Source organism: Hyla sarda, chromosome 3, assembly GCF_029499605.1.
Source record: "Hyla sarda isolate aHylSar1 chromosome 3, aHylSar1.hap1, whole genome shotgun sequence".
NCBI classification, from domain to species: Eukaryota; Metazoa; Chordata; class Amphibia; order Anura; family Hylidae; genus Hyla; species Hyla sarda.
In genome coordinates, this window is record NC_079191.1 from 251,588,061 (window position 1) to 251,660,149 (window position 72,089).

The window sequence follows — 72,089 nt, forward strand, 5'->3', positions numbered from 1 at the left end:
AAAAATAAGCCATAATATGTATTTTTAGGTGGAAAATTGAAAGGGTTATGATTTTTAAAAGGTAAGGAGGAAAAAACGAAAGTGCAAAAACGGAAAAACCCTGAGTCCTTAAGGGGTTAATGGCTGTGGGTTGAGTTATTTTGATGGGATACAACACTAAATACTGTTATACAGGCTGTGCACTTACTACTTTACACTGTAGCAGAGTGTTATTTCTTCAGTTTTGTTACATTAAAAGATATAATAAAATATTTACATAAATGCGAGGGTTGTACTCCTTTATGTGACTTACTGTATAAACCAAATGGAGGATGCTGTAATCATAAGAGATATAGACTGCTGCTACTGCTGAAGGGGAAAGCTGTGCACCAGAATTAAGTTTTAAAACCCCTTGCAGTTGAGTGAATGTAAGTTATCATTCCCACCATGGTATTGTTCTTTAATCTGGAAGGTTCTTGGAGAACTGTGCCTGGCACAAGCATTCTAAAATCTCCATATAATTGCCATTGTAGGAAACACGTGTAGGACTTTTCTACCTAGGACATTGGCCTATACCAAAGAACAATGGATGTATGAACAGCAGTGCCAAATTTTGAACTGTATAGTTTTTACAACCATTTCAGAACTAAGACTTGCTTTCTATTTCACACATGCTCATTGTATCCCTGTTGCCTAGTAAAATCCTCACATTAATACCTGACCAGTGTGTGACTGCCATATTGTGAAGATCCTACTCAGTACTATTTGGCCAGAGGCCACTGTTAGCCTTATCTCATCCCTTATACTAAGAATTTGCCAACTGGCATTTTGTGTTCTGCAAGTTTTCAATGTTAATATGAACTATACTTTGTTAATGTTTCTTCTACAGGGTGGGCCATTTATATGGATACACCTTAATAAAATGGGAATGGTTGGCGATATTAACTTCCTGTTTGTGGTACATTAGTATGTGAGGGGGGAAACTTTTCAAGATGGGTGGTGGCCATGGCGGCCATTTTGAAGTTGGACATTTTGAATTTAACTTTTGTTTTTTCAATAGGAAGAGGGTCATGTGACACATCAAACTTATTGGGAATTTCACAAGAAAAACAATGGTTTGCTTGGTTTTAACATAACTTTATTCTTTAATGAGTTATTTAAAAGTTTCTGACCACTTGTAAAATGTGTTCAATGTGCTGCCCATTGTGTTGGATTGTCAATGCAACCCTCTACTCCCACTCTTCACACACTGATAGCAACACCGCAGGAGAAATGCTAGCACAGACTTCCAATATCTGTAGTTTCAGGTGCTGCAGAATGGGCAAAACAAAAATTGGAATAGGGCCCTCAGTTTACGCAGAAGATTTTGTTCAGTGAGGAGGCAAACTTTTATGTGAATGGTTAACAAACAAAACCCCCGCTATTGGTCTGACACTAACCCACATTGGATAGATCCCTCCAAGACTGTTGGAACACAAAAATTGATGGTATGGTGTGGTATATGGGGTACAAATATAGTGGGGGCCATTCTTTATCAATGGAAACCTCAAGGCCACTGGATATGTGAAATTGCTACATGATGATGTGTTTCCCTCTTTATGCACTGAAGCTGGCACGTTCCCTGAGTTTTTCCAGCAAGATGGTGCACCACCACATTATGGATGTCAGGTCCAAGTATTCCTAGATGAACAGTTTCCTGGAAAGTGGATTGGTTGTTGTGGACCAGTTGAATGGCCCCCAAGGTCTCCCGATCTGACCCCCTTAGACTTTTATCTTTGGGGTCATCTGAAGGCAATTGTCTATGCTGTGAAGATACGAGATGCGCAGCACCTGAAACTAAGGATACTGGAAGCCTGTGCTAGCATTTCTCCTGCGGTGTTGCTATCAGTGTGTGAAGAGTGGGAGAAGAGGGTTGCATTGACAATCCAACCCACTGGGCAGCACATTGAACACATTTTATAAGTGGTCAGAAACTTGTAAATAATTCAAGAAAGAATAAAGTTAAAACCACGTTAAAACCAAGCACATCATTGTTTTTCTTGTGAAATTCCCAATAAGTTTGATATGTCACATGACCCTCTTCCTATTGAAAAAACTAAAGTTGGATTCAAAATGGCCGACTTCAAAATGGCCGTCATGGTCACCATCCATCTTGAAAAAGTTCCCCCCCTCACATATACTAATGTGCCACAAACAGGAAGTTAATATAACCAACCATTCCCATTTTATTAAGGTATATCCATATAAATGGCCCACCCTGTACTATATAAAAGCATTCCATGGAAAGTGAAGAATCCTTGAACCAGTTTATTTTTTTTGTTCCCTAAATCCTATTTCCTGACTGCACACAATAAGTGTAATAAAATAGTCAGATATTTACACTAATGCACACCTTTGTGCAACTTTGCAACAGACAATCCTCACTTCATTTAAGCAATGGAAAAATGCATAAGCTAAATGGAAATAAAAGTAGAAAACTGACAATAACTAAACAGAAGATGAAAATATGGTGAATGTGTTAGTTGAGCTGAAAGACTAACTAGCAAATGTTAGGTCAAATATAAACATCTGATTGTCCAAGGCAAAAAATAAATAAATAAAATACAAACTGTATCAATATTGCATCATGCATGAGTTCCTTCAATTAGACAAGCCAGATTGGACTTCCAAACATTCATTTTTATTGACCATAGATGATACATTTCACAGACAATGTTTTAATGTTCATGGTTTGCAGGATCTATGATTTAATGTGATATAATGAGTGAAATGCTGTATACTGAAGTATGAATAGAGGTAAAAAAAAATTATGAAAGCGCTAACTTATTAATATAAGGGCATCAAATCATAATCCGTGTTTATTTGCGCTTGTACGCTACACAAAGTTCCTGTTTTATTCTTAACTGATCTGCAAAGTCAGGCATCATTATACATTATGTCCATACTGAGAATAATTGGTATGTTAATGCCATCTCAATTACCATCTCCGTGCAAGAAAGATGGCATGCATTTACAAGTTACAAGTAAAAGTCTACTTCTGAGCATGAGACTGATATCCCTTGTGAATTCTGGTTTTCAGATGAAAGAGATGAATCTTCAAGAGGCTTAAGGATTTTCTCAGAAAGAAAAATTATGAATAAGAAAAAGTTGCCATATTTTGAGTTATAAATGTAATGTCAGTTCTGAAAAATAAATTATATATATTAATAAAAATAATAATATTATTAATCATAATGAAATATATATTACTGTAGATTTTGTTAACCAATGTTGCAAATACTATTATACACAGTATATGACAAGTTAATTTAGTAAGGTTTGTTCTAGGACAATATTCTTGGAATGGCTGTATGCTGCATTTGCCCTATGCAAGAAGGCAAGGCCGTCTTGGGATAAGGATGTTATATTGACCAGAGACAACATAACCCTTGTATATCGATGATGTGTTATTTGTGTCACCTCTTAAGTCATTATTTGTCATTATCTGTTATTTGTACTAATGAGCTTCCCTGACAGCATTTTGCAAAAGAAAATTATTTCAATCTTGTGATCCTTGTATGGCCCCACTGGAAATCATTGTAGATCTCACGTGGCAACATTGGAGGGTTTATTCAAAAACGTGTTATTTATGTTACAGTCATAATAAATCTCACCATTTTTTTTCTCATCACAGTTCTATAGCTCACTTGTGTTTTTTTTGAGGTTGTAGTTCCCCACCATTATTTTTTCCATTTCAGGAAAAAAAAATTACATTTTTGCTTCAATTTAAAATCCTGAAAAATTCAGACAGGAAAATGCTAATCATATGTTATAAGATTGTGAGATAATATTATTGCATTCTTCAGAGAACTCATACAGGTTTATGGTTAAGACAGGGCTCAGGTTGTGTTGGTAGCACTTTAATAGTGGCACTGTTGCGTGCATTTTCACTGCGTTTTTTTGGAAAATAAAAAAAATTGTGGCAGAGATGGCATCATTGCTGATATATATATATATATATATATATATATATATATATATATATATATATATAGAGCCAAAGAATAAATTGGCCAGCACTATTGATCCAAACTATTGTAAAAACCTGGCATGCAGGTGCAGGCTGATGGGCTAAATATATAGCAACAGGGGAATACAGCAGCACACTGCTAGCACAAAGATATAGATGAAACATGAGTATATAGATAGAACATGAAAAGCTATACAGCTGTAATGCAAAAAATGAAGATATGAAACTATGAAATTATGAGGTACTTAGCTTGCAAATTTGGCGCCAAATAGCGTGGACCGTCCCACCACGGTAAGGTGACCTCATTCTGGGACGGACCCTACACTGTGAATATGCCTCTGTGTGAACAGTACAGCAGGCATGAAAGGTCTGAAACATCCAAGGCACCTTATCTACACCTAATAGAGGTATACTGTATATATTATTACAGAAAATAATTTCTAAATAAACTTTTAAACTGCTTTTACCAAGAGTAAAGGGATGTTTCCTTTAAAGACGTTCTTATCACTATAATTAATCATATCATGCATAATCCCTAGATTAATGTTAAAAGTAATAATAAGTGATGTTCTCTAAAATTTGATATCAGACATGCTGTAAAAATGTGAGAGAATACTTAAAAACATACCACCATATATATCCTCCATAATACAATTTTGAGGATGTTAGATGTCAATAACATCATGGGAATAATTATACAGCAGTGGTCCTCAACCATGTGGCCAACAACCTCTAGCTGTGTAGCTCCCAAGTTAGGAGCCCTGATTCAAGTCCATTTCTTAAAATTATAATATACCATTCACATTGAATTATTTTAGACATAGGCCTCCTGCATATGTAACTATGTACGTTTTTTTTTTTTCAAAGAATTGACAAAGAATATACTGAATATGTTGTATACAATTAGAGATGGGCGAATCAAATCTGACGAATCCGAATTAGTTACACATTTCCAGAAAAATATGATTTGTAATGAATACGAATATCACTGCGATTAGATAAAACAAATTGCTTCATTAAAGGACATCTGCAGCGTTACAAACACTTATCCCCTATCCTCAAGATAGGGGATAAGTGTTTGATCGCGGGGGGTCCGAACGCTGGGGCTGTTGCAGCCGGCACGCCTCCTCCATACATGTCTATGGGAGAGGCGGCGAGGCAGCATTCGTGCCTCCCTGCATCCCCCATATAAACTGTATGGGGAGGAGATGGGGCGTCACCATTGACCTCTAGGTCGTCGCTACGCACCTTAGCGCTCCCCATGAGTACTTATGGCGGGCCCCGTTAGGGAGATCGGGGGGGGGGGTCCCAGCGATCAAACACTTATCCCCTATCCTGTGGATAAGGGATAAGTGTAATGCCGCTGCAGTTGTCCTTTAAACTCCATTTAGTGCGGTCCAGGGGATCTAAAGTGGCAGATACACGTGTGAGGACATTTGGCAAGGAACTCTGGGAAGGCAGGAAGGCGGGTAAGCGGGATCAGCCTGAATTACATGCAGCATGCAGCCTATCAGCAGCCAGCCAGCCCTGTGATGTCACAGCCCTATATCATCGACAGCCATTGCTGCCACCAGGCATTTCAGCATTTTATTGCAGAGAGAGAGCAGGAAGTATTTCTTTATTGAGAGTAGTGGATGCATGGAATAGCCTTCCTGCAGAAGTGTCACTGCAAATACAGTGAAGGAGTTTAACCCCTTAAGGACCAGGCCATTTTACACCTTAGGACCAGAGCGTTCTTTCTTGGTGAAAAATCCCAAAATTTGATGAAAAATTTGAAAATTTTGCATTTTTCTAACTTTGAAGCTCTCTGCTTGTAAGGAAAATGAATATTCAAAATTATTATTTTTTTATTCACATTTCCAATATTTCTACTTTATGTTTGAATCATAAAATTTACGTGTTTTTACTTTTGGAAGACACCAGAGGGCTTCAAAGTTCAGCAGCAATTTTCCAATTTTTCACAAAATTTCCAAACTCACTATTTTTAAGGGACCAGTTCAGGTTTGAAGTGGATTTGAATGGTTTTCATATTAGAAATACCACACAAATGACCCCATTATAAAAACTGCACCCCCCAAAGTATTCAAAATGACATTTAGTAGGTGTTTTAACCCTTTAGGTGTTTCACAGGAATAGCAACAAAGTGAAGGAGAAAATTCACAATCTTCATTTTTTACACTCGCATGTTCTTGTAAACCCAATTTTTTAATTTTTATAAGGGGTAAAAGGAGAAAATGTATACTTATATTTGTAGCCCAATTTCTCTCGAGTAAGGACATACCTCATGTCTATGTACATTGTTCGGCGGGCGCAGTGGAGGGCTCAGAAGCGAAGGAGCGACAAGGGGATTTTGGAGAGTACGTTTTTCAGAAATGGTTTTTGGGGGGCAAGTTGCATTTAGGAAGCCCCTATGGTGCCAGAACAGCAAAAAAAAAAAAAAAAACACATGACATACCATTTTGGAAACTAGACCCCTTGGGGAACGTAACAAGGAATAAAGGGAGCCTTAATACCCCACAGGTGTATCACAACTTTTGCATATGTAAAAAATAAAATAAAATGCTCACTAAAATGTGTGTTCCCCCCCAAGTTTCACATTTTTGCAAGCGTTAATAGCAGAAAATACCCCCCAAAATTTGTAACCCAATCTCTTCCGAGTATGGAGGTACCCCTTTAGTTGGCCTGAAGTGCACTACGGGCGAACTACAATGCTCAGAAGAGGAGGAGCACCATTGAGCTTTTGGAAAGAGAATTCGTTTGGAATGGTAGTCAGGGGCCATGTGCATTTACAAAGCCCCCGGTGGTGCCAGAACAGTGGAGCCCCCCCCCCCCCCCACGTGTGACCCTATTTTGGAAACTACACCCCTCACAGAATTTAATAAGTGGTGCAGTGAGCATTTACACCCCACTGGCGTTTGACAGATCTTTGGAACAGTGGGCTGTGCAAATGGAAAATTTAATTTTTCATTTTCACGGATCACTGTTCCAAAAATCTGTCAGACACCTGTGGGGCGTAAATGCTCACACTACCCCTTATTACATTACATGAGGGGTGTAGTTTCCAAAATGGGGTCACATGTGGGGGGGGGGGTCCACTGTTCTGGTACCATGGGGGCTTTGTAAACACAAGTGGCCTTCAATTCTGGACAAATTTTCTCTTCAAAATCCCAATGGCGCTTCTTCTCTTCTGAGCATTGTAGTGCACCCATAGAGCACTTTACATCCACATATGGGGTATGTTCTTACTCAGAAGAAATGGGGTTACACTTTTTTTTTTTTTTCCTATTTTCCCTTGTGAAAATGAAAAATTTAGGGTGACACCAGCATTTTAGTGAAAAAAAATTTTTCTCTTCATTTTCCCATCCAACTTTAAATGAAAATTTGTTAAACACCTGTCGGGTGTTCAGGCTCACTATACCCCTTGTTACATTCCGTGAGGGGTGTCGTTTGCAAAATGGGGTCACATGTGGGTATTTATTTTTTGGGGTTTATGTCAGAGCCGCTGTAAAATCAGCCACCCCTGTGCAAATCAACAATTTAGGCCTCAAATGTACATAGTGCGCTCTCACTCCTGAGCCTTGTTGTGCGTCCGCAGAACATTTTACGCCCACATATGGGGTATTTCTGTACGCAGGAGAAATTGCGTTACAAATTTTGGGGGTCTTTTTTTTTTCCTTTTACCCCTCGTGAAAATAAATAGTAAAGGACAACACCAGCATGTTAGTGTAAACAAAAAAAAAAAAAATTTAACACTAACAGGCTGGTGTAGACCCCAACTTTTCTTTTTCATAAGAGGTAATAGTAAAAAAAAGCCCCCAAAATTAGTAGTGCAATTTCTCCCGAGTACGGCGATACCCCATATGTGGCCCTAAACTGTTTCCTTGAAATACGACAGGGCTCTGAAGTGAGAGAGAGTGCCATGCGCATTCGAGGACTAAATTAGGGATTGCACAGGGGTGGACATAGGGGTATTCTACGCCAGTGATTCCCAAACAGGGTGCCTCCAGCTGTTGCTAAACTCCCAGCATGCCTGGACAGTCAGTGGCTGTCCGGAAATGCTGTGAGTTGTTGTTTTGCAACAGCTGGAGGCTCTGTTTTGGAAACACTGCCGTACAATAAGTTTTGAATTTTTATTGGGGGGGACAGTGTAAGGGGGTGTATATGTAGTGTTTTACTCTTTATTGTGTGTTAGTGTAGTGTAGTGTTTTTAGGGTACGTTCAAACTGGCGGAGGTTTACAGTGAATTTACCGCTAGGAGTTTGCGCTGCGCGGCTGAAAAATTTGCCGCAGCTCATACTTGAAGTAGTAAACTTACTGTAAACCCGCCAGTGTGAATGTACCCTGTACGTTCACATGGGGGTACAAACCTCCAGCTGTTGCAAAACTTCAACTCCCAGCATGTACTGATCGCCGAAAGGCATGCTGGGAGATGTAGTTATGCAACAGCTGGAGGTACACAACTACAAATCCCAGCATGCAGAGACAGCTGTTTGCTGTTTAGGCATGCTGGGAGTTGCAGTTTTGCAACATCTGGAGAGCTATAGTTTAGAGACCACTGCACAGTGGTCTCCAAACTGTGGACCTCCAGATGTTGCAAAACTACAACGCCCAGCATGTCCAGACAGCAAACTGCTATGTGGGCATGCTGGGAGTTGTAGTTTTGCAAGATCTGGAGGTGCACAGTATAGAGATCACTATGCAGTGGTCTCAAACTGTAGACCTCCAGCTGTTGCAAAACTGCAACTCCCAGCATGCCTAAACAGCTCTCTGGGCATGCTGGGAGTTGTAGTTTTGCAACATCTGTAGGGTTACAGTTTAGAGACCACTATAGTGGTCTCAGACTGTAGCCCTCCAGATGTTGCTAAGTAACTCACAGGTTTCCGTTGGATCCAGGGAGCTGCGTCACCGTCCTCTTCTTCCGTCGATCGTCGCCTGCTGCCTCCGCTGATCGTCGCCCGCTGCCGTCGCCGATGGGTAAGTGGATCTTCGGCGCCGATCCCTGTCGGTTTCCCCATCCTGCCCCGCCTATTGTGGGTGGGCAGAACGGGGAAACCGAAAGTAAACCCCTCCGCCCCCGATCTGCTATTGGTGGTCGCGTCTAGACCACCAATAGCAGAGATAGGAGGGGTGGCACCTCTACCTCCTCACTCCTATTGCTTCAAGGGGATCGTGGGTGTCTTGGGCATCCGACATGGGGGGGGGGTCTGATGACCCCCCCTGGGCATTTGCGTGGGGTGCCTGCTGATGGATATCAGCAGTCACCCCGGCCCGGTCCCAGCCCGGCGCGCGGCAGGGGCCGGAATTCCCACGGACGTATGAGTACGTCCCTGGTCCTTAAGGGATTAAACATGCATGGGAGAAGCATAAGGCTATCCTTCATATCAGATAGGGCCAGGGACCATTGATAGGATTGAGATTATTGGGCAGACTAAATGGGTCAAATGTTTCTTATCTGCTGATACATTCTATGTTTCTAAGAATAAAGTACAAAATCCCATCTCACACACAAAGCTCTCCACAATGCTTCACCTCCTTCATCTCCTCTCTTATCACTGTCTACCATCCAGCACGTTCTCTCCATTCTGCTTATGATCTCACACTAACATCTTCTATAATCCGAACCTCACACTCCCATCTCCAAGACTTTGCTTGTGCTGCACCAGTTCTCAGGAATGTGATACCTCAATCACTCAGACTCAACCACAACATCCACAGTTATAAACGTGCCCTAAAGACACATCTCTTCAAGCAGACCTATAACATCTCCTAATTGGCTTCCACTACTACCACTTTGCCCCTTTTGAGACCGTTGGGTCTTGGAGATATTAAAAGCTCCATATTTGACAGTCTTCCCCCTACTCTCTATGTACTTTAGACATTCGGAGATTAGCTAGTGACTTGTTCATTCTCCTTTATGTAACCTTTCCTATTTATGAAATATGGCTGGACTTTATGCCATCTGTATCAACCCCATTCTTCAGTCTGTAAGCTCTCGCGAGCATTACAGCGTTTGTGAGTAATATTGTTATGTCTGATGCTTGTCTTTATTTGTACTTTTGATGGTATATAAATAAAAGGTAGTTGTCGCCGCCGCCGCCTCTATGGACTTGTGCTGACCACCCTGACCTGAATGCCTGTGTCCCTCTTCAGGGTTTAAATAATTAAAATGCTTAAAGCATCCATAGCTTACCAGGTTCTACAGGTTTGGTTTGCTCAACACTACCAACAATCCATATTCCTTTTTGTCATGCCTGCAAAGCCTCAATGTACTTTTTTATTAATTTGATATTTGTATTGCACAAGGTGACCTTATTGGCAACAACAATGTCTTTCATTTTAGACTCAGTTTAGGGTCCCATGGATCCTTCTTGCTAACAGACAAGAGTAGAAATTACTACTTTTAATGGTATGAAGCAAAAAGCAAAGGTGCCAGCTCACTCCTGTAAGCGCGCGGATTGGATTTGGACTAATCCAGGTAAGTAGTAGGCAGAGAAAGGAATATCCAGCGCAGACTCTTATGCAAAGGAACTTCTTTATTGGCTAAAATGCATGTTGCTAAGGGATACAGCAAGGATTCATGCGGTGTGACGCGTTTCAGCCCGTCGGGCCTTAGTCATACACTTAAAACAATTTTGTGTGAGTCTGCTTATATATGCTAGGTGGAAGTGACGACACAACAGGTGACGCCTCTGCCGCACCTGCATATGTAATTAGCATCACCATCCAGTGTTAAATATGTACACTACAAAATGGAGCATAATACATTGGCAATGCCTTAGCTCTACTTGGACACTCAGGATTAAAAAAAATTTTGATGGGAGACTTGGAAACTTCTCTTATGAAAGAGACTAAGATCTGGTGGGACATGGCGACACTTAAGAAATATGTGGCTCAAAATATGATCCCTCGAGGACTACGCCTTAGAAAATTTCCCACCACGGTCTTTTCACCTGAGTTTAAAGCTGACTGGGATTTTCTCTTAGCTGACTCTTCATTAAGATTTGTAAATCTGATCATCCAATACGAGGAAAAAGCACTTGTGGAGATAAATAATAAAATCTCTTTGCTACGTGCATCATTACAAGGTCATGAAAATACTCCTAACTATAAAGTTTTGGATGAAAAAATCATGGAAAATATCTCTAAGCTTGAAACAACCATCACTGAGGTCAAACAGCGAAAATTTATGCGGGACTTGGAGGACTACAAGACTGATTCAGTCTTTCTATGGCCTAACAGTGACAACCTTCTTCAAACACCGAGATCCATCCTCAAAAAGAACAAACATGTAAAAGGCAAAGGCAATCCAAGATCTCAAGATAAATACAAAAGAAATCGCAAAGTAAGCTTTTCATCTATAGAAGCTACGGAATTGGAATCAGGGGATTTTGATGATAATCCACAGAATGAGACTCCAAATGCCGTATCTTCTCCTTTGCCCGTGACACACAATGTGTCTTCTCAGCAAAAGAAACATGCAAAAAACGACGTGCGGGAAGGAAACACCGTTCCAGAAAAGAGACCAACTCGACACAACACAAAGAGGTAATTGGTCTTCCCATCTTTAACCTATCCGCAACTTTGATTTCTGAAGCTGAACTGTCATTGTTATCTCGGGGACTTTCCTTCTCACCCTCAAACAAATTTGACTTTTTTCATACCATGTTGGATGTCAATCGGTTTGTTAGGAATTTAACTGTACGGAAACATTTTTTGTGCATTGACAAAATGAATGATAATACTTTGTCTGATACTAATCATATAAATAATTTACAGCATAATGATGTTTCTGACAATGTTTCTGACTATCAGGGGCGAGAATTCGGATTACAGGAGGGATTTCATTTTGGTGATTTGACTACTTTATCATGTTTATATGAATTAAACGAGGGAGACGGTTCTGACGACATCCCCTCGTTTGATACTCCCAATCCTGGGTTCTACCCCATCTCTTCACGCTCTCCAGCTCTTGATAATTTTCAGGAGGCTGTAGAGCGTGATTTGTTGGCTCTGAGGTCCAGCAGTACTAAAGCCCATTACAATCTTTCGCTCACTGAGAGAAAAGCCCTTGCAGAGCTCCAATTGCGGGACAACATAGTCATCAAACAGGCCGATAAAGGGGGTGCTGTGGTGATCCTGGACAGTGGCCTGTACAACAAATTGAACACGATCATGCTTAATGATGTATCCACGTACAGGCCACTGTCCCACGATCCCACAGCCCTTTTCAAATCCCAACTTACCTCAATTGTGCACCTTGGAGTAGAAAGAGGACATATCTCTTCTAAAATAGCTGAATATTTGGTTATTGATAACCCGATTACACCGATCTTTCATTCATTACCCAAGGTGCATAAGGGTATTTTCCCTCCCCCCCTAAGGCCCATTGTAGCAGGCATATCTTCCCTCAATGAACGGCTCTGTGCCTGGGTAGATTCCCTGCTTCAACCTCTTATTCCAAAAATGCCTGGTCATATTAAAGACACTAAACATCTTCTTGCCATGCTCAAGAATGTAGCTTGGGGTCCGGAGTGCAGGTGGATCACGGCAGATGTGACCTCCCTTTATTCCATTATCCCCCATAATCTAGCAATACAGGCGTTATCTTGGTTTCTTGGTACTTTCTCCCGCTATCCCTCCCCACTTTGCGAATACATTTCACTAGTGGTGGAATTTTTGCTGAGCCACAACTTCTTCATGTTCAACAGGAGGTTTTACATTCAGGTCACTGGAGCTTCGATGGGGGCGAAGTTCTCCCCCTCTCTCGCCAACATATATATGTGTTGGTGGGAGAGGGTGACACTCTTCGCCCCCACCAACCCCTACAGTCACTGTCTCTTATGGTATGGCCGCTACATCGACGACCTCCTGTTTATCTGGGGGTCCGATGTGGCGGCCATACAGGGGTTCATTGATTTTCTTAACTCCAATGACCTGAATTTACAGTTTACGGTGACATCCAAAATTGAATCAGTTAATTTCCTTGATCTTACATTGCGGGGTGACTTGACTACGGGCAAAATTAACACTACAACATTTCGTAAGGAAACTGCAGTTAATTCTATACTTCATGCCAGGTCTTGCCACCCCGCACATGCTATAGAGAATCTTCCAGTAGGTGAAATGATCCGCACACGCCGTAACTGCTCACAAGATAGCGACTTCGAATTCGAGGCCGTTGCCCTTGGTAACAGACTTAGACAAAGACAGTATCCAGAATGGACTATATCCAGAGCTAAAACCATTGCAGAAAACCGTGATCGTGACGAACTTGTGGTCTCACATAAATTGACCAGTAAAAAATCCCCCTCTTTAGTTTTCTCAACACAGTATAGCACTGACTTTACAGCTATCAAAAAAATCATTGAGAAAAATATACCGATTGTCCATACTGACCCAGACTTTAGGGAGGCTCTCGGTGATGGCTTTAGTTGTGTTTCACGAAAGGCCCCCACTCTCGGTCAAAAATTGTCACCGAGTTTATACTTGGAGTCTCCTTGTACAAAACCAACATGGCTTAATCACCCTGGATCCTACAAATGCGGGTCCCAGAGGTGCATATGTTGTAAATATATGCATAACTCCACATCGTTTGTATCATCCAGCAATAATCAGACATATAATATTAAACAATATATAAACTGTAAAACTGTTGGAGTTATTTACCTGTTCACATGCCGCGTCTGTAATGTACAATACGTTGGATGTACTATTAATCCACTCAAGGTGCGTATACGCAAACACCTGTCTGACGTTGCCCACTTCCAGAGGCGGCATGTCTCCATAGTAACGAAACACTGTGTAGATATGCATGAAGGGAACACCTCCAGCCTCATGTTACAAGGTATAGAAAGAGTGAATAAACCACTACGGGGAGGTGATCTAAGACAAAAGGTCCTCGATAGAGAGATTTTTTGGATCCTAACGCTTCAAACACGCATGCCGCAAGGTTTGAATAGACGACTTGACACCATACTGCATTACTAGTGGAAGTCCGTTCAAAATTATATTTCTTTACATATATACTAATTTTATAAATTATTTTATGCAAACCGACGTACTTCCACTCTATATGCAATTATATGGTCTCTAAGTCTAGAAAAAACAACTCTTTCCTCCATTTTCTATCGTATACTTTTGCTTTATACCACAGCGATTATTTATGTTCATTAATAATAACCTGTTATACCTCAAGTTTGTTGTTTCAGATTATCCAAGTCAAAATATCAAAGTTACATGTTCTCCCATCTAATTTTATGGATATTAACGTGTCTGTTTTTATTATATTTTTTTCTCTCTTTGTGACTACTCACAATTATATAATGAAAGTCTTTGTTATCTATTTTATAAACTCTTTATACGATAAATCCTGAGTGTCCAAGTAGAGCTAAGGCATTGCCAATGTATTATGCTCCATTTTGTAGTGTACATATTTAACACTGGATGGTGATGCTAATTACATATGCAGGTGCGGCAGAGGCGTCACCTGTTGTGTCGTCACTTCCACCTAGCATATATAAGCAGACTCACACAAAATTGTTTTAAGTGTATGACTAAGGCCCGACGGGCTGAAACGCGTCACACCGCATGAATCCTTGCTGTATCCCTTAGCAACATGCATTTTAGCCAATAAAGAAGTTCCTTTGCATAAGAGTCTGCGCTGGATATTCCTTTCTCTGCCTACTACTTTTAATGGTAAATCTATTTATCAACCTCTTATACCTAATTACCATATTTCTTTATATTGACGCTTTTTTATCCTATAAATATTTAATCAGCTTTGAAAACTATGTATTAAAAATGTATTTTGTGGTGTTCTGGAATGGTGCCACTGGGACAAGAGATGCAAAAAGAACCAAGACCTATAATGTAGGCAATAAACTCATGGCATTGTTATATTAGAACATTAACAAGCTTTCTCCATTAAACAAATCTAAGCTGTAAATAGAAAATAAAATATTTGATTATTTTTATGGGTGTATAAAGAAGTTATCACTATTGAGAAATTAACCCATGGAGGACCATGGAGTCCATTTTAGCCTTAAAGGAAAACTGTCACATTGATCACCCACACTAAACCCAATACACTGGGTTATAGTTTGGGTGACCAGGAATCCAAAGAGGGGTCATTTACTAAAATCAGCATTGTGATTCCCAAAATATTGGCTGGCAAAGTTCCCCTTCTGAATTCAGGGAGTCGAGTGTAGGAGGCGGGGCCCCTCCGGCTTCTTCTTTCCGTCTTCTCAATCAGCCGTCCCTTTAGTTAGCATATTCATATTCTGTGACTCTATATCCTAGTGACGTGAGTCGCATGTCACGTAAGCGCTGCGCTCTGTCGGTAGAGTGCATGCGCAGGTAGTTTACATGCAGCTTTCACATGACTACAGCTCTCATGAGTACAGCTCTCACATGACAGCTTTCAACAGTCAGAGCTCAGGACATGAGAGCTGTATGTAAACTGCCAGCACATGCGCTCTATGGACAGAGCGCAGCGCTCAAGTGACATGCGACTCACGTCATTAGGACGTAGAGTTGCAGAATATGAATATGCTAACTAAGGAGATGGCTGATTGAGAAGACGGAAAGAAGCAGCCTGCGGGGCCCCGCCTCCTGCGCCCGACTCCCTGAATTCAGAAGGGGAACTTTGCCAGTGCATATTTTGGTAATAACAGTGCTGATTATAATAAGTGACCCCTCTTTGGATCCCTTGTCATCCACACTATGAGCCAATGTATTGGGTTTAGGGTGGGTGATCAAGGTGACAGTTTTCCATTGAGGACCAGGCCAATTTAAATTTTTGCACTTTAGTTTTTTCCTCCTCCCCTTCTAAAAATCATAAAGCTTTTAATTTTGCACCTACAGACCCATTTAAGGGATTATTTCTTGTGTCACTAATTGTATTTTGTAATGACCACTTATTTCATAACAATCTGCGGCAAAACAAAAAAAAACTACTTATTTGTGGGTGAAATTGAATAAACAAACGCAATTTTGTCATTTTTGGGGTCTTCCGTTTCTACACAGTGCACTTTTCGGTAAAAATGACCCCTTATCTTTATTCTGTAGGTCCATACGATTACAAGGATAGCCAATTTATGTAAAACTTTAAAAAGCTATGATCACATGCACCAAAATTAAAATTGCCATCTTCTGACCCCTATAACTTTTTTATTATTCAACATGTGGGGCTATATGAGGGCTAATTTTTTTGCAAAGTGGTCTGTAGTTTTTATCGGTACCATTTTTGTTTTGATGGGACTTTTTGATCTCCTTTATAACTTTTTTTATCGTATATGAACTGACCAAAAATTTACAATTTTGGACTTTATTTTTTTATGTGTACGCCATCGACCGTGTGGTTTAGCTACCCTTATATTTTAATAGTTCGGACATTTACGCATGCGGCGTATTTTTATTTTATTTAAAAAAATGGAAAAAGGGGGGTAAAAAATTTACTTTTAACGCTTTATTTTTTTTATATAACATGCAATTTTTTGATTGCATATACTGTTCAGTGCTATGCCATAGCATAGTATTTATCAGTGTTATCGGTGCTTGCTGCTCCAGCCTGCAGAGCCTGGCTGGAGCAGCAGAATACCAAAGGGTAAAGGCCCTCCTGCCATCCTCTCAGCTGAGCCGGACATTGCGGTTTCACCATTATGGTCCCAATCAGCTCTGCTGAGCTGCCGGGACACTTTTACTTTTGTTTTAGACACTGCAATATTGCGGTGATCACGGCGTCTAAAGGGTTAATGCCGGGCATCGGCCCGATCGGCGGTGCCCGGCATTAACCCTGGGTCATGGCTGCTGATAGCAGTCGGGACCCACGGGGTCTAAAGCGTGCTCACAAGCACACTTCCAACCCTGCTAAAGGGACCAGGGTGTACAGGTACCCCTTTGGTCCTCAAGTACCCGGCGGCAAGGGCGTACCTATACGCTCTTGGTCTCCAACAGGTTAAATAAAAGTGTACACACAAAGTAAGTACAATATTTGGTAAATACTGCTAAACTAATTAGAAATTACATACCAAAAGTTTTATCTATTTTCCATAAATTAAAATATATGAAGTCTTGCTCTAATAACCTAACCTCCTTTCATATTTACCAATATGGTCTTATCTGAACTCAAAAAGATTGCAGCTGTGACATATTTGACAGCATCAGAAACACATCTGGTGGTACGTATGGCTAAAGTAAAGCAGCGAAAACAAGTATTGAACATGTTACAACTTTTCTCGCTAAATATATTTCCAAAGATGCTATTGACAAACTTTCACTAGATGTTGGTAACAACCCAATACATCCATACGTAGAAAGAAGAGGAAAATAAGCCCAGAATTTAAGTTGTGTGTAATTGTGTAATAATGTGAAGTGAACACGCTTACTGATATTTATGTAATACTTTGTACAAAACCCTTTGTTGGTAATGACAGCTTCAAGACGACTACTATGTGGAGAAACAAGAAGGTCTCCGTAAATTTGCACATTTATCCTTCTTTCAATTATATAAAGTTATCCAGTACCATTTGCTGAAATTCTATGCACTCCCATAGAAGTATATTAAATGCTCACTGCACCCCTTATTAAATTCTGTGAGGGGTGTAGTTTCCCAAATTGGGGTCACATGGGGGGATATCCACTGTTCTGGCACCATGGGGGCTTTATAAACGCACATTGCCCCCGACTTCCATTCCAAACAAATTCTCTCTCCAAAAGCTCAATGGCGCTCCTTCTCTTCTGAGCATTGTAGTTCACCCGCAGAGCACTTTACATCCCCATATGGGGTATTTCCATACTCAAACTCATGGTGATAAAAATGTTGGGGGACATTTTCTCCTATTACCCCTTGTAAAAATGGAAAGTTTGGGGGGGGGGGGGAAAGCATTTTAGTGATTTTTTTTCTCATTTACACATCTGACTTTAATGAAAAGTCGTCAAACACCTGTGGGATGTTAAGGCTCACTGTACCCCTTGTTATGTTCCTTGAATTCCAAAATAGCATGCCATGTATGTTTTTTTTTTGCTGTTCTGGCACCATGGAGGCTTCCTAAATGTGACATGCCCCCCAAAAACCATTTCAGCAAAATTCACTCTCCAAAATCTCATTGTCGCTCCTTCCCTTCTGAGCCCTCTAGTGCACTCACAGAGCACTTTACATTCACATATGAGGTATTTCCTTCGAGATAAATTGGGATTCAAATTTTGGGGGGCCTTCTCTCCTTTTACCCCTTGTAAAAAAAAAATTTTCTTAGGTCTAAAGTAACACTAAGTTAGGATGTCCCGTGAAGGCTTTCTGTGCTGCGGCTGTAAGGCACATTGTCTATCACAATCTTTTTATCCCTTCCTCTTATCTACTTCCTGGTACCTCTCCTGAGATGGGGGCAAACCTGGAAGATGAGTGGAATATGATACTTACAGGGTGAGATCAAAACAGTTCAACTGATGCACAAGATCAGAAAATGGGCAATAGGATGCCTGCTGCGCCTGGTACAATAATTTCAGCTTGACATATATCCATTTGCCAGTCAATTGGTTAGACATCAGATAGGACTAGTCTGAGACAAGCACAAAGCCACAACTAGATATTCCCTCGTTCCATCATCTTAGGCCAACCATATTTGGTCTCCTTTAGAAGCTGAGACCCCGCTGATTCTAAATATATTTCAGGATGAACCCTCCGTACATTAGATATTAAGATATGGCACATTCAAACACTAGATGCTATTTCACTTCCTGCAAATGAAATATATGTGGGCAGATATGCCCCCTATGTAATTTCATACAGTTATCCTACTTGAGATGTGAATATGTACTGCGTTTCAAAGGTGTATATATATATATATATATGATAATTACACAATTAAAGTGGAACTGTGTGGGATTAAGATCCCAGGATCCAGGCGGGTGCTCAGTCCTGCGTCAGACTTGACCACGTCCCAATGAATAGAAATCTCCAAAACAACAACAATACAGCACTCCAGCGATCCAATACAAAAAGTGGTTTTATTCACCCAAATGTGAACTGCAACGTTTCAACCTGCTCAATGAGGTCTTTTTCATATATATATATATATATATATATATATATATATATATAGTGTAAGGATTTCACCCTGGGGTTAGCTCTGGGATCGTCCTTGACACAGCCACAGGACATGTTTCTACTTCATTCAGCAGGTAAACAACAGTTCTTTATGCACGTCTGGCTACTCGACAGCTTTATTAGACACATTGCAGGATAAATAAAAAAACATAACACAGGAACAAACAAAATCCTAGACCGTCCAGTCACTGACTACACAACCCAGCATGCCCTGACTATCAACTGGTTCACACACGATGTTCACACACTGTTTACTCACTGTTCACACACAGTGTTTACAGTCTCTTACTGTGTGTGCGAAGACTCCTTGTCTGTCCACTTCACTGTTGGGTTACTCACAGCTCCTGGCAGTGTGCTCCTCACAAGGACCCCTGCCTTCCCCCTTTACAGCCATCTGCTGGGGAGAGCCCAGACTATTCTGTTTCCTTTCCTTCTAAGCAGACTTCTGCTGGCCTCATTAATTAGGCACCTGATGAGCCTCTCTGCTAGCTCACCTAGGTTAAAAGCCTTGGAAAAACACCCCTTCATTGCCCTAAAACCTGCCTCAGTGTCACAATATATATTGTATATACACAGAACTTGAAATGTAGAAAGATAAGGAGAAAGCTAATGATTTAACTCCGTTCATGCAAATCAAACACAGTCACATATGGGCCACTTTTATAACCTAATCAAACACACTACAGTATGGGCCTAAACACAATACAATAGAGCAGTGGTCTCCAACCTGCGGACCTCCAGATGTTGCAAAATTACAACTCCCAGCATGCCCGGACAGCCAACAGCTGTTCGGGCATGCTGGGAGTTGTAGTTTTGCAACATCTGGAGGTCAGCAGGTTGAAGACCACTGCAATAGAGGATTCAAAATAAAACTAATAGAACATGCAGGCCTATAACCAGGCTTTGTATGACACCTGCCTCTAAGATTTTATTAACTGCAAGTTGATAATGAAATAATATGAAAACAATATTGTTGCCATATTGTCTGCATGTCAGATGAACACATTGAATTCAATAAGTTCAGTCTGGTTTCCATTTTGATGTCTAAAAAATTGTTTATGTGAATTTTTTTAAACAAAATCTTAGATGGAGGCTCCATCCCTTCATCCCCCCAAAAAAGTAAACAAACGCTCTTTGTTTAAGGTTAAATAAGTAGATTAGGGATGAGCAAATTGAATCTGATGAATCCGCATTCATTACGAATTTCAGGAAAAATTAGATTTGTAATGAATGCGATTGCGTGGATCGCTTAATTAGACTCCATTTAGTGCAGTCCAAGGACGGGCATCTAAAATGGCGGTTCCACATGTGAGGACATGGAGCAAGGAATCCTGGGAAGGCGGGTAGGCGGGATGACCCTGAATAACATGCAGCCTATCAGCAGCCAGCCACCCCCGTGATGTAACAGCCCTACATAATTTGGCAGCCATCTTGCGGCCAGTCACATGAGCGTTCTATTACAGAGAGAGAGAGAGAGAGAGAGAGGGGGACAGACAGCGCTGTGTATTGCACAGAAAAACATTTTCACAGGAGTGATTCTCCTCCCAGTCACATAGTTACATAGTTACATAGTTACATAGTTAGTACGGTCGAAAAAAGACATATGTCCATCAAGTTCAACCAGGGAATTAAGGGGTAGGGGTGTGGCGCGATATTGGGGAAGGGATGAGATTTTATATTTCTTCATAAGCATTAATCTTATTTTGTTCCAGGAATGTATCTAATCCTGTTTTAAAGCTGTTAATTGTTCCTGCTGTGACCAGTTCCTGAGGTAGACCGTTCCATAAATTCACAGTCCTCACGGTAAAGAAGGCGTGTCGCCCCTTGAGACTAAACTTTTTTTTCTCCAGACGGAGGGAGTGCCCCCTCGTCCTTTGGGGGGGTTTAACCTGGAACAGTTTTTCTCCATCAGTGTTCTATTGCAGAGAGAAGGACAGAGAGCAGTGTGTGTTGCACAGAAAAGCATTTTTACAGCAGTGATTCACCTCCCAGTCACATAAGCATTCTATTACAGAGATGGACAGAGAGCAGTGTGTGTTGCACAGAAAAGCATTTTCACAGCAGCGATTCTCCTTCCAATCTCATCAGCATTCTTTTGCAGAGAGAGAGGGATAGAGAGAAGTGTGTTGCACAGAAAAGCTTTTCTACAGCAGCAATACACCTCAAGCCCAAATCCAGCCTAGAAGCACTGATAGGGAAGGGAGTGAGATTGAGGGAGAAACTACATTTTTTGGTGTAGTACACAGTGACTGTGTGCTGCAGCACTGGTGTGTACAACAACTGAAAAGCTAATAGTAGCCAGCCAGTTAGTGTGAGCAGAGCACTAAAAACATATTGTGCAATCTGTGCGTACATCCAAGTGGTGTACCATTTTGTTCCTGTTAAAGTCTTAAGGGCCTAGTTAATGTGAAAGACCAGCCAAAAGTACACACCTGCTGGTGTTGTAGACAAATACTGTTTTTAAGTGTGCTGGAGCGCATTGTCCTCCCCTCATAAGTGCATACCAAATAACGTACATCTAAGTGGTGTGCCATTTTGCTCCTGTTAAAGTCATCTGGCCTAGATACTGTGAAAGGCCAGCCAAAAGTACACACCTGCTGGTATTGTAGACAAATACTGTTTTAAGCATACTGGAGCGCATTGTCCTCCCCTCATAAGTGCATACCACGTACATACATCTAAATGGTTTACCATTTTGCTCCTGTTAAAGTCTTAAGGGCCTAGATACTGTGAAAGGCCAGCCAAAAGTACACACCTGCTGGTGTTGTAGACAAATATTGTTTTTAAGCGTACTGGAGCGCATTGTCCTCCCCTCATAAGTGCATGCCACATACATACATCTAAGTGGTGTACCATTTTGTCCATACACTTCCATGGTTCTCGTGGGTGCTGCCCAGTGCACCCACAAGATCGCCTCAGGGACTCGGCTGTAACACACAGCCGGGACCCTGCCACACTCCCGGGACCGAAGTAATCTCGGTTGGAAGTGAGGGAGCTCCCCCTGACTTCTGTGCCGCACCCCAGAGGCATGTCCTGATATGCTGCCTGCCAGTGTAAAACTAGCAGACAGCATATAACTGCAATGCTTTGGAATTCTAAGTATTCCAAAGCATAAAAAAAGTGTAAAGAAATATAAAATAAATAAAAGTGTAAAAAGAAGTGTTAAAACAATGTGTGTAAAAAAGTGTAAAAAAAAGTGTAAAAAATTCAAAAAAGTGTAAAAAATTTAATAAAAATAAGAACACAGTTTTTAAATAAATTAAAATAAAAATAAAAACACATAATGTGTAGTATCACACGGCGCACATCTGCAGCATATTTGAAGCGGATGCAGCGGATGCCCGCCAGCAGTTACAATAATGAGCTCCCTGCTGCGGCTGGGTAACTTTGTGTGTCCACTCATATCGGCAGATTTACCGACGGCAGTCATGAGCAGACACATTGAGCTACCCAGCCGCAGCAGTGATCTCGCCCTTGTGACTGCCGGGGAGCATCCGTGGTGTGAAATAAGCAACGGATGTACTCTATGTGACCCTACCCTGCGTCCTGTTCATACTGCGTTTCAACAGTATGTTGCAGCCACGCTTCACTGCTAGCCGACCAGGGACCAATGAGAGTGTTCCCTGGTCCAGCAAATACACTTGAAGGGGTGCGGTATTGTTCCGAAAGCTCAAATCTTTTGCAGGCATGGAGGGGGGTCCATAATTCATATAATGATGCCCTGAAAGCCAGAGAGGGCTCCTCTTCTTCTTGGTCCTACCAGGCGGTCAGGCAACCAGATATGGCCTAAGTAGGGGTACTGTCCAGCATCAGACGAACAGCGTGATAAAATAGGGGCACATTTCCTCCATTTCAAAAGCAACTTACTGTACCAAAATGATGTCCCACAAATAAAGAATTTGTGGAAAAAATAGCTAATTTCTATTTTTTTCCACTGACTTCAAAATAATTCTAGCCACACAATAAGGGCTCAATGTACTTACTTTTGCCCTAGGTGAATACTTTAGGGGGGGTAGTTTCGAAAATGGGGTAACTTCTGGGGGTTCGGTTTTGTTCTGACAGCTAGAATTCTTTGCAAGATGAAGAGCAGCCTATAATTTTTATAATGATATCCTGAAAGCCAAATGGGGCTCCTCTTCTTTTGGGTCCCATCATGTCGCCATGCAACCAAATATGGCTTAAGCGGGGATATTACCGAACACAGGACAAACAGCGTAATAAAATATGGGGCGCATTTTCTACTTTTCAGCTGCAATGTACAAAAAATATGTCCCACAAATGATGCATTTGTGAAAAAAAATAAAGAAAATTAAAATTTTTCCACTGACTTTCTAACCATTCCAGCCACACAAAAAGGACTCAAAGTACTCACTTTTAGTCTAGGTAAATACTTTAGGGGGTGTTGTTTCCAAAATGCAGTCACTTATGGGGGTTCTGTATGGTTCTGGCAGCTAAAACCCTTTGCAGGCATGAAGTGCGGCCTATAATCCATCCGGCCTAAAATGATGCCCTGAAAGCCAAATGGCGCTCCTTTCCTTCTGGGTTCTACCACGTGGCCAAGGAACCAAATATGGCCTAAGTGGGGGTATTTCCAAACACAAGCTGAGCAGCTCAATAAAATATATGGTGCATTTTTTTCAATTTCAGAAGCTATGTAAAAAAAAATATGTCCCACAAATGATGCATTTGTGAAAAAAAGCAAATTTTGAATTTTTAACACTGCCTTTGTAATAATTCCTGCCAAAAAACTATGGTGTTAAAATGCTCATTGTACCCCCTAGTGAATACCTTGAGGGGTCTAATTTTTAGAATGGGGTCATTTGGGAGGGGGGGGGGGGTTCCTATGTTCTACCACTTTCAAATTTCTGCAAACATTGCATGGCACGTACAGTAAAAGAAAGATGTACTTTTCAAATTTTCAAACTTTTCAAAATTTCAAGTTAAATTGTTAGGCTTCTAATTCATTTAAAAATGTTAATTAAAAACAAAAATACTTTCAAAATAAAGTAGACATCTGAAAGTATATGTTTCATAAACTATTTGGTGAGAAAGTATAAATATTTGCAACCTATTAGTGTTAAAATAGCAAAATATCTTTATTTTTTTATTTCATGATTTCTTGCATTGTAAAAAAAAAAACTACAAATGATATCGGCTTATTTCTACTATGTACATGAAGGACAACTTGTGACAAAAAAACATTGTCAGAATTATCGTGATTGGCAAAACGTTACCAGAGTAATTCTCTATTAAAGTCAGACATCCCCAATTTAAAAAAAAACAGGTCTGGTCTGTCAGGGGAGTACAGGTTCACTTGTATTGGTCCTTAAGGGGTTAAAGTCTTAAGGGCCCAGATACTGTGAAAGGCCAAACAAAAGTACACACCTGCTGGTGTTGTAGACAAATATTGTTTTTAAGCGTACTGGAGCGCATTGTCCTCCCCTCATAAGTGCAAACCACATGCGTACATCTAAGTGGTGTACCATTTTGTTCCTGTTAAAGTCTCCAGCCACCTCCAGCTATTCTGCAACTATATGGTCTCCTCAAGCTTCCACCACCTCCAGGCTGTGTCATTCAGCTACTATATGGTCTCCTCATGCTGCCGACAACTCTAGGCTGTGTCATTCAGCCACTATATGGTCTCCTCATGCTGCCGCCAACTACAGGCTGTGTCATTCAGCCACTATATGGTCTCCTCATGATGCCGCCAACTATAGGCTGTGTCAGTCAACCACTATATGGTCTCATCATGCTTCTGCCACCTCCAGGCTGTGTCACTTTACCGCCTTGTGGTCTCCTCATGCTGCTGGCATATTGAATACATTTTTTAGGTTCATCTATCTGAAATCTTCAATTTAAATGTTAAAAAATATATTTAACCTTTTCAATTTTGAGGCCCTTTGGTCTCTTCAGGCTGCTGCCACCTCTTGGCTGGGTCATTCAGCTACTATATGGTCTCCTCATGCTGCCCCCCCCCCCACGCTGTGTCATTCAGCCACTAAATGGTCTCCTCATGCTGTTACCAACTCCAGGCTGTGTCATTCAGCCACTTTATGGCCTCCTCATGCTACCACCAACTCTAGGCTGTGTTTTTAAGCCACTATATGGTCTGCTCTTGCTGCCGCAAACTCCAAGCTGTGTCATTCAGTCACTATATGGTCTACTCATGCTGCCGCCAACTACAGGCTGTGTCACTGTAATGCCATGTGGTCTCCTCATGCTGCTGGCACATTAAATAAAACTTTTTAGGTTCATCTATGTGAAATATTCAATTTAAATGTTAAAAAATATCTTTAATCTTTTCAATTGTGAGGCTCTATGGTCTCGTCAGGCTGTTGCCACCTCCACACTGTGTCATTCAGCCACTATATGGTCTCATTATGCTGCCTCCCCCTCTACGCTGTGTCATTAAGGCACTATATAGTCTCCTAATGCTGTAGCCATCTCCCCGCTGTGTCATTCAGCCACTATATGGTCTCCACATACTGATGCCACCTCCAGGCTCTGTCATTGTGCCGCTCTACGACAGTGTTTTTAAAAGCGATGCCTGAAATCTGCATGTAATACTGAATTACAGTATTATTTCACTAACCCAGCACACACCCTATGCATGTTACAGCAAGGCAAAGTGTTCTACACCCCTATTGAGGCTCTCTGTAGGCCAGAAATTGCAGTTTTTAATACACATTCAACACAAATAAATTTGTACTAAACCAATTTTTTTTCCGGAGAATTCTGTGAATCGTCTGAATCAAATTTTTCATAAACTCGCTCATCTCTAAAGTAGATGAAATAGGTTTGTCCCAGCTAGGCCAACCAGCAGAATACTAAATAAACCATGTATGTCTTCTTTGGCCCGAAACAATGAACTAGTTCTAATTCAATAAAGTAATACTGAAAGAAACTCATTTGATTTGCAATTTTGAAAAAGACTATGAAATCCTGATAATGGCCACGGCTCACTATTCATTATCAGCTTTTATACTCTCCTGGAGCTTAGCCATTTTTAATTAAAACCTTTTTGCTGACCTACTTATATAGTTGTTAACCCAAATACATCAATGGAGGGGCAATGAAAAAGTAATTTTACTTTTAAAGGAAATCTGTGACCACATTTAAGCGGTTCTCTCCAAGGGTAACATAAAATAATGCAGACACTTCTGCTTTCAGTAGTTTGTCTGTTATCTGTAAACAATATATTATAATAGTAAACTCACATGTTGTTGCAACATGATGCCAAAGCTGTTAAATGGGGGTCCAATGAGATGTGGGTTCTTCTAATTAACCCCTTTTACTCTCTATGCATAGCGATAGGGAGACAGCTGTCATTCAGTGACAGGAGGGCAGAGGGAACCCACATCTCATGAATACATCAGAATCCTGCCTCAAACTCATAGTAGGCTGAGGCTCTAACAAAATGACAGAAAATTCCCAGACAACAAAGTGTCTGTCACTATTTCATTCTGCCCTCACATAAGGCAGCATCAACATAGTGATTAATTACCCTTAAAAGGTGTTAAAAATTACAGCAAGTCATTTGCAGAATGTCTGATCTTGAACCTTATTTTTAAAATGGATGGAATTTCTAAACATGTAAGCAAACATTTTTAGGAAAAATATTTGTCAGAAATAGAACATTCAACAGATTTTCATTTCTTACTATAAGGCATGATTGATTTTTCAACAGTAATAAATGTTGTGGCAAGTAAAAATATGTCACGTATACGGTGTCCATTTTAGGACATTGTCAGCCGTAACTCCGTCCTCTATCAGGGAAAATGGCATTCTGCCTCCTCCCTCAGACCAATCGCCGTCAGTCGTCAGCCGCAACTTCATCCTCCATCAGGTGAAACGGCATCCCGCCTCCTACCCCACACCAATCGCCTACGTCCTTCAACCACAACTCCCTCCTCCCTCAGCCATCATGCCTCAGACGATTCTCCCTCAGACGTAACTTCCTGCCGCATAGCAGAGCCGACGCTGCACAGAATGTATAGCAGAGTCGAAACTGTAAAACTTGCAAGTGTACACTACAGACACTACATGTGCTACAGAGTCTGTATAGCAGAGCTGACATTGAATAGCGTGTACAGCAGAACCCATATAGCAGAGAGCCGACACTGACTCAGCCCTGCTACACGGCAGGAAAGTTTTACGTCTGAGGGATGATGGAGTTTCGGATAAGAGACTTTAGGATGACAAAGGAGGGGGGAGGAAGTTGCGCCTGACGGAGATTGGCCTGAGGGAGGAGGCGGGACACCGTTTGACCTGACGGAGGACGGAGTTATGGCTGACGACTGACAATATCTTAAAATGGACACCGTACACATAGAATACCTACTAGCACTTTTTTTGTGCTAACAATCATGGCTTCTTTGTATACTAAAGGGGCTCATACAGTATACATGAGGGTTTAGAAAGCTACCTTATGGAAAGCAGGTTGCTCGGATTGCAATCATTTATTAGCAAATCACAGCTGCATATCAGACTTCCACCAAATCTTAACCCCTTAAAGACAAAAAAAATTTTGCCTTAAGGACCAGAATAATTTTCATTTTTGCATTTTCGTTTTTTCCTCCTTTTCTTTTGAAATCCACAACTTTTTTCTTTTTCCACCTACAGACCCATATGAGGGCTTGTTTTTTGCACAACCAATTGTACTTTGTAATAACATCTTTCATTGTACTATAAAGTGTACCACAAAACCAAAAAATTATCATTTTTGGGTGGAAATTTATAAAACAAATTGTTGTGCAATTTTTTTTGTGGGGGGGGGGGTGGAGGGGTTGGTTTCTATGCAGTGCACTTTATACTTGCTAAAATTATACATTATTTATTCTGTAGGTCAATGCCATTAAAAGATACCCAATTTATATAGTTTTTCTTTTATTGTACTATTTAAAAAGATGCTAAATTGTTTTAACAAAATTGGTAGGCATTAAATTGTCCTTTTCTGAACCCTGTAACTTTTTATTTATTACGTGATCTTTAGTTTTTATTGGTATAATTTTTGTTATGATGGGACTTTTTGATTGCTTTTTATTAAAAAAAATCTGATATTTGATGTGATAAAAAATCTGTGATTTTTGGTATTTGGTATTTTTTTTACGTATGCACAGTTTAACATGCAGGGTCATAAACATTATATTTTAATAGTTTGAACATTTACGCATGTGGTGATACAAAATATGTTAATTAACTTTTTCTGTTGTAAAATGGTAAAAGGGTCATTTAATTTTTTATTACGGAAGGGGGTTTTATATAGTTTTATAGGCTTTTTTATTTTTTATCTTACACTTTTATGTGAAATCATTAGATTACATCCATTGTATAATGTTTGCCTAAGGCATTACACAGTGTGATCGGCATTCCACTGATACAGCCTAGATAAGCTTTTGGCAATAGTCATTATCTATCACCGGCTATAAAAATATACTAAACAACATATAGTTGAAAAACTAGGTCCATAAGAGAACTTCACCAATAAGTTTCCAAGGTTGTTAAAGTGATGGACTTTTTGCATCTCAACATGTTATACCCTATCCATAAAAGAAGGAATAACAAACTGTGTGCATTGCAAGTATTCCATTCACTCTTTATATGTGTCACGATGCCGGCTGGCAGGTAGTGGATCCTCTGTGCCAGAGAGGGATTGGCGTGGACCGTGCTAGTGGATCGGTTCTAAGTCACTACTGGTTTTCACCAGAGCCCGCCGCAAAGCGGGATGGTCTTGCTGCGGCGGTAGTGACCAGGTCGTATCCACTAGCAACGGCTCAACCTCTCTGGCTGCTGAAGATAGGCGCGGTACAAGGGAGTAGACAGAAGCAAGGTCGGACGTAGCAGAAGGTCGGGGCAGGCAGCAAGGATCGTAGTCAGGGGCAACGGCAGGAGGTCTGGAACACAGGCTAGGAACATACAAGGAAACGCTTTCACTGGCACGATGGCAACAAGATCCGGCAAGGAAGTGCAGGGGAAGTGAGGTGATATAGGGAAGTGCACAGGTGATAACACTAATTGGAACCACTGCGCCAATCAGCGGCGCAGTGGCCCTTTAAATCGCAAAGACCCGGCGCGCGCGCGCCCTAGGGAGCGGGGCCGCGCGCGCCGGGACAGGACTGACGGAGAGCGAGTCAGGTACGGGAGCCAGGGTGCGCATCGCGAGCGGGCGCTACCCGCATCGCGAATCGCATCCCGGCTGGAGGCGGTATCGCAGTGCCCCGGGTCAGTGGATCTGACCGGAGCGCTGCAGTGAGGAGAGTGTAGCGAGCGCTCCGGGGAGGAGCGGGGACCCGGAGCGCTTGGCGTAACAGTACCCCCCCCTTGGGTCTCCCCCTCTTCTTAGAGCCTGAGAACCTGAGGAGCAGACTTTTGTCTAGGATGTTGTCCTCAGGTTCCCAGGATCTCTCTTCTGGACCACAACCCTCCCAATCCACTAAAAAAAAGGTTTTCCCTCTGACCTTTTTAGATGCCAGAATCTCTTTGACGGAGAAGATGTCCGAGGAGCCGGAAACAGGAGTGGGAGGAACAGATTTGGGAGAGAAACGGTTAATGATAAGTGGTTTAAGAAGAGAAACGTGAAAGGCATTAGGAATACGAAGAGAAGGAGGAAGAAGAAGTTTGTAAGAGACAGGATTAATCTGGCACAAAATTTTGAAAGGACCAAGATAGCGTGGTCCCAACTTATAGCTAGGGACACGGAAGCGGACATATTTAGCGGAGAGCCATACCTTGTCTCCAGGGGAAAAAATGGGAGGAGCTCTTCTTTTCTTATCCGCGAACTTCTTCATGCGTGATGAAGCCTGTAAGAGAGAATTTTGGGTCTCTCTCCATATGATGGAAAGATCACGAGAAATTTCATCCACAGCGGGCAGACCAGAGGGCAAGGGGGTAGGGAGGGGGGGAAGAGGGTGACGGCCGTACACCACGAAAAATGGGGATTTGGAGGAAGATTCAGAGACTCTGAAGTTATACGAGAATTCGGCCCATGGTAGAAGATCTGCCCAGTCATCCTGGCGGGAGGAAACAAAATGTCGTAAATAATCACCCAAGACCTGGTTAATTCTTTCTACTTGTCCATTGGATTGAGGATGATATGCAGAAGAAAAATGTAATTTAATCTTGAGTTGTTTACAGAGAGCCCTCCAGAATTTAGACACGAATTGGACGCCTCTATCCGAGACGATCTGCGTGGGCAACCCGTGAAGACGAAAAATGTGTACAAAAAATTGTTTAGCCAACTGAGGCGCTGAAGGAAGACCAGGAAGAGGGATGAAATGTGCCATTTTGGAGAATCGATCAACGACCACCCAAATAACAGTGTTGCCATGGGATGGGGGTAAGTCAGTAATAAAATCCATACCAATCAGAGACCAAGGCTGTTCGGGGACAGGCAGAGGATGAAGAAAACCAGCGGGCTTCTGGCGAGGAGTCTTATCCCGGGCACAGATAGTGCAGGCTCGCACAAAGTCCACAACATCCGTCTCCAGAGTCGGCCACCAATAGTAGCGAGAGATGAGTTGCACAGATTTCTTGATGCCCGCATGACCTGCGAGATGGGAAGAGTGGCCCCATTTGAGGATTCCGAGGCGTTGGCGTGGAGAAACAAAGGTCTTTCCTGGAGGAGTTTGCCTGATGGAGGCTGGAGAAGTGGAAATCAGGCAGTCAGGAGGAATGATGTGTTGCGGAGAGAGTTCAACTTCAGAAGCATCCGAGGAACGAGAGAGAGCATCGGCCCTAATGTTCTTATCGGCAGGCCGAAAGTGAATTTCAAAATTAAATCGGGCAAAGAACAGAGACCACCTGGCCTGGCGAGGATTCAGCCGTTGGGCAGACTGGAGGTAGGAGAGGTTCTTGTGATCGGTGTAAATAATAACTGGAAATCTTGATCCCTCCAGCAGATGCCTCCATTCCTCAAGTGCTAATTTAATGGCTAGAAGCTCTCGATCCCCGATGGAGTAGTTTCTCTCCGCCGGAGAGAAGGTCCTAGAAAAAAAACCACAAGTAACAGCATGCCCGGAAGAATTTTTTTGTAGAAGGACAGCTCCAGCTCCCACAGAGGAGGCATCAACCTCCAATAGGAAGGGTTTAGATGGGTCAGGTCTGGAGAGCACGGGAGCCGAAGAAAAGGCAGACTTGAGCCGTTTAAAGGCGTCTTCCGCTTGAGGAGGCCAAGACTTGGGATCGGCATTTTTTTTGGTTAAAGCCACGATAGGAGCCACAACGGTAGAAAAATGTGGAATAAATTGTCTGTAATAATTGGCGAACCCCAAAAAACGTTGGATAGCACGGAGTCCGGAGGGGCGTGGCCAATCTAAGACGGCAGAGAGTTTGTCTGGATCCATTTGTAGTCCCTGGCCAGAGACCAAGTATCCTAGGAAAGGAAGAGATTGGCATTCAAACAGACATTTCTCTATTTTGGCATAGAGTTGATTGTCACGAAGTCTCTGAAGAACCATACGGACATGCTGGCGGTGTTCTTCTAGATTGGCAGAAAAAATCAGGATATCGTCCAGATATACAACAACACAGGAGTATAAAAGATCACGAAAAATTTCATTAACAAAGTCTTGGAAGACGGCAGGGGCGTTGCACAGGCCAAAGGGCATGACCAGATACTCAAAGTGTCCATCTCTGGTGTTAAATGCCGTTTTCCATTCATCCCCCTCTCTGATGCGGATGAGATTATAAGCACCTCTTAAGTCCAGTTTGGTAAAGATGTGGGCACCTTGGAGGCGATCAAAGAGTTCAGAGATGAGAGGTAGGGGGTAGCGGTTCTTAACCGTGATTTTATTAAGACCGCGGTAGTCAATGCAAGGGCGTAGAGAGCCATCTTTTTTGGACACAAAGAAAAATCCGGCTCCGGCAGGAGAGGAGGATTTACGGATAAAGCCCTTTTTTAAATTTTCCTGGACGTATTCAGACATGGCAAGAGTCTCTGGGGCGGACAGAGGATAAATTCTGCCCCGGGGTGGAGTAGTGCCCGGGAGGAGGTCGATAGGACAATCATAAGGCCTGTGAGGAGGTAGAGTCTCAGCTTGTTTTTTGCAAAAAACATCCGCAAAGTCCATATAGGCCTTAGGGAGACCGGTTACGGGAGGAACCACAGAGTCACGGCAAGGGTTACTGGGAACCGGTTTTAGGCAGTCCTTGGAACAAGAGGGCCCCCAACTCTTGATCTCCCCAGTGGACCAATCCAGGGTTGGGGAGTGAAGTTGAAGCCAGGGAAGTCCAAGGAGAATTTCAGAAGTGCAATTGGGAAGGACCAAAAGTTCAATCCTCTCGTGATGAGGTCCGATGTGCATTAGAAGGGGCTCCGTGCGGAAACGTATGGTACAGTCCAATCTTTCATTGTTTACACAATTGATGTAGAGGGGTCTGGCGAGACTGGTCACCGGGATGTTGAACCTGTTGACGAGAGAGGCCAAAATAAAATTTCCTGCAGATCCGGAGTCCAAGAAGGCCACAGCAGAGAAGGAGAAGGCAGATGCAGACATCCGCACAGGCACAGTAAGACGTGGAGAAGCAGAGTAGACATCAAGGACTGTCTCACCTTTGTGCGGAGTCAGCGTACGTCTTTCCAGGCGGGGAGGACGGATAGGACAATCCTTCAGGAAGTGTTCGGTACTAGCACAGTACAGGCAGAGATTCTCCATGCGGCGTCGTGTCCTCTCTTGAGGTGTCAGGCGAGACCGGTCGACCTGCATAGCCTCCACGGCGGGAGGCACAGGAACAGATTGCAGGGGACCAGAGGAGAGAGGAGCCGGGGAGAAGAAACGCCTCGTGCGAACAGAGTCCATATCCTGGCGGAGCTCCTGACGCCTTTCGGAAAAACGCATGTCAATGCGAGTGGCTAGGTGAATGAGTTCATGTAGATTAGCAGGGATTTCTCGTGCGGCCAGAACATCTTTAATGTTGCTGGATAGGCCTTTTTTAAAGGTCGCGCAGAGGGCCTCATTATTCCAGGATAATTCTGAAGCAAGAGTACGGAATTGTACGGCATACTCGCCAACGGAAGAATTACCCTGGACCAGGTTCAACAGGGCAGTCTCAGCAGAAGAGGCTCGGGCAGGTTCCTCAAAGACACTTCGAATTTCCGAGAAGAAGGAGTGTACAGAGGCAGTGACGGGGTCATTGCGGTCCCAGAGCGGTGTGGCCCAAGACAGGGCTTTTCCAGACAGAAGGCTGACTACGAAAGCCACCTTAGACCTTTCAGTGGGAAACTGGTCCGACATCATCTCCAGGTGCAGGGAACATTGGGAAAGAAAGCCACGGCAAAAGTTAGAGTCCCCATCAAATTTATCCGGCAAGGATAGTCGTAGACCAGAAGCGGCCACTCGCTGCGGAGGAGATGCAGGAGCTGGCGGAGGAGATGATTGCTGAAGCTGTGGTAGTAACTGCTGAAGCATAACGGTCAGTTGAGACAGCTGTTGGCCTTGTTGCGCTATCTGTTGCGACTGCTGGGCGACCACCGTGGTGAGGTCAGCGACAACTGGCAGAGGAACTTCAGCGGGATCCATGGCCGGATCTACTGTCACGATGCCGGCTGGCAGGTAGTGGATCCTCTGTGCCAGAGAGGGATTGGCGTGGACCGTGCTAGTGGATCGGTTCTAAGTCACTACTGGTTTTCACCAGAGCCCGCCGCAAAGCGGGATGGTCTTGCTGCGGCGGTAGTGACCAGGTCGTATCCACTAGCAACGGCTCAACCTCTCTGGCTGCTGAAGATAGGCGCGGTACAAGGGAGTAGACAGAAGCAAGGTCGGACGTAGCAGAAGGTCGGGGCAGGCAGCAAGGATCGTAGTCAGGGGCAACGGCAGGAGGTCTGGAACACAGGCTAGGAACATACAAGGAAACGCTTTCACTGGCACGATGGCAACAAGATCCGGCAAGGAAGTGCAGGGGAAGTGAGGTGATATAGGGAAGTGCACAGGTGATAACACTAATTGGAACCACTGCGCCAATCAGCGGCGCAGTGGCCCTTTAAATCGCAAAGACCCGGCGCGCGCGCGCCCTAGGGAGCGGGGCCGCGCGCGCCGGGACAGGACTGACGGAGAGCGAGTCAGGTACGGGAGCCGGGGTGCGCATCGCGAGCGGGCGCTACCCGCATCGCGAATCGCATCCCGGCTGGAGGCGGTATCGCAGCGCCCCGGGTCAGTGGATCTGACCGGAGCGCTGCAGTGAGGAGAGTGTAGCGAGCGCTCCGGGGAGGAGCGGGGACCCGGAGCGCTTGGCGTAACAATATGGCTGCTGAACATTTAAACACTTCTTACTGTTTGGAAGCCCCTTAAAGAATGACTAGAGCGCTTGTGGTGCTCTCGTGATGTGCACCATTTATTTCAGGGATCATTTTGTTCCTGTGTGGGGTCCCAGCCGTAGGACACCCACTGATCAGCTAGTTATTATGTATACTATGGAGAGAGGAGGGGTAAACCACAGCTAGACATTTATACTATGGAGAGAGGAGGGGTAAGCCACAGCTAGACAGCTCTGGCAGTTGCTCATCTCAGCAAAAACAAAATGATCTTGCAGTTGAAATTCATTGTGCTCAACTTTTTCCCCACACCTCCAGTCAGCAGGTTTGGATGACTTTAGTCTATGAATATGGTATATGGGCACCAATAATTACAAAAACATATATAAAATAAACACAAAAAAAAAACAACAACTGTGCCACCCTGATCACTTAAAAGTTATATATTTAAAAGACTAATAAAAATTGAAAAATAAAAAAACACTTTGATCTAGTGCAATCTTACCAATTAAAATAACCTTTAAAAACAGGATCACAGCTATTAAACTCCCATGACCAAAAAATTGCTAAAAATAATAGTTTACGGATAATGTGCAAGTGAAGGGTGTCTGGTAGGATATTTGTTTTATTACATATTCTTAAAGAGTAGCTCCCATCATCTTTTATTTTTTTCTGTCCCTACCGATTGGTATCTCTCCCTAACCCCCTCCCTGCCTTTAAAAAACTTTTTCCTACCTTCTAAAGTCTTTTTTGCTGCCTCTCACGCTGCTTACTCTCACTGAGCAGGAAGCCAACTTCCCCAGCAGACGAGACGTCACTGAAGCCTGCTGGGCACCAGCTTCCGCCCTTACCTCATCTATGCAGTGCTCCCTATAGCACGGCAGGCTGCTCCAGGGTCTCCTCCTCCCTGTTTCTCAATGCATGTGCTATCCAGTGGGGAGGAGTATAGGAGCATCGCCAGACCTGCCCTGCACAATTTCACTGCCGAGACCCGGTACCAGTGCGCGTGCTGCCTGCCACCAGTCTGTACATGTCGGGTGTACATGCCCCAGCATTCACAGCACTCGCTCCAGCCTGTCTGATTGACAGGCAGGGAGCAAGCACTGGCTGACAGAATTTGGACTGATGCCCGGCCAGGATCAGACCGAATTCAGCGGTGATTTCAACGCTCTGCAGCCGGCCTCTAGGAGGGAGACCCCCTAGTGGCCGGCTTTTCAAGTGCAAAAATAAGCTATGTAGACACACATACACATTTTTTTTAAAGTATATTAGCAATATGTTGTACTACATTAGCAGTACAACTTATAAAAAATAAAGATGATGACAGTGCCCATTTAAAGATACAACCAAGAGGAGATTATTATAGTAAATAAATATATAACACAAAACAACCATTCCTTACACTCTTAAACTCTTTACTGCCTCAGATAGCAGATATCTTTATTTTATTTTAGCCACAAGCAGTTCTCCATTACAGAATCAATTTATCATTTATTTAACAGAATAAAAGATGATATTTAATTATGCAAGTTATGTTTTAAGCCAAATAATTATTCATCTTTTACTGTAAATTAGAAATGTAAAATAGGGGCTAATTTGGTCATTTAAAGTCCCTTATACTTTAAATGACTCATTACTCCTTGTATCAACTTCTTTATAGCACATCAATATTTACTGACAAATTCTACCATTAATCTCTCAAAACCAAGCTTTTTTGGCAATAAGGATCCCATAAATTTTCGTTCTTATGTTTTAGCAGAAGGAGTTGCACCTTTGAATTCTCTTATTTTGCAGTACATGTAACTATTGATACATTTTACTTTTTGTTTTCTGGTCTTTAAAGGGGTACTCCGGTGGAAAACAATTTTAATTTTTAAATCAACTTGTGCCAAAAAGTTAGACAGATTTGTAAATGGCTTCTATTTCTAAATCTTATTCCTTCCAGTACTTATCAGCTGCTGTATACTACAGAGGAAGTTGAGTAGTTCTTTTCTGTCTAACCACAGTGCTCTCTGCTGCCACCTCTGTCCATGTCAGGAACTGTCCGGGGCAGGAACAAATCCCCATGGCAAACCTCTCCTTCTCTGGACAGTTCCTGACACAGACAAAGGTGGTAGCAGAGAGAAATGTGGTCAGTCAGAAAAGAACTATACAACTACCTATAGTTCATACAGCAGCTGATAAGTACTGGAAGGATTAAGATTTTTACATAGAAGTAATTTACAAATCTGCTGCAGTGCATACTTCAATTCAAATGATCCCACCAAGAGTGTTTTTATGCTATCCCTTTACATTGAGAATGTGACACTGCAGCCAGTAACTGACTTCATCAGTCTCTTCCTTTATGTCATTGACCGAGGACCGAGGGACATTATTTCTGCAATTCTGGTGGGGGAAATTTAGGATTGTTGATGAGCTGAAGGAGTATGTAAAGGTATTCTTTTTGTACATCATCCCGGGCCCTGCCTATAGTACACTCTATGTACACTCACTGACCCTTTTTTAGGTTCATCTAAAGCTTATTAACACAAACAGCTAATCAGCCAATCATACGGCAGCAACTCTATGCATTAAGGCATGTAGATCAAAAAATTTGCTGAATTTCAAGCAGAGCATCAGAAACGAAAAAGAAAGAGGATTAAGTGACTTTGAACGTGGCATAATTGTTGGTCCCAAAATGGCTGGTTTGAGTATTACAGAAACTGCTGATTTACTGGGATATGCATGCACAGCCATCTCTAAGATTTATAGAGAAGTCTCCAAAAAAAAGAGAAAATATCCAGTGAGCGACAGTTGTAGAGAAAGGCAACAGTAAATTAAATGACCACTCCTTACAACCTGGAAACAGATGGGCTACAGCAGCAAAGGACCCCACTGGGTGCCACTCCTCTAAGCTAAGAACAGGTAGCTGTGGCTAAAATTTGCACAGGCTTACCAAAACTGGACAATGAAAGACTGGAAGAATGTTGCCTTTTCTGATGAGTCTTGATTCTGGCTAAGACATTCAGAAACCATCCTGCCTTGTATCAGCGGTTTAGATTGGTGGTAGTGGTGTAATGTGTGTGAGACATTTTCTTGGCACAGTTTTGACAACTGAAAAAAAGCAACAACCTGCCTAAGTATTGTTGCTAACCATGTCCATCCCTTTATGACCACAAAGTATCAATCTTCACAATATACTCTATCACATCATATGAAACTGTTTTTTTGATCTAGGTGAGTTCATTGTACTTCAGTGGCCATCACAGTCACCAGATTTCTATCCAATAGAACAGATTAGTGGAATGTGGTGGAATGTTGGATTAGCATCATGAATATGGAGCGGAATGCATTGCTCACTATGGGGACCGGCTGTGACCATGTGGTCCTAGCGCTGACAGCTCCATCCACCCTTAGGATCTCTGCTCGGAATTTGTCCAGTTGGAGATTCTGTAGTGTGCACATACCCAAAGGGTACCCCTATAATGTGCTGTTTTCTTGTGGTTGGTTTACATTTTGTGGTGCAGTTTTGAAGCCAAAACTAGGTGTGTATCATCATGCATTTAGTAATGTGAAGAACAGATGTTACTTCTACTCTTTTTTTTAAACCACTCCTGGTGTGAATGGATTCAAAGAGAAAAAAAGAGAGTAGAAGCAGCATCGGTTTTTTGTTTAGTTTTTATTTCATCTAGTTCATCATCCACACCTAAATTTGAAACTCCACAACAAAACCTAAGAAAGGCTGCAGCAAGAGGGGGTTGAGCGTTAGAATAATTTTTTACACATTGTTGAGTGTCTTTCCCTCCCGCTGGAAAACCCCTTTAACCCCTTTAGCCCATTTTGACCTTAAGGACGCAGCCGTTTTATGCAAATCTGACCTCTGTCACTTTAAGCATTAATAACTCTTGGATGCTTTAACTTATGAATTTGATTCCAAGATTGTTTTTTCGTGACATATTTTACTTTATGTTAGCGGTAAATTTTCGTCTATACTTCATTTCATCATCATTTCATGCATCATTTCTTGGTAAATAAAATTCCCAAATTTCATGAAAAATTAGAAAATGTAGCTTTTTCTTTTTTACTTTAAAACTTGTAAGGAAAATGGACATACCAAATAAATTATATATTGATTCACATACACAATATGTCTACTTTATGTTGGCATCGTAAAGTTGAATTTTTTTTTTACTATTTGAAGACATTTAAGGGCTTTTTTTTTTTATTCTTTATTTATGTTCGTTTTTGACATTTAGCATAATTTTCGGTAAAATAAGAACACACCTTTCCACAATCCACATTACATCAAATAGTATACAAATAGTATACAAAAATGCCTTTAAAGTTTAGCAGCAATTTTCCAGTTTTCCATGAAAATTTCAAAATCATAATTTTTCAGCGGCCACTTCAGTTTGAAGTGGATTTGAGAGACCTTTCTGTGAGAAATACCCCATAAATTACACCATTATATAAACTACACCCCTCAAACTATTCAAAATGATATTCAGAAACTTGGTTAACCCTTTGTGTTTCACAGGAAAAGAAGCAAAGTGAAGGAGAAAATTCAAAATCTTCAAATTTTACACTAACATGTTCTTGTAGAGCCATTTTTTATTTTTACAAGGGGTAAAAGGAGAAAATGTTCCCCAAAATTTGTTCCCCAATTTCTTTCGAGTAAGGAAATACCTCATATGTGTATGTCAAGTGCTCTGTGGGTGCACTAGAGGACTCAGAAAAGTGACAATGGAATTGTGAAAAGCAAATTTTGCTGAAATGGTTATTTGGGCTTATGTTGCATTTAGGAAGCCCCGATGGTGCCAGTACAGCAGAAAAAAAAAAAACCACATGGCATACTATTTTGGAAATTACACCCCTTAAGGAACGTAACAAGGGGTACAATGAGCCTTAACATCCCACAGGTGTTTGAGGACTTTTCGTTAAAGTGGAAGGTGTCAATGAAAAATAAATTCCACTAAAATGCTGGTTTTTCCCCAAATTTACAAGTTTTATAAGGGGTAATTGGAGAAAATGCCTCACCAAAATTTGTAACCCCATTCCTTCTGAGTATGGAAATACCCCATGTGTGGACATAAAGCACTCTGCGGGCAAACTACAATGCTAAGAAGAGAATGATCCACATTTGGCTTTTGAAAAGCAAATTTTGCTGCAATGGCTTTTGGGGGGCATGGGGCATTTAGGAAGCCCCTATGGTGCCAGAACAGCAAAAAAGAAAAAAAACATGGCATACTATTTTGGAAACTACACCTCTGAAGGTACGTAACAAGGGGTATAGTGACCCTCAATACCGCACAGATGTTTGACAAATTTTCACTAAATATGGACGTGAAAATGAAAAATTTTATTATTTTTCACTAAAATGCTGGCTTTCCCCAAAAAATTTTCATTTTTATAAGGAGTAATAGGAGAAAAAGCCCCCAGATTTTTAACACTATTTCTTTTGAGTATGGAAATATCCCATATATGGAAGTAAACTGCTCTATGGGCCCACTACAATGCTCAGAAGAGAAGGTTGGTTGGAATAGAAGTCGGGGCCATGTGCATTTACAAAGCCCCCCGTGGTGCCACAACAGTGGACCCCCCACATGTGACCCCATTTTGGAACTACACCCCTCACGGAATGTAATAAGGGGTGCAGTGAGCATTTACACCCCACTGGCATTTGACAGATTGTTGGAACAGTGAGCTGTGCAAATGAAAATAAAAAAAATTTCATTTTCACGGACCACTGTTCAAAAATCTGTCAGACACCTGTGGGGTGTAAATGCTCACTGCACCCCTTGTTACATTCCGTGGGGGGGGGTGTAGTTTCCAAAATGGGGTCACATTTGGGGGGAGTCCACTGTTCTGGCACCATGGGGGCTTTGTAAACGCACATGGCCTTCAATTTCAGCCAAATTTTCTCTCCAAAAGCCCAATGGCGCTCCTTCTATTCTGAGCATTGTAGTTCTCCTGGAGAGCACTTTACATACACATTTGGGGTATTTATATACTCAAGAAATGGGGTTACAAATTTTGGGGGGCATTTTTTACTATTACCCCTTGTGAAAAAAAAACTTTGGGTTAACACCAGCATTCTTGTGAAAAAAATAAAATTTTTCATTTTCATGTCCAACTATAACGAAAATTTGTCAAACACCTGTGGGGTGTTAAGGCTCACTATATCCCTTGTTACGTTCCGTGAGGGGTGTAGTTTCCAATATGGGGTCACATGTGGGTGTTTTTTTTTCCGTTTATGTCAGAACCGCTGTAACTATCAGCCACCCCTGTGCCAATTATCAATTTAAGCCTCAAATGTACATGGCGCTGTCACTCCTGAGCCTTGTTGTGCCCCCTTGTTTGGGGGTCTTGTTTTCCTTTTTCCTCTTGTGAAAAGGAAAAGTATGGGGCAACAATTTACACTAACATGCTGGTGTAGACCCCAATATTTAATTTTCATAAGGGGTAAAAGGAGGAAAAGCCCAACAAAATTTGTAACACAATTTCTGCCGAGTACGGAAATACCCCATATGTGGCCCTAAACTGTTGCCGTGAACTATGACAGGGCTCCGAGGTGTGAGAGCGCCGTGCGCATTTGAGGCCTAAATTAGGGATTTGCATAAGGGTGGACACGGATGCAAGCGTTACTCTTGCCTCCACCACCACAAATACCCTATGGCAGTGTTTCCCAAACAAAGTGCCTCCAGCTATTGCAAAACTCCCAGCATTCCTGGACTGTCAATGGCTGTCCAGCAATGCCGGGAGTTTTTGTTTTGCAACAGCTGGAGGCTCTGTTCTGGAAACGCATTTTTATTGGGGGGTAATTGTGTAAGGGTGTATATGTAGTGTTTTACTTTTTATTTTGTGTAGTGTACTTAGTGTTTTTAGAGTACTTTCACACAGGGATGGGTTTACAGTGAGTTTCCCGCTGGGAGTTTGAGTTGCAGTGGAAAATTTGCCACAGCTCAAACTTGGATTAGGAAACTAACTGTAAAGCCTGCCCGTGTGAATGTTCCCTGTACATTCACATTGTGGGGGGTAGGAGGTGTTTACGGGCGAAAACCTCCAGCTGTTGCAAAACTACAACTCTAAACATGAACTGACAGACTGTGCATGCTGGGAGTTGTAGTTTTGCTACAGCTGGAGGCCCACTGGTGGGAAAACACTGAATTAGGTAAAAGACTAACTCCGTGTTTAACGACCAGTGTGCCTCCAGCTGTTGCAAAACTACAACTCCCAGCATGTACTGACAGCTGCTTGTTGCCAGGCTTGCTGGTAGTTTGGCAAGATCTGAAGGGCCAAAGTTAAGAAACCGCTGCACAGTGATTTCAAAACTGTGGTCCTCCAGATCTTGCAAAACTACAAATCCCAGCATGCCCAGACAGCAAATGTCTGTCTGGGCATGCTGGGAGTTGTAGTTTTGCAACATCTGGAGGACAACAGTTTCGAGACCACTGTGTAGTGGTTTCTAAACTGTGGTCCTCCAGATCTTGCAAAACTACAACTCTCGGTATGCCCAGACAGGCATTGGCTGTCTGGACATGCTGGGCGTTGCAGTTTTGCAACTTGTAAGGGGGAGGACACTTACCCCCGTCATCGTGGCTGCGGCCACCGGACCTCCGGTTCTCCTTGCACCCACCGAGCCCGCCGCACACCCGCCACACACCCGCCGCCCCTGCTAACCTGATCGCTGATCGGGTTTATCAAATGGGGTATCAAATGTCAGACACCCCGGGACTTTAGCTAATTAACCCGATCAGCACCGCGGGAGTGCCCATTTAATGAACGCCGCCTATATACGATGGAATGCGCAAAGGTATTGCGTCATCCACCGTATAAAGGCGGCGCTTGCGAAGAGGTTATAGCAAGTTATAGCAAGTTATAGCAAGTGGTTTATTCATATTTTATACACTGCTCAAAAAAATAAAGGGAACACTTAAAGGGGTATTCCGCCCCTAGACATCTTATCCCCTATCCAAAGGATAGGGGATAAGATGTCAGATCGTCGCTCTGTGCGTAATGACGGGCGATACGGGGGACGGAGCAGCGTGACGTCATGGCGCCACCCCTCATGACATCACGGCCCGTCCCCTTAATGCAAGTCAATGGGAGAGGGCGTGACGACTGCCACGCCCCCTCCCATAGACTTGTATTGAAAGGGGCGGGCCATGACATCACGAGGGACGGAGCCATGACATAATGATGCTCCGGCCCCTGTACCGCCCATCATTACGTGCAGAGCGAACTTGCTCTGTGCTGTAATTATAGCGCGGTGCCGCAGCGGGGATCCCAGGGGTCCCCAGCAGCGGGACCGCGGCGATCTGACATCTTATCCCCTATCCTTTGGATAGGGGATAAGATGTCTAGGGGCGGAATACCCCTTTAAACAACACAATGTAACTCCAAGTCAATCAAACTTCTGTGAAATCACACTTTCCACTCAGGAAGCAACAGTTATTAACAATCAATTTCACATGCTGTTGTGCAACTGGAACAGACAACAGGTGGAATTTATTGGAAATTAAGGAGTGCTTCTGCAGGTGGTGACCAAAGACCACTTCTCAGTTCCTATGCTTCCGGGCTGATGTTTTGGTCACTTCTGAATGCTGGTGGTGCTTTCACTCTAGTGGTAGCATGAGACGGAGTTTACAACCCACGCAAGTGGCTCAGGTAGTGCAGCTCATCCAGGATGGCACATCAATGCAAGCTGTGGCAAGAAGGTTTGCTGTGTCTGTCAGCGTAGTGTCCAGAGCATGGAGGCACTACCAGGACACAGGCCAGTACATCAGGAGACGTGGAGGAGGCTGTAGGAGGGCAACAACCCAGCAGTAGGACCACTATTTTAGCCTTTGTGCAAGAATGAGCAGGAGGAGCACTGCCAGAGCCCTGTAAAATGACCTCCAGCAGGCCACAAATGTGCATGTGTCCACTCAGTCAGAAACAGACTCCGTGAGGGCCTGACATCCACAGGTGGGAGTTGTGCTTACAGCCCAACACCGTGCAGGATGTTTGTCATTCGCCAGAGAAGACCAAGATTGGCAAATTTGCCACTGGTGAAAGCAGGTTCACACTGAGCACATGTGACACACGTGACAGAGTCTGGAGACACCATGGAGAACGTTTTGCTGCCAGCAACATCCTCCAGCATGACCGGTTTGGTGGGGGGGGTCAGTAATGGTGTGGGGTGGCATTTCTATGGGGGTCCGCACAGCCCTCCATGTGCTTACCAGAGGTAGCCTGACTGCCATTAGGTACCAAGAGGAGATCCTCAGACCCATTGTGAGACCATATGCTGGTGCGGTTGGCCCTGGGTTCCTACTAATGCAAGACAATGCTAGAACTCATGTGGCTGGAGTGTGTCAGCAGTTCCTGCAAGAGGAATGCATTGATGCTATGGACTAGCCCGCCCGTTCCCCAGACCTGAATCCGATTGAGCACATCTGGGACATCATTTCTCGCTCCATCCAGTTGGCAGATGCTTTAGTTTAGGTCTGGGAGGACATCCCTCAGGAGACCATCTGCCACCTCATCAGGAGCATGCCCAGGCATTGTAGGGAGGTCATTTGGGCACGTGGAGTCCACTTACACTGCTGATCCTCATTTTGACTTGTTTTAAGGACATTACATCAAAGTTGGATCAGCCTGTAGTGTGGTTTTCCACTTTGATTTTGAGTGTGCTTCAATATCCAGACCTCCATGGGTTGATAAATTTGATTTCCATTGATAATTTTTGTGTGATTTTGTTGTCAGCACATTCTACTATGTAAAGACGAAAGTATTTAATACGATTAGTTCATTCATTCTTATCTAGGATGTGTTATCTTACTTTTCCTTTATTTTTGTATTGTATTATAAGGTAAAAGTACTAAAGGCTAGGCTTTCACAGAATGGAACAATATTATGGTATATACAATTCTTATTACATACAGTAAGCTTTGAAACACCTCAATTTACCTTCAGTTTTTAACCAGAGTTTGAGCATTTATTTTAATACAGTAGTCCCTCAACTTACAAGGGCCTTAACATTCAATGGACCATTGCCACTTAAAACCATATTCAACAAACAATGCTCTGGACAGTTCAGAACTGTGAAAGGTGTTAATGGCTGGAAGAACTGACCAATCAGAAGAAGCATTTCACTGGTAAAACACCTGTATTACTAAAGTGCAAGTACTGACTGGCTGTCTGGTAGTGCTTCCCTACAGTACAGGGAGGTTCTACATGCTCTGTACTATGCCACGTGAGTGTAACTCAATTTAGCTTTTTTGGGACACTGTGGAACTGTACAGGACCCTGAGGAATCTCTGTTCTTTACATAGACAGGGATTTACAGCTTCCAGCATCTCTTTCTAACTTTTATATGTAAGGAATTACTTTTTCTATATTAGTTACCGACTTATTTTTCTTTAAAGAGTACCTGTCACTAACCTATTAGCCAATCACTCATAAACATCCCTACCTACCTCTAATGACCCTCCTGCTGTCAAAAATCATTTTCCTAGCTTCTAAAACCATGTGTTTATACCACTTTTCCTGCTCACTGTGTGTGAGCTCCAGGCAGAAGGAAGGGGCATTACCCATCGGGCGTAACATCAACTGAAGCCCTGCCGGGGATCATTTCCACCATCTCGGGAATGGGCATAGATGAGGCAGCCTATGGCACGACAGGCTGCTTGTGAATCCCCTCCTCTCTGTTTAGCACTACAAGTGCTATACAGAGAGGAGAAATATCAGAGCGGGGACTTGCCGTGCGGCACTGTGCTGCCTACACCAAATTTCAAGCATCACATCCGATTAGCACTAAGGGACAGGCAGGAACAGGAGGCACAAGCCATGTTCATGAAACACTATGTGCACAGCGCTCGCTCTCGGCTGCTTGATTGACAGGCAGAGAGTGAGCTCTGTGCATAGCTGAAGTACAGACCGCATTTCTGTACTTTGGTCTCTGGCCTGGCAAGCAGGAGACCAAAGTCTGTGAGAGTGCGAGTGCGAGAGGGTGAATGCGGCCAGGACAGGAAGAGAGCCCCCTAGTGGTGGGGATTTTAAACACACAAAACCAATAGGAATATTAATTTTTTCCACAGCAAGTACATTGGAAAGCGTATTTATTAAGAGAGCAGCAACATATTAAAACAACGTTTTAATGACAGTGTCCATTTAATCCTTACCTTTTTCCTATTTTTGGATGACATTTTGGGGGCTTTAGAATCAATAACCAGGTTTCCATCTAGAGTTATGGTCTTATGATTTTAACATACAATGGTCATCCTGGAACCAAATAATATTGTAACTTGAGGAACCCCATATTGCTAGGAAAATGATAAATGACCATTAAGGCAGTTTACCTGCATTCTCAGCTTTTAACCACTTTTAGAATATAATTTTTGTGTTTATTCCAGGTCTGTATTTTATCACAGTTATTCCAGTAATGCTGGCAAAGACTAAACACTTTGTACTCTGCTTCTATATTCATGTGCCAGAACATTTATTGAGCTTGGATAGAACTACAAAGTTTTATTTCTAAACTTGTGTTTCAGAAAGCTGACATGGTGACTGTTTACAGGTCATCTACTACTACTATTATTATATTCACTAGTAAGGAAATGAATGGCCTCATTTGTGGAAAAAAATTACTTCTAAATGATAGCGATGAAGGTCATGATGAAGGTAGAAACTTTGACAATAAGGTGCAAAAGTTTGGTGCATGAGTGTAAATTGGAATAAATGCACCGTAGCAATAACGTCATACATCCTAGAGGGTTCATTATCAATCTTAATATGACCAATAGCCTAATGAATGTTTACCTGAAACATGCTTTGTTATTGAAAGTATGACTTCCGTATTAGGTACAAATAAAGATGTGAATATTTTTGATTTTACAAATTTTTTCCATTTACAAATAAGCATCCATCACTCTATAACATTAGGTTAAAAATGTTATATACTTAAATGTTTTCTGGTTGTTCTGCCAATCATTTCATATACAAATGATCTTGCATGGGTGGATAAAAAGTCTAATGGTGCCAGTCTCATAAAATATGAAAATATACACACAATGCAATTGTAAAGTTGGTAAAATATTCATAGACAGTGCCAGATACATTCACATTTATACATGTTACAAAATACATTCTCTCCTAAATTAAGATATTTACTTCCTTGTTTAGAATAGATTGAAAGAACAATATGAAGATTTTCTCAGAGCAACAGTTTTGCAAAAATTATTTTTATGCAATACATTAGGAATAGAGTTTGCGCCCCACTGGACTTTTGAACATTTCCAGGTCTGGCTCGTGCGAACCGGGCAATGTTGGGACTATGCGCAGCTGACAGCCGCATGTACAGCCCAGCAAGAAAGGAGTTACTTAGCACTGCTGAGCAGTGCTTGTTATCTTCTTGGGGGAAGGGGGTGTATACATTATGCAGACATCTATTTGGCTGTATAATGTATACAGTGAAGAAAGTGATACTTAACATCTTGCTGCTGCTCCAGGCTTTTAGGGTTCTTAGACAGTGTTATACACACATTTTTGGGCTATTGGTGAAGTACAGGTTCGGATAGAACTAGTTTCATCAGAACTCAAACTTTTGCCCCAAGTTCTGCGAACTTTTCAAAAGTCTGCTCATCTCTAGCCCTCAATTCATTATCTGTTCCTGGCTTTGTATCCAATAATTGCAACTCAAAACCTAAATGTGTGAACACTGCCTAAAGTGCCTAGTTGTTCCAGCACTAAGTTACAAACAATAAACATTTTCTTTGTATTTTTGCTCTTGGTGAAATTATTTTATGCCAATGCCAATCATTGGACTGAAAGCTACCATCCAGCTAAAAAGGTGATTTCCTGTATAAGATAAAGTCCCTTTACAGCCATAGCTTTAAATAATGTTGTCAATGAATTCTTGTGTCAGAGTTAGTTACTTTCCAGTATGTTATGCCTATAAAGGGATTTCCTGTAACATATGGAATTATCCTGTCAGCAGTGAATCCCTGCCAGCATAGAACAAATATAAATTGATGGCACCAACATAAATGTTTTATGTAATGGTCAATATTATATGAAACATCTGCTTGGGTTAGATAGTATTGTGTATGTGTTATGCTGCTAGTTAAAACAGCTACATCATCCACTTCTAGAAAATGCACCAAACTTCTAAAAATAAGCTATGGAGGTGATTTCAAAAGGTACAGAGAAACATCCTTGTAGATTTATTAAAAGTCAAAATGAAATGTAAAGAAACAAAGGAGACTGGCATAAAAGCAAAAGGAAGTACATAAGAAAAGTAAAATATTCAATGATTTTATATTTAGCTATAGTTAGACCAGGGTAAATTTAGGATTTTCATTTTTTTTTTATTATGCTGCAGTAGTTTAACCCCTTAGATGCTATAGTCAAAAGCAATTGCAGAATGTAACAGGGTTGGCAGAGGAAAAGGTCCCCCTGGTACTTTAGGAATGTGGTTGCCATGGCAGCAAGGGGCCCTAATAAAAGGCCCCCAGGCCCCCAGATGTGTAGTAGATTGACTGTCAGTGTTACACTGATAGGGAATAACACTTTGGTATACTGAGTATAGCAAAGCAGTATGTCAGCGATCAGCAGAGATCTCTTTGTGACATCCCCTAATGGGGTTTAAAAGTTAAACCATGAAACTTAAAGGAAGTCTGTCACCAGCATCACCTACACTAACACACTAGGCAAAGAGAAGTGTGGACAGGCACTATTGCAATACACTATCATAGACCAGCAGTATAGGGGTCCAGAGTGGCAGATAGTCTTAACCCCTTAATGACGCAGGATGTATATTTACGTCCTGCACCTGCTCCCGTGATATGAAGCATCACATCACGTCGGTCCCGGCGCTCGTCAACGGCCGGGACCCGCGGCTAATACCACACATCGCCGATCGCGGCAATATGTGGTATTAACCCTTTAGAAGCGGTGGTCAAAGCTGACCACCGCTTCTAAAGTTAAAGTGAAACTATGCCGGCTAGTCAGTCGGGCTGTTTGGGACCGTCGCGGTGAAATTGCGGCATCCCGAACAGCTTACAGGACACCGGGAGGGCCCTTACCTGCCTCCTCGGTGTCCGATCGACGAATGACTGCTCCGTGCCTGAGATCCAGGCAGGAGCAGTCAAGCGCCGATAACACTGATCACAGGCGTGTTATTACACGCCAGTGATCAGCATGAGAGATCAGTGTGTGCAGTGTTATAGGTCCATATGGGACCTATAACACTGCAAAAAAAAGTTTAAAAAAAAGTGTTAATAAAGGTCATTTTACCCCTTCCCTAATAAAAGTTTGAATCACCCCCCTTTTCCCATAAAAAAAATAAAAGTGTAAATAAAAAAAAAACATATGTGGTATCACCGCTTGCGTAAATGTCCGAAATATAAAAATATATCATTAATTAAACCGCACGGTCAATGGCGTACGCGCAAAAAAATTCCAAAGTCCAAAAAAGCGTATTTTTGGTCACTTTTTATATTATTAAAAAATGAATAAAAAGTGATCAAAAAGTCCGATCAAAACAAAAATCATACCGATAAAAACTTCAGATCACGGCGTAGAAAAATTAGTCCTCATACCGCCCTGTACGTGGAAAAATAAAAAAGTTATAGGGGTCAGAATTTGAAATTTTTATACGTATAAATTTTCTTGCATGTAGTTATGATTTTTTCCAGAAGTACGACAAAATCAAACCTATATAAGTAGGGTATCATTTTAACCATATGGACCTACAGAATAATGATAATGTGTCATTTTTAACGAAATATGCACTGCGTAGAAACGGAAGCCCCCAAAATTTACAAAATGGCGTTTTTTCTTCGATTTTGTCGCACAATGATTTTTTTTCCCTTTCGCCGTGAATTTTTGGGTAAAATGACTAATGTCACTGCAAAGTAGAGTTGGTGACGCAAAAAATAAGCCATAATATGGATTTTTTGGTGGGAAATTGAAAGGGTTATGATTTTTAAAAGGTAAGGAGGAAAAAATGAAAGTGCAAAAACTGAAAAACCCTGAGTCCTTAAGGGGTTAAATAGACCAGGTGATAGTGCAACACCCAATTCAACAAATAGTAAATACAAACACAAAAAGAAAAAGTAGTCTATACTCACCCAGAAAAGATTAAAGCATCTTCTTTATTGATTCATCTTAAAAAAAAAAAACGTGCCCTGACATAGATGCAGCCAATGGAGTCAAATCTTGAAACTATGTGGCATTAAATAGTAAAAAAAATAGATAACAAAAATAGAGAAACAGAAACATAGCCGCACATCACCATATGTATTTTGATCTACTTGCTTCTCAGCATAATTTCAAAAACTAACAGGCTGTTAGTATACATTTTGATTAAAAAGTACAAGCCCACTTGCCATGTCAAGGCCACCTAGTCAGAGTGGCTCTCTAACCTAACACTGGAGTACTGACGGGTGACGACCACTGCCTCCATGACACCAAGCCCATAGGGGGAATGACCCAGTTGCCAGACAGCCCCACTCCTGCCTGACCAAGCCCCCGACTCCGGGCCACACCACCCCACAGACAAAACATCAAAGCAACAATGGTCGCCACAGAGCACCACACCAGTGTGAACACCTACCATGTGCTCCCTGCCAGAGGGCTAGGAGAATGCTAGGAGGAAACCCATATGCAGTCTCCTGCTAATTAAAAATGCTCTACCCAAGCGCTTTTAATTTGCAAGAGACTGCATAAGGGTTTCCTCCTAGCATTCTCCTAGCCCTCTGGCAGGGAGCACATGGTAGGTGCTCACACTGGTGCGGTGCTCTGTGGCAGCCATTGTTACTGTGATGCTTTGTCTGTGGGGTGGGGTGGCCTTGGGGCCGGGGGCTTGGTCAGGTAGCGGTGGGGCTGCCTGGCCACCGGGTGGTTCCCCCTGTAGGCTTGGTGTCGCGGAGGCAGTGGTCGCTGCCCTGCGCTATGCCAGTGTTAGGTTAGGGACCCACTCTGACTAGGTGGCCTTGACGTGGCGAGTGGCCTAGTACTTTTTGATCAAAATATATACTAACAACCTGTTAGTTTTTGAAATTGTGCTGAGTAGCAAGTAGATCAAAATACAAATGGTGGATGTGCGGCTATGTTTCTCTTTTTTTAGTAGTAAATAAATAGTATTAAAGTATTCCTGGCATGAAAAGAAGCATTCATCAGTGTACATATTGTTTTAAAAAATGGCTGTAATTCCAATGTTGGATCCTCAGTTGTCACGGAAGCCCATCAACACCTAGTAATCATGTTGCAGTCATATTATTCGGCTGCCACTAGGGTGACAAGGCCCCACCGATTCCTTACATATCATTTTTAACAGAATTTATATCACAATTTAACAGCAGCATGTAAGGGGTGAATCTATCAGGATCAGATGGAAGACCTGCGAGTCGAGATGGAAGACCTGGACAAAACATTATCCACTGGCCTAGGTGTTGCTAATTAACCATGGACATCACTTCTATCATGGTGTAATTGGGTTTCATGCTGTTCTGGGATCCATTCCATTAAATTATGTTCATCCTATATTATTAAATGGTACTACTCTAACTATCCATGACTACTTATGATTACTGTGTGTCACACTTTGCACATATTTCAGGTGAGTCTTCCTGTGACAACAGAGGGGAGGACTACGGGACCTAGTCATGAAAAATCCTATTCTTCACTGCAGAGTTTTAGGTATGACTATAAAATGCTTTAAAATTGCTTATGTGACTTTTTTACTTTTCAAGATGACCTTTAATGATCTTCCGGATATGTCTATAATGTCCACAACATCCAAAGACATGATTCTGCAAATTAATATTTCTACATACAGCTGAGTGATTGAATTTGTAACTGTGTTATATTTGTTATGTATTGTTCATTGGCCACGTTGTTTTCTTCGGCCAAGCTTTCCTTAGTTATAAATTTCTCAAAAAATCCAATAAAATCATTTAAACCCCTAAAAGGGTGAAAAGTAGCAATCAGCCAAGTTTCCGCAATATGCAACTTGGGAGACCTATGCCAGCTTATTCTGACTCCATCATTAAAAAAGTGTATGGGCTCGGATAAGCCCCCTTAGTAATGTTTTTAACTATGCATAATGTGACACATCATAAACTTACTGAGGAAGAAAAAAAAAGCCTGAAGAATATAATGCAATAGTAATATTCCATAAAAATAACATTTTGCCCCCAAAAGCAATTATACCAGCTAACATTGCTGTCATATTTTGTGTCATAATATAATCCTTAGTTACCTTTTCAGATTTTCAATTTGATAGGAAACAGTATTCTGCCATATTTATATATCAGCATTCTTCCGAGAAGACTAAGTGAATGAACAAAGAATAAATAATGTAATTCTTTTCTGGAGTAAAACGTCTTCTGTTTAATGCCTGGAGAGAAACAGGAGAGACACATAATTAAGGTTCTGTAAATGTACATGGAAATGTGACATTTTCCTTGACTGACACCAACGGCACAGAGAATAATAGATTTTTCACTTTCTGTCAAATAAGATTTTGGTTGTGGTCAAAATTACCAGGCTAACGGAACATGAGTCTTATAAATATTCCTCATCAGCTGGCATGTTTACTGCTCCAAGGGACAAATGTACACACAAGTCAAGAAGAATTTAGAGTTTCAGGGAAATTCATATTGTAAGCTTAATTCACAAAACCCAATGTGGTGGCTATAAATTGTATTTTAGTAGGTTTCACCAATAATTTGGCTTTGGTAACATTAATATGGACAGATTAATATCACCATAGACTACTATGCATAAATGTATGATAAAATATTAATCTAGACATTATCAAACACTAGATTAACAAGTTTTTTTCCCTGGTGCTTTTATATTAACACAAAAATAAAGGGCATAAAACTTGTTTATCCACCACGTCTTCCCTCCACTGCCCACTAAATGTTCATTTATAGAGTGGCAGAGAAATTGCCAGGAACCGCCCTGTGGACCTGGCTGGTATTATAAGTGATACCTAAGGGGTACTCTGGGAAAGTCAAATCATCCCCAAATCCACAGCATGGAATCCACCATGATCTCCTCTTCAGCAATTTGTTTTCCCAGCACAGCGGGCCATCACTCCCACTCCACTCTGAGGGTGGAGGCTGGAGCACTTCAAGGACAGGTAAGTTTCTGGGCCCCGAATGGGTTTATTGTGGGGCGGCCTCAGTGGTTGGACCCCTGCCCCCATGATCAGATTCTTAACAGAAAATGTCCCTGCTTAATGTTTCCTGTGACACAGATCCTAGGTTCCCCTTGAAATGTAATATAATTTGTTAATGCTTTCAGGATATGTATTGTGCTGTATAAGAAGACCGTTTTTTTCTTTTAAGAAATAAAATGGCTTTTCTAATAAAATATCGACCTACCTCCCTATGTCACCAATCTAACTGTTGGTACAAAAAATTGCAGCGGACCTTAGGTCCATACATGGACGTCCAATTTTCTCAACCTTAGTGCATTGCATTGGACACCTCTACATTGAGTAGAGAGTGTGTCCCCGCTGCAAACATGTTTAACATTGATAGTATGTGACATAACTGCAGCTCAGACACACCATCTGAGTTGATATGTTGCACACAATATAAGAGAGATGTATGTACAAATGTGAGCACTATTACAATTTTTATGACACTTTGGTCAATGGATATCCTTAAAAGGGTTGTTAGCAAAGACCTTTAATTCTTCATGAACAAACCGTGTTTGAGGATCCACTCTAGACAATCTTATGCCTTTTTTCAAACCTTAAAGGAGTACTCCGGTGCTTACACATCTTATCCCCTATCCAAAGGATAGGGGATAAGATGCCTGATCGTGGGAGTCCCGCCGCTGGGGACTCCTGGGATCTTGCACATGGCACCCCGTTTGTAATCAGTCCCCGGAGCGTGTTCGCTCAGGGTCTGATTACAGGCCACCACAGAGGGGGCGGCGTGTGACGTCACGCCTGCGCCCCTGTGTGACATCACGCTCTGCCCCTCAATGCAAGCCTATGGGAGGGGGCGTGCTAGCTGTCATGCCCCCTCCCATAGGCTTGCATTGAGCGGCGGAGCGTGACGTCACACGGGGGCGGAGGCGTGACGTCACACGCCGCCGGCCGTTTGGTCGCCGGTAATCAGACCTGGAGCGAACACGCTCCGGGGACTGATTACAAACGGGGTGCCACGTGCAAGATCCCGGGGGTCCTAAGCGGCGGGACTCCTGCGATCAGGCATCTTATCCCCTATCCTTTGATAAGATGTGTAAGCACCGGAGTACCCCTTTAAATGGGCACTTCACAGAATTGTTTTATCTCTCTATTATGCCAAGGCTACAAAAAGAAAAATAACAAACTTTTGCTCACTTTCCGCAGCTCCCAGGGCCATCAAATATGATCGTTTGTTTATGTGATTCAAGGATTTCGCTTGAAGAATGTGAAAAACCGGCACACAAATGAACCAAAAAAAAAAAAAGAAGTCTCTGCAGTGTTTCAGAACAATTAATGAAAAAAAGTATTTATGTTATGTTGAATAAGAAATAAAACAAATAGTTCTACATAGGAAAAAAAACACCAAAACCTTGGCAAAAAAAATTCTACACTCAGATCTGACCCAAAAACACAAAAAGAAAGGGAAAATGCTGTAAGAAAGGTACATTGTTTTTTATTTCCCTGTTTACTTCCAGCTTACTTCATAGCAACCATTTTTTCCTCAAAAAGAAATAAATAAATAAAAATGCAGCCTTGGAAAGCATTCCAAAAACCATGGGGGGAGGGAGAATTTATGAGGCTTCTACTCGTGTGCAAGCCCAATTTTTTTAAAGATTTGTGACTTTTCAGAAATGTTCTGCAGCTCTTAACAAAAAGGAGGGGCTTATTGGAAATTGAATGAGGCATCACTGGAAGGGGTTTGACCTCCCGTGACTCTGAAATTACTAAAACTTACACTTGCGAGCAAACCCATAAACCTATAGCCCACCCTTTCCCGCTCACCAACCCCTCCTCTCCTTGTGTAAGGATCATGCTGGCAGAAAAGCTCTCCTGTAAAGATTCTCAGTTACAAATCAGCACATAACGCTCTCTTCCTGCTGTAGATCTAATCACTGACTGCTGCCATTTAGAGAATAGCATGATTTGTTGCTGGGGGAGGGATCATTTGAAAGAAAAAAATATGTACAGTGTGTAATGCTGACTGTGTTTACAACAACACAGCATGCACACAGATAGTAATAGCAATTGTCTGGCAGCCAATACACAGACTGCTGGGAGTTGTAGTCTGGGCTGTAAGCAAGTAAAAAGAAAATTCAGAAGACAACAGTGGCCACAGGAGCTGGCAAAATCAAAATGATAACTACAGAACAGGTATTGTGGTGGCTTTGGGGCATTTCCTCTGAGCACCCCTTCAAACCAAAGCCAGGAGTATATCCAAATGGAGTATGAAATATAACTTATTTTTCAATGCAAAATATATGTTACTGCATAACTTCCAAACGGCTGGAGATATTTCGATAATACTTGGTCACATGTTACTTATATGTCCACTTAAAATATAGGTTAATTTAACCCCTAATTATCCCAATTTTTGAGTGTCAGGGTTTTTGTTTAAAGTCCCATGCAAATCAAAGGGAAGTGTATGTTCTCACATAACATCTGCATGGCTGGAGATATTTCAATACCTGGTACACATATTACAGGTCAGGATATGACGACGGGATAGGAGACCGGGATAGGAGGTCGGGATTGGAGGTCGGGATAGGAGGACCGGGATAGGAGGTTGGGATAGGAGGTCGGGATAGGAGGTCGGGATAGGAGGACCGGGATAGGAGGTCGGGATAGGAGGTTGGGATAGGAGGACCGGGATAGGAGGTCGGGATAGGAGGACCGGGATAGGAGGATGGGATAGGAGGAAGGGATAGGAGGACCGGGATAGGAGGACGGGCAACGCCGAGTACTTTGCTAGTTTATGTATAAAATAAAGATAGAAAATGAGATCTATCAAAAAGCACTGTAATGTTCTTGATATTACAGCAGTGCTAAACTGAAGTATATAGTGCAATAGCACAAACAATTTGCGCACAGGTGTGGTACTGTACTGTAGTTGGTTCTGTGGGAACAGAAATTTTTTTTTTAATCCTGTACATCTCCATTTAGGTATACTATTCTCTTTGTTTCTGAAATATGTAGTAGTTGCCTATATATGTAACATAAAAAGCAAAAAATGGTCAGCACATTCTATACCACTATTATATACAGGGTGGGCCATTTATGTGGATACACCTTAATAAAATGGGAATGGTTGGTGACATTAACTTCCTGTTTTTGGCACATTAGTATATGTGAGGGGGTAAACTTTTCAAGATGGGTAGTGAGCATGGCGGCCATTTTGAAGGCGGCCATTTTGAATCCAACTTTTGTTTTTTCAATAGGAAGAGGGTCATTTGACACATCAAACATTGGGAATTTCACAAGAAAAACAATTATGTGCTTGGTTTTAACATAACTTTATTCTTTCATGAGTTATTTACAAGTTTCTGACCATTTATAAAATGTGTTCAATGTGCTGCCCATTGTGTTGGATTGTCAGATCGGGAGATCTTGGGGGCCATTCAACTGGCCCACGATGACCAATCCACTTTCCAGGAAACTGTTCATCTAGGAATGCTCTGACCTGACACCCATAATGTGGTGGTGCACCATCTTGCTGGAAAAACTCAGGGAACATGCCAGCTTCAGTGCAGAAAGAGGGAAACACATCATCATGTAGCAATTTTGCATATTCAGTGGCCTTGAGGTTCCTATTGATGAAGAATGGCCCCACTATCTTTGTACCCCATATACCACACCATACCATCAATTTTTGTGTTCCAACAGTCTTGGAGGGATCTATCCAATGTGGGTTAGTGTCAGACCAATAGCGGTGGTTTTGTTTGTTAACTTCACCATTCATATAAAACTTTGCCTCATCACTTTACAAAATCTTCTGCGTAAACTGAGGGTCCTGTTCCAATTTTTGTTTTGCCCATTCTGCAAATTCAGTGCGCCGATCTGGGTCATCCTCATTGAGATGCTGCAGTAGTTGGAGTTTGTAAGGGTACCATTTGTGAGTAGCTAATATCCGCCGAAGGGATGTTCGACTAATGCCATTCTCCAGTGACATGCGGCGAGTGCTACGCTGTGGGCTCTTGCTGAATGAAGATAGGACAGCCACTAATGTTTCTTCATTAGTGACAGATTTCATGCGTCTACATTTTGGCAAATCCAACACTAAACCAGTTTCTGAAACTTAGCAAGCAGTTTGCTAACTGTAGCATAGGAGATGGGTGGTATCGTAGGGTGTCTTGCATTGAAATCTGCTGCAATGACCCGGTTACTGCGTTCACCAGACATCAACACAATTTCTATCTGCTCCTCATGTGTTAACCTCGGTGACATGTCAATGGCCGTAAACAAAGAGAAACTTGTAAATAACTCATGAAATAATAAAGATACATTAAAATCAAGCACACCAGTGTTTTTCTTGTGAAATTCCCAATAAGTTTGATGTGTCACATGACCATCTTCCTATTGAAAAAACTAAAGTTGGATTCAAAATGGCCAACTTCAAAATGGCCGCCATGGTCACCACCCATCTTGAAAAGTTTCTCCCCTCACATATACTAATGTGCCACAAACAGGAAGTTAATATCACCAACCATTGCCATTTTATTAAGATGTATCCATATAAATGGCCCACCCTGTACATCCAGTACACAGGTGCAAGCTGCGGCTGAACTACAAGTACAAACAAAAGAATTACAGCAGCACACTGCTAGCACTAAGATGTATATGTAATGTAACACTTTTTTCATTGAAATACTGCTATAGAGGAAGATAGAGGTTCTTAACTCACCATTTGGCCAAATCGTGTGTACCACTATTCGTGTTGGGATGGTGTCAGGATTCGGCAGGCTGGAGGTGGATCCTCTGTGTCAGAGAGGGATTGTCGTGGACCGTGTTGGTGGACCGGTTCTAAGTTGCTACTGGTTTTCACCAGAGCCCACCGCAAAGCGGGATGGTCTTGCAGCGGCGGTAGCAACCAGGTCGTATCGACCAGCAATGGCTCAACCTCTCTGACTGCTGAGATAGGCGCGGTACAAGGGTTTAGACAAGAGTAGGGTCGGACATAGCAGAAGGTCAGGGCAGGCAGCAAGGATCAAAGTCAGGGGCAACGGCAAGAGGTCTGGAACACTGGCTAGGGATACACAAGGAACGCTTTCACTGGCACAATGGCAACAAGATCCGGCAAGGAAGTGCAGGGGAAGTGAGGTAATATAGGGAAGTGCACAGGTGAACACACTAATTAAAAACCATGCGCCAATCAGTGGCGCACCGGCCCTTTAAATCGCAAAGAACCGGCACGCGCTCGCCCTAGGGAGCGGGGCCACGCGCGCCGGGACAGCACAGACGGGGAGCGAGTCTGGTAAGCGGGTCGGGATGCTCACCGTGAGCGGGCGCATCCCACATCGCGAATCGTATCCCGGCTAGGGTTATTATCGCAGCGCACCCGGTCAGCGGGTCTGACCGGGGCGCTGCGAACAGGAGAACGCTGTGAGCGCTCCGGGGAGGAGCGGGGACCCGGAGCACTCGGCGTAACAGTACCCCCCTTGGGTCTCCCCCTCTTTTTAGAACCTGAAAATTTGTAGATAAGGTCCTTGTCAAGGATGTTGTCCTCGGGTTCCCATGGCCTCTCCTCCGGGCCGCAATTCTCCCAATCTACAAGAAATTTTTTTTTACCTCTGACCGTCTTGGATGCCAGAATTTCTTTAACCGAGAAGATGTCAGAGGACCCGGAGACAGGAGTAGGAGCAACAACCGTAGGAGAGAAGCGGTTAAGGATAAGTGATTTAAGGAGAGAGACATGAAAAGCATTGGGAATACGGAGAGAAGGAGGAAGAAGGAGTTTGTAGGAGACAGGGTTGATTTGGCATTTGATTTTAAAAGGTCCAAGATAACGTGGTCCCAGTTTATAACTGGGGACACGGAAGCGGATATACTTGGCGGAGAGCCACACTTTGTCTCCAGGAGAAAAGACAGGAGGAGTTCTTCTTTTTTTGTCGGCATGTTTCTTCATCCGGGATGAGGCCTGTATGAGAGATTTTTGAGTCTCTTTCCAGATGGCGGAGAAGTCCTGAGTCACCTCATCAACAGCGGGAAAACCAGAAGGCGTGGGAGTGGGGGAAGAGGGTGACGGCCGTACACCACAAAGAATGGGGATTTAGCGGAGGACTCAGAGACTTTGAAATTGTACGAGAATTCGGCCCATGGTAGGAGATCGGCCCAGTCATCCTGGCGGGAGGAAACAAAATGTCGCAAATAGTCACCAAGAACCTGATTAACTCTCTCCACTTGCCCATTGGATTGGGGATGATAGGAAGACGAGAAGTTTAATTTGATTTTAAGCTGATTACAGAGGGCCCTCCAGAATTTCAACACAAATTGAACGCCTCTATCTGAGACGATATGCGTAGGAAGCCCGTGAAGGCGTAGGAAGCCCGTGAAGGCGGAAAATGTGCACAAAAAATTGTTTCGCCAACTGTGGCGCAGAAGGAAGACCTGGAAGAGGAATAAAATGTGCCATCTTGGAGAAACGATCAACGACCACCCAAATAACTGTGTTGCCATGGGATAAAGGTAAGTCTGTAATAAAGTCCATAGCAATCTGAGACCATGGTAGCTCAGGAACAGGCAGAGGATGAAGGAGACCGGCAGGCTTCTGGCGAGGAGTCTTGTCCCGGGCACAGACTGTACAAGCCCGAACAAAATCAGCAACATCTGCTTCCACGGTAGGCCACCAATAAAAACGAGAGATGAGCTGGACGGATTTTTTGACGCCAGCATGGCCGGCGAGATGTGAGGAGTGTGGCATGGAGGGACGAAGGTCTTTCCAGGAGGAATTTGTCTGATGGAAGCTGGGGAAGCAGAGATCAGACAGTCAGGAGGAATAATGTGTTGCAGGGAGGCTTCCATTTCAGAGGCATTCGAGGAATGAGAGAGGGCGTCAGCCCTAATGTTCTTGTCAGCGGGGCGAAAATGAATCTCAAAGTTAAAACGGGCACAGAACAACGACCACCTAGCCTGGCGAGGGTTCAGCTATTGGGCAGACTGAAGATAAGAGAGATTCTTGTGATCAGTGTATATAATAACTGGGTGTTTGGACCCCTCCAGCAGGTGCCTCCATTCCTCGAGGGCCAGTTTTATGGCCAGTAGTTCTCGATCACTAATGGAGTAGTTTTTCCCCGCCGGAGAGAAGGTCCTAGAAAAGAAACCACAAGTAACACCATGTCCGGAAGAATTTTTCTGTAGGAGTACAGCTCCAGCTCCCACCGAGGAGGCGTCTACCTCCAGTGAGAAGGGTTTAGATGGATCAGGTCTGGAGAGTACGGGAGCAGAAGAAAAGGCAGTTTTGAGACGGTTGAACGCCTCTTCCGCTTGAGGAGGCCAGGACTTAGGGTTGGCGTTTTTCTTGGTTAGGGCCACAATTGGGGCCACAATGGTGGAAAAATGTGGAATAAATTGTCTGCAGTAATTGGCAAACCCCAAGAAACGTTGGATAGCTGGGAGTCCGGAGGGGCGTGGCCAATTCAACACGGCTGATAGTTTGTCCGGGTCCATTTGGAGTCCCTGGCCAGAGACTAAATATCCTAGGAAGGGAAGAGATTGGCATTCAAAGAGGCATTTCTCCATCTTGGCATATAACTGATTGTCCCGGAGTCTCTGAAGAACCATGCGGACATGCCGGCGGTGTTCTTCTAGGTTAGAAGAAAAAATCAAAATATCGTCCCGGTAGACCACAACACAGGTATATAATAAATCACGAAAAATTTCATTTACAAAGTCCTGGAAGACGGCAGGGGCGTTGCAAAGCCCAAAGGCCATAACCAGATATTCAAAGTGTCCATCTCTGGTGTTAAACGCGGTCTTCCACTCGTCCCCTTCCCTGATGCGGATGAGATTATATGCACCTCTTAAATCCAATTTGGTAAAGATGTTGGCGCCACATAGGTGGTCAAAGAGTTCCGAGATAAGAGGCAGGGGATAGCGGTTTTTTATAGTGATTTTATTAAGACCGCGGTAATCAATGCATGGTCGTAAGGAACCGTCTTTTTGGAGACAAAGAAGAACCCTGCTCCGGCAGGGGAGGAAGACTTGCGGATAAATCCCCTTTTTAAATCTTCTTGGATGTACTCCGACATGGCTTGTGTTTCTGGAGCAGACAGAGGATAGATTCTGCCCCGGGGTGGAGTAGTACCAGGGAGGAGATCAATAGGACAGTCATAAGGCCAGTGAGGAGGCAAAGTCTCTGCTTGTTTTTTGCAAAAAACATCAGCATAATCCAGATAGGCCTTGGGGAGACCTGATATCGGAGGAGTCATAGGGTTTTGACTGGCAGGACTGGGATCAGACATAAGGCATTTTTTGTGGCAAGAAGTACCCCAGTTCTTGTTTTCCCCGGTGGTCCAGTCAAGGGTAGGGGAATGGTGTTGCAGCCAAGGTAGTCCAAGAAGAATTTCAGAGGTGCAGTTAGAAAGTACCAGAAATTCAATCTTTTCGCGATGGGGTCCAATGCACATTAAGAGGGGTTCTGTGCGGTAACGCACAGTACAGTCCAATCTTTCACCATTAACAGAGGCGATGTAGAGGGGTCTGGCGAGACTGGTCTCTCGGATGTTGAACCTGTTAACGAAAGAGGCTAAAATTAAATTTCCTGCAGATCCGGAATCCAAGAAGGCCACAGCTGAGAAGGAGAAGTTAGAAGAAGAAATCCGCACAGGCACAGTAAGACGTGGAGAAGCAGAGTTCACACCTAGAGCTGTCTCACCTTTTTGCGGAATCGGAGTGCGTCTTTCCTGACGTGGAGGTCGGATAGGACAATCCTTCAAGAAGTGTTCGGTACTGGCACAGTACAGGCATAGGTTCTCATTGCAGCGGCGTGTCCTCTCTTGAGGTGTCAGTCGAGACCGGTCTACTTGCATAGCCTCCCCGGCGGAAGGCACAGGAACAGATTGCAGCGGACCAGAGGAGAGAGGAGCCGGGGAGAGAAACCGCCTCGTGCGAACAAAGTCCATATCCTGGCGGAGCTCCTGACGTCTTTCGGAAAAACGCATGTCAATGCGGGTGGCAAGATGAATAAGTTCATGAAGGTTAGCAGGGATTTCTCATGCGGCCAGCACATCTTTGATGTTACTGGATAGGCCTTTTTTGAAGGTCGCGCAGAGGGCCTCGTTATTCCAGGACAATTCGGAGGTGAGAGTACGGAATTGGATGGCGTACTCGCCTACTGAAGAATTACCCTGGACCAGGTTCAGCAGGGCAGTCTCGGCAGAAGAGTCTCGGGCTGGTTCCTCGAAGACACTTCGAATCTCCGCGAAGAAAGAGTGTACAGAGGCAGTGACAGGATCATTGCGGTCCCAGAGCTGTGTGGCCCATGACAGGGCTTTCCCAGACAGAAGACTGACCACGAAAGCCACCTTTGACCTTTCAGTTGGAAATTGGTCCAACATCATCTCCAAATGCAGGGAACATTGCGAGAGAAAACCACGGCAAAGTTTAGAGTCCCCATCAAACTTGTCCGGCAATGATAAACGGAGGCTGGATGCGGCCACTCGCTGCGGAGGAGGTACAGGAGCTGGCGGAGGAGATGGTTGCTGAAGCTGTGGTAGAAGCTGCTGTAGCATCACAGTCGAGACAGCTGGTGGCCTTGTTGCGCTATCTGTTGCGACTGCTGGGCGACCACCGTGGTAAGGTCAGCGACAACTGGCAGCGGGACCTCAGCGGGATCCATGGCCGGATCTACTGTCAGGATTCGGCAGGCTGGAGGTGGATCCTCTGTGTCAGAGAGGGATTGGCGTGGACCGTGTCGGTGGACCGGTTCTAAGTTGCTACTGGTTTTCACCAGAGCCCGCCGCAAAGCGGGATGGTCTTGCTGCGGTGGAAGCAACCAGGTCGTATCCACCGGCATTGGCTCAACCTCTCTGACTGCTGAGATAAGCGCGGTACAAGGGTTTAGACAAGAGCAGGGCTGGACGTAGCAGAAGGTCAGGGCAGGCAGCAAGGATCAAAGTCAGGGGCAACGGCAAGAGGTCTGGAACACTGGCTAGGGATACACAAGGAGCGCTTTCACTGGCACAATGGCAACAAGATCCGGCAAGGAAGTGCAGGGGAAGTGAGGTAATATAGGGAAGTGCACAGGTGAACACACTAATTAAAAACCATGCGCCAATCAGTGGCGCACCGGCCCTTTAAATCGCAAAGAACCGGCGCGCACGTGCCCTAGGGAGCGGGGCCGCGCACGCCAGGACAGCACAGATGGGGAGCGAGTCTGACTGTTACGATTTGGCAGACTGGATGTGGATCCTCTGTGTCAACGAGGGATTGGCGTGGACCGTGTCGGTGGACCGGTTCTAGGGTTGCTACTGGTTTTCACCAGAGCCCGCCGCAAAGCGGGATGGTCTTGCTGCGGCGGTAGCAACCAGGTCGTATCCACCGGCAACGGCTCAACCTCGCTGACTGCTGAGAAGGCGTGGGACAGAAGGACTAGGCAGAGGCAAGGTCAGACGTAGCAGAAGGTCAGGGCAGGTGGCAAGGTTCGTAGTCAATAAGGAAAGCAGGAGATCTGGAACACAGGCTTTGGACAACACTAAACGCTTTCACTGGCACAAGGCAACAAGATCCAGCAAGGGAGTGCAGGGGAGGTGAGGTAATACGGACAGGGAGCAGGTGGAAGCTAATTAGGCCGATTTGGCCAGGCACCAATCACTGGTGCACTGGCCCTTTAAATCTCAGAGAGCTGGCGCGCGCGCGCCCTAAGGAGCGGAGCCGCGCGCGCCAGGACGTGACAGCCGGGGATCGGGACAGGTGAGTGACTGGGGATGCGATTCGCGAGCAGGCGCGTCCCGCTATGCGAATCGCATCCCCGCCGGCAATGTCAGTGTAGCGCTCCCGGTCAGCGGGTCTGACCAGGGCGCTGCAGAGAGAGGAACGCCGCGAGCGCTCCGGGGCGGAGCAGGGACCTAGAGCGCTCGGCGTAACACTGGTAAGCGGGTCGGGATGCGCACTGCGAGCGGGCGCGTCCCGCATCGCGAATCACATCCCGGCTGGGTCATTATCGCAGCGCACGCGGTCAGCGGGTCTGACCGGGGCGCTGCGAACAGGAGAACGCTGTGAGCGCTCCGGGGAGGAGCGGGGACCCGGAGCGCTCGGCGTAACAGATGGTACACACTATTCGGACAAATGGTAAGCTAAGAACCTCTATCTTCCTCTATAGCAGTATTGCAATGAAAAAAGTGTCATATTGCATATATATATCTTAGCATTAGCAGTGTGCTGCTGTAATTTTTTTGTTTGTAGTAGTAGCCTATACTGTATATATAAAACATTGATCAATTGTTAATACTTTCACACACAACAAGCAAAAAATGAAATTACTTTGCATTTCCTTCTTATGACACTTTTTTTTTATCTTGTTTTAATGAAAAATTCTGGACTCACCAAGCAGCTGATAATGTCATCATGTAGTTAAGTACTTTGGTGTTTTTTCTGTGTATTGAATAGTTGTGTGTCATACACAGCAGGCTAGATAAAGATGGTAGATTAGTATATAGGATCTTCTAAATGTTCTAATCAGGATAACATTAATGTTGAGAAGCTGGAGTATGAGTGGATGCATTTTGGTTTAATTTAGGAAATGCTAGTGGAAGTCAATGTTTAAAAAAGAAAAACTATTTTATAGACACCAGTCTGCTGTATTTGTTGTCAAATATGCGTTAGAAATTGCTGTGTACCCTAAAGATTTATTACAATATTGTTAAATTAATATCCAAGAGGCCAGGTTTTCACTTGGCAGTTTTTTTTAAATACTCTTACTGGAGTTTTTGAGCCAGAGAAGGGTATCTGCAAGGAAGGTGATTTTTAAGGGTAGGGTCACACACAGCGCATTCTCAGCGTATTTGACGCTGTGGATGTGCTACCTGCAGTCACAGAGCGATTGAACCCAATTAAAAGATTTAATTCTTAAATTGAAAAAATATATTTATAGAAAAAAGTTTTATTTACAGTAACCCATTGGCTTGTCAATGCAAATAAATAGGACTTTAAATTCTTTTGAATCTTTCTCTTCTGCTTGCAATGGTAACAAATCTATCAAGTTAACATGCGGGGAACATCCGCAGCAGATCTGCAAAAGGCTACAGGGAAACTCAAATTGGCAAATTATGTAGGTATACCTGTGAAAAACAACTGATCCGGTCTTAAATCTTACCAATCCAAAGGAGTTTACATGGCAATAATTACCTTGTTCCTCTGGTCCCTTTTTAAACAGTGAATGCTGACCCCTGCTGAAAGGTGACTGAGTGGTGACTGAGTGGTGACTCAGTGGTGGATGCATTAACACAACAAGTCTTCCCTGAAGGTCCACATTGAGTCGGTCCCGGCGCTCATCAACGGCCGGGACCCGTCGCTAATACCACACATCGCCGATCGCGGCGATGTGCGGTATTAAACCTTTAGAAGTGGCGGTCAAAGCTGATCGCCGCTTCTAAAGCGAAAGTGAAAGTATCCCGGCTAGTCAGTCGAGCTGTTCGGGACCGCAGCGGTGAAATCACGGTGTCCCGAACAGCTTGCAGGACACCGGGAGGGCCCTTACCTGCCTCCTCGGTGTCCGATCGATGAATGACTGCTCCGTGCCTGAGATCCAGGCAGGAGCAGTCAAGCGCCGATAACGCTGATCACAGGCGTGTTAATACACACCTGTGATCAGGATGAGAGATCAGTGTGTGCAGTGTTATAGGTCCCTATGGGACCTATAACACTGCAAAAAAAAAGTTTTAAAAAGTGTTAATAAAGGTCATTTAACCCCTTCCCTAATAAAAGTTTGAATCACCCCCCTTTTCCCATAAAAAAAATAAAACAGTGTAAATAAAAATAAAAATAAACATATGTGGTATCGCTGCATGTGTAAATGTCCGAACTATAAAAATATATCATTAATTAAACTACACGGTCAATATCGTACGCGCAAAAAAATTCCAAAGTCCAGAAAATACTGCACTGCACGTGGAAAAATAAAAAAGTTATAGGGGTCAGAAGAGGACATTTTTAAACGTATAAATTTTCCTGCATGTAGTCATGATTTTTTCCAGAAGTACGACAAAATCAAACCTATATAAGTAGGGTATCATTTTAACCGTATGGACCTACAAAATAATGTTAAGGTGTAATTTTTACCGAAATATGCACTGAGTAGAAACGGAAGCCCCCAATTTTTGGGTAAAATGACTGATGTCACTGCAAAGTAGAATTGGTGACGCAGAAAATAAGCCATAATATGGATTTTTAGGTGGAAAATTTACGTTCAATACTTTTTTATTATTAAGAAATTTTCGTTCAAGTGACACAAAATAAGTATCGAGATAAAACAAGCATCGAGACAGGCGCAGCTGTCTTATAGATAACGGCAGAAATTAAACAGTGGGACAGGCGCAGCTGTCATAGAAAAATGATAACATAGAACTCAACAAAATCAATGGGGTAAACCAAAGGGAGGACAAGTAGGTGTTATGCAATATAAAAATCAAGTGTGCAATACCTGTACTAATGGAAATGAGTGTAGGTCTGGAATGGTGTACTTACGGAGTAGGTGGAAAATTTAAAGGGTTATGATTTTTAAAAGGTAAGGAGGAAAAAACGAAAGTGCAAAAATGGAAAAACCCTGAGTCCTTAAGGGGTTAAGGTCAATGACAGATGTGTGCAACAAAAAGTATTTCTTATTTTTCCTCAGTTACTCAAGCCTTTGGAGAAATAAATAAGAGGAGACATTATATTGTCTGTAACACTCACGTTTCAGTAGACTGGATCCGCTATACCTGTGTGGTAAATTACTCGGACCGTACCAGGGAGAGGAATCTAAGGTGCCACTGGTTTTCACCAGAGCCCGCTGCAAAGCGGGATGGACTTGCTGTGGAAGGCAGCACCCAGGTCGCTACCCCTGGCTCGACCACACAGGCGGCTGAGGAGATTCAAGGCACAGGTGGGATAAGGCAACTCGTGGTCTGGAAAGCAGGAGGTCAGGGCAGGCGGCACAGTAGCATAGTCAGGAACATAGCAAATAGTCAGTAGGCAGGCGGCAAAGGAGCAAGGTCAGGTCATGGAGCAAAGGGTATGATATACGGCAAGGGAATACAAAGGAATCCTTTCTCTAAGGCTCTAGGGCAACAAAGATCTGGCAGGGAAGTGTGGGAGGTGGAGGAATTTATCAATGAGCCACAGGTGTTACTTCACTAATGGGCACACTAGCCCTTTAAATCTTAAAGCTCCGGCGTGCGTGCCCTAGGGGAAGGGGACATGCGTGCCAGAGCAGAGAGGCAGAAGCGGGGGCAGGAGAATCACCAGGTGAGTGATGGGCTGGGACTCGCATGCGGGCATGTCCCGTGATGGGAATCCCAGCCCCTCCAGCAGCAGCAGGTAACGGGACCATGTGCTCATGGCCAGTGTGCGCGGCCGGAGCGCCTAAGATAACATTGTCTCATGTATAAGGTCATGGTTGGGCCATCAGGAAGTATTTTTCATAATACAGTGGTAAAACAAGCTAGACTTTCGAAATAGCTAGTTTTAAGGATGTTGAGAAAAACCCAAAATGATGTTCAGTAGTGTCCTAGGTGCCATCACAGTGAAAAAGCTTTTATAGAATGGCAGGTTATCTGAAATTTTAGACATAGACTAAACCACTGTATAAAAACAATGAAAATTGACCCATTAAGCACTAATAATTTCCATTAAGAAAAGATAGTTTAAAAAAAGATAAACGTAGGGATCAACTAGATTCCCTAAAAATAAGAAGGTATAGAAAAATTATAGATCACAGAAGATTGTAATTTTTTTTATACCATTGATTTTTTTTTAATATCAATATTTGTTACACTTTTGTCCAGGATAACCACTCCATATAATTTTTCTCTCTAGCAACAGTTGCCATCCCTCCACTATGTTCATGTGCTCTTGATGCATCGAAAAATAAAATGTTTCTGCTAATGTGAATATCAGGTGGCCTGCATGATGTCCATTGACATAATACAGGTCAATGGTCAGGGACATAATACAAGTCAATGGTTAGGGACATAATACAGGTCAAGGATTAGGGACATAATACAGGTCAAGGACTTGTAGATAGTAATCAAATGTAAAATGCTTTGGAAGAAAGGGTGCTATATAAATAAACAACAATAATAATGATAATAATAATAAAGAGTGGCCTATGGACCCTGGTGATTGGTCATATTGAAAATCAAATGAAAATCTACATAAGGGACTGTTTACATCCCATGGCCATGACAGATACCATATGGCAACATCCACCATCCATATTAGAGACTCAAAGGAAAATAAAAAAAATACCATTAAATAAGTGGTCTTTTAATGTTTCCTGGCAGGTAAAAACTGCCAATGTATCCATTTGACAGATGGTTGGGAATGATGCCATTCAGTGGTATCCTTACCCAAAGGGTTCAATTGTGAATTTATTTATTTTAATGGACTACACTGAAAAAGCAAAATTAACTATGCACTTCCATCCCTATTTTTTGTGATGTCATAATGTACACCAGCCAGGCGTAGGCCAAGAAGACAGACTTTCGGTCTCCACTGGGCTATTTAACCCTATGGACATTTTTTGCATGAACTTTGGAAGCTTTCTCAGTATACCTGCTAAAAAGCGTACATCACATACATGAAAAAAAAAAAGCCTATAATTATGTTCCTATCGTAACAGCAGTTTAAAAATGTATTTTAATATAAAGGAGTAAAACACCTTAAAAAGTTAATATACAGTTTAAAGGGGAACTCTGGTGGAAAAAAAGTAGAAAACAAATGTTTTCAAATCAGCTGGTGCATGAAAGTTAAACAGATTTGTAAATTACTACTATTAAAAAATCTTAATCCTTCCAGTACTTATTAGCTGCTGTATAAAACAGAGAAATTTGTGAATTTATTTTCTGTCTGACAACAGTGCTCTCTGACAGTGTCAGGAACTGTCCAGATCAGAAGCATATCCCCAAACCTTTCCTGCTCTGGACAGTTCCTGACATGGACAGAGGTGTCAGCAGAGAACACTGTTGTCAGACTGGAAATAACTTCACAAATTTATTTGTATTATATCTGTAGGATAAAGCAACTGATAAGCACTGGAAAGGTTAAGATTTTGAAATAGTAGTAATTTACAAATCTTTTTAACTTTCTTGCACCGGTTGATTTGAATTTTTTTTTTCCACCGGAGTCCCTTTAAATGGGCACTGTCAGATATAAAAAAAACTTTTGATATGTTGTAAAGCATGCAAAACCAATAGGTTTTTAAATTACTTTCATTAGAAAATTTTCAGTATTTCATACTGAAAAAGCCAGTCAAACAACTCCCCCCCCTCCCTTGCCTGCTTGGACACATACTAGTCCAGCTGTGTCCATGCATCCTGGACACACTTCCTTGATTGACAGCTGTGAGCGCAGGGCTCACAGCTGGAGGAAAAATCCTCCCACTGTCAGCTTGTGTCCCGCTACTGTCAGTGAGGACAAGCTGGGAGTTGTAGTTTTGCCAATGCTAGGGGAGATGTGAGCAGACAGCATACCGAGGGAGGGGAGGAGACCTGCACAGTGAGGCCACGCCCCCTCCCTTTGACAGGAATTCAGACTAGTGAGCTAAATTAAAAGTGTAATAAAAAAAAAATAAAGGTGCTAGACACATAAAAATTAGATGTACGTGGTCAGGATTACATACTGAGTGATATACCGTATTTATCGGGGTATACCACGCACCGGCCTATAACACGCACCCTCATTTTACCAAGGATATTTGGGTAAAAAAAGTTTTTTACCCAATTATCCATGGTAAAATGAGGGTGCGTGTGTGTGTGTCTATACCCCGATACACCCCCAGGAAAGGCAGGGGGAGAGAGGCCGTCGCTGCCGGCTTCTGTCCCCTGCCTTTCCTGGGGTCTAGAGCCCTGCTGCCGGCCCTTCTCTCCCCCTGGCTATCGGCGCTGCTGCCCGTTCAGTCCCCCTGACTATCGGTGCCGGCGCCCCATTGCCGGCGCCGATAGCCAGGAGGAGAGAAGGGGCAGCGGCACCCATTGCTGGCGCCGCTGCCCCGTTGCCTCCCCCCATCCCCGGTGGCATAGTTACTTGTTGCCGGGGTCGGGTCCGCGCTGCTTCAGCCCTCCGGCGTGCGTCCCCTGCGTTGTTGCTATGCGCTGCGCGGCGCACTGACGTCATGCGCCGCGCCGTGCAGCGCATAGCAACGACGCAGGGGACGCACGCTGGAGGCCTGAAGCAGTGCGGATCCGACCCCGGCAACAGGTAATTATGCCACCAGGAATGGGGGGAGGCAACGGGGCAGCGGCGCCGGCAATGGGTGCCGCTGCCCCTTCTCTCCCCCTGGCTGTCAGCGCCGCTTCTCCCCCCCCTGGCTATCGGCGCCGGCAATGGGGAGCCGGCACCGATAGTCAGGGGGACAGAACAGGCAGCGGCGCCGATAGCCAGGGGGAGAGAAGGGCCGGCAGCAGGGCTCTAGACCCCAGGAAAGGCAGGGGAGAGAAGCTGGAAGCGACGGCCTCTCTCCCCCTGCCTTTCCTGGGGGTGTATCGGCGTATAACATGCACATAGACTTTAGGCTAAAAAAAATTTTGCCTAAAAAGTGCGTGCTATATGCCGATAAATACGGTATATGTATATATTTTTTTAAAAAATTGTTGGATCTGACGGGTACACTTTAAGGATATGGAACTTCTGTAGATATCAGTGTAATGATAATAGCAATAATAGGCAATAATATACAATCTGATTCTTTACAGAGTTCGAAATATTAGTTTAAAATTCAATAAAAGCATAATAAGAATTTCAAATGATAGAGGTAAAAAAGTGGAAACATTTTTTTTTTAAATATAGCGTTATACCACTGATGGATTGTTGCAGTTGTCGAGAATATTTAGTTACAGTGATTGGAAACAAATGAAAATTCCAAATATGTAGGTAGAACAAACAACAACAAAAAAAGACAAAAAGAGAAATCGTTTAACAATGCCGCTGATGTACTGTAGTGAGCTACTGTAAGTAAGGGTAAAAAGCAATATACACAACTTCAGCTCTGTACAAGTGAATTATTCAACATTTTGGGTTCTCTTCAGCCTCAGGGGTCAGATTCTTCTGCAGTGTGCAGAATGACTTATTACTCACTGTAAAATTCAATTAAATCTGACTACCTAGCATGCGGTTTAAACTTGGAGAGTCCTAGGTGTGCTATGAATTGTGAGACAAGGTCTTACTCGAATAAGTCACTGGGATTATTTTTTTACTGAAAATATTTTCAAAGTTGGTTTACCTCGCAAAAATGTGGCACTAAACAACATTTACAAGGTCACTGTTGTTTTACCCAGAATACATGTAAAAGTTGAATTTTTTTTAGTTATATAAACAGCAGTGCATCATGATTTGCAGATGTTTATTAGATAAGCAAAATGTTGTGCAATAAAATGCAATAATAAAACAAAGTAAATTTAAAGTGATAAGTCTAAGTGTAGTACTTATATTGTTAGCAATTTCTACAGTGGTCCCAGTGTGTACGCTATCAAGCAGCTCGCTGTAGGCAAGATTGTAGTTCAGGAACCATAATGGAGCTGCTATCGAACATTAGGTTTCTCCACCGGGTACTTTTGCTTGCATACTGCTACTGCTTTTATTTAGTGCTGTGTTGGGAAATTATTGTACACAACCACGAACAGCACAAGAGTAGCATAAAGCTTCTGGACTGCAATATATACAATCTGTATCATACCCTCCACCTATCATGTGCCATTTATTATACTGGTGTCTACTTAAAGGGGAACTACAGTACAGAACATCTTATCCCCTATCCACAGGATAGGGGAAAGGGTCTGACAGCAGGTGGTCCCAGTGGTCAGGACCCCTGCAATCTCCTGGCTGGTATCCCAGCTCTTTCCATGTATGCAGTGACCTATGCTCCATGCACGGATTACTATCGACCACAGCACAAAGTGGTGGCCATCACACACTCAATGGATCTCTATGGGAGAGCCTAAGATACAAGAACGCTGTATCTCCGTCTCTCTCTTAGAGATACAAAGAGGAGTGTGTCGGCCACCACTCTGTGCTATGGTCAATAGTAATCCTTGCATCTATCCTCTGGATAGGGTATAAGATTTCCTAAACTGTAGTACCCCTTTAATCGACATGGGGCCATTGCCCCCTCCTCCCAAAAAAATTGAAGAAATCTTGTAGAGTAGACACATAAAACTCTTATATTGCTGTTTGTGGGGCTTTAAAGAAATTGATCCACTGGTGCAACATGAATTTTGAGATACTACTTACACCATCTTATGGGATAACTACAATACCGCAGTAACAAGCTAGGAAGTGACCAGTAAAAAAAAAACAAAAAAACACTAGACTTCTTTTATTGTACAGATTCCCCCCAAAGTTTTCTGGATTATCAGTTTGTGGGGCCCGATATTTCACTTTGTTACATCACACTACCTTCCCCTCAGCTCAGAGAGCCAGCGCTACAGTGTGCAGTGTGTGATTGTCCTTGATTGGATGAGATGGACACAGCTTCCTCCTCTATATGCACTGCTTCTCTAACCATGTGACCTGCTCAGCTCACATGTGACCGTACCCTTAGGGTCTATTCACACGTAAAGTATCCTGCATATATGGGGCACAGGATATGATGTGCAGGATTTTTTGCTGCAGATTT

The 72,089-nt window shown here is 43.0% G+C and overlaps 1 long non-coding RNA gene across 1 annotated transcript; it reads left to right on the top strand.

The window, feature by feature from the left end:
- The first annotated feature begins 15,530 nt into the window (after window positions 1-15,530).
- Window positions 15,531-53,773, top strand: LOC130360729 (uncharacterized). The gene is made up of 3 exons (XR_008890775.1): window positions 15,531-15,650; window positions 50,921-51,000; window positions 53,675-53,773. It is a non-coding gene; the product is annotated as an uncharacterized LOC130360729 (long non-coding RNA).
- Window positions 53,774-72,089: the final 18,316 nt, after the last annotated feature.